This window comes from Monodelphis domestica, chromosome 2 (assembly GCF_027887165.1).
Source record: "Monodelphis domestica isolate mMonDom1 chromosome 2, mMonDom1.pri, whole genome shotgun sequence".
Lineage (NCBI taxonomy): Eukaryota > Metazoa > Chordata > Mammalia > Didelphimorphia > Didelphidae > Monodelphis > Monodelphis domestica.
In genome coordinates this window covers 63,108,909-63,180,997 of record NC_077228.1, presented here as the reverse complement: position 1 = coordinate 63,180,997, position 72,089 = coordinate 63,108,909, and the positions used below count along the sequence as shown (strand labels likewise).

At 37.0% G+C, this 72,089-nt stretch overlaps 1 long non-coding RNA gene across 1 annotated transcript; it reads left to right on the top strand.

Moving 5' to 3' along the window:
* Positions 1–31,506: 31,506 nt before the first annotated feature.
* Positions 31,507–45,341, top strand: LOC103096809 (uncharacterized). The gene is made up of 2 exons (XR_461265.3): positions 31,507–31,800; positions 45,072–45,341. It is a non-coding gene; the product is annotated as an uncharacterized LOC103096809 (long non-coding RNA).
* Positions 45,342–72,089: the final 26,748 nt, after the last annotated feature.

Sequence of the window (72,089 nt, the reverse complement as noted above, 5' to 3'; positions counted from 1 at the left end):
ACAATCAGATTCTCTGATCTGTATAGGTTTGTGGCTTTGTGGAGTGAGGATTCCTAAGGCCCAGGTAGAGTGCTGTAAATACCTGAATCTACTCCTCCTACAGAAAGCAGCAGCAGCTTGCCATGCCCAGAATGGTTGGCATGCTTTCTGAGTGCACATTTGGGATGCTTAAAATACCATTGCAGCCCACATAGCAAGACAGGCTTGTCAGCGAAATCCTGACAGGTTGGAGCAGCTGACATTCTAGAGAAGGGCTTGTCTTTCCTCTATATTTTGCTGCCATGTGGAACTCATGTCTGAGGTTTCTTCGTCCTCTTCACAGGAATTCTTTAGGGAGATAATGGAGTGAGAGACCAAGAATTTCATAGTAAACTTCATGTTTGCCTCTAGAATACATTGAGAAAGGAAGGGGAGGATGTTGTTGCATGGGTAGCATTCTTTGCCTGCAATTCCTGGGGTCAGAGCTTCCAAGTTTCAAGCTAGAGGACAGTATCTGATTTGTTGCTGACTATCAATCTTGTTTGGGTCTCAAGACTGGATTTAGGACTAGGGTTCAAGTTAAGCTATCAACAGATATTTCTTTATTCTGTGTACCCAGAACTATAATAGGGGGATACAAGGGATCTTATTTATCATGATCCCAGCCCATGAAGAATACTCTAGTTGAGAAGAGAAATCCAATACACATGAAGCAATTGGGTTATTTGATACAGTAGAGAGAATACTTTGGAGCTCTGAAATCTGAGGACCTCCATTCACTTCCTGATATTACTATCTGTATAACCTCAGAGAAGTAACTTTATCCCCTTGGACTTCAGTCTCCTTATTAGAAAAAAATGAAAAATTTGGATAAGATACCTTTAAATCTCTTTGTAGCTCCAGATCTATGATTTTATCTATGAGAGTATCTGGTAGCAATAAGAGCATTTGAATGGGAGTCCAGGAGTTTCCAGACTTATCAAGACTTCTGTTTAAGCAAGTCATTTGCCTTTCAGTTTCTTCACCTGTGAAATGGTCAGAGTAGGCAGATGAATCTCCATGAACTCTAAGTCTCTTCCAATCCTAAAATCTCATGCTTCAAAATTCTTAGGTCTAAATTTTGGAGTATTTAGAGTCCAAGAAGAGTTCATGTAATAGTGTGAACCATCCCAAGAATTGGAGGGAAATAGAGATAATATCACACAATCCCTTCATTTTACAGATTAGAAAACTGTGACTTCCCCAATGTTACCAAGGTAATAAATGAAGGGAGTAGGATTTGATTTCAAAGCCAGGAGAGGCACATATGTGGGCAACACATGTCCAAGATAATTTGTACCTCCAGGACTGTAGCCTCCTCTCATTCTTCTATGATGTGTTGTTGATCCTGATCCTCATGGGAATCACACAGAATTGCTATATACTTGGATTTTAGCAAATCATTTGAAAATATTTTCATGTCCACTTCCTACTGAGAAAATTGAAAAAAGATAGCAAAACATGGTTAAAATCAATGCTAGAGGGGAAAAGTAGGTCTACTAATACATTTTTGTTGGAGCTGTGAATTGATTCAACTATTCTGGAAAGCAATTTATTATTTGAAGAAAATTACTAAATGTCCATATATTTTAGCAGGAGATTCTACTATTAGGCATATGCCACATACACACGCTCCACAAACATCTCTTGGATGAAGAAGGAGAGATATTAAATACATCAAAATATTAAAACAGTAAGTCCTTGTAGTAGCAAATAAATACAAACAAAGCAGATATCTACCCCTTAGGGAATGGCTAAATAAATTATGGTACATTTATGAAATATAATATTATTATGGAAACATGAAAAATGATCATGAAGTATAGGAAGACATATATTAACCAATTCAAAGTAAAATAAGCAGAACCAAGAAAGGAATAAAATAAATACAACAGTATAAAAAGAAAAAAAAACAATTAATGGAATGGTATAGAGTTATAATGACCAAGCTTGCCTTTAAAGAAGAGACAATAAACCTCTCTTCCCACTTTGCAGAGATAAGATACTGAGTGAGAAACACTGAATATACAATTAGATTTGTTGGTCAATTTTTCTGGTTTTTTTTCCTTTTCTGTTTTATTCTTTGTAACAAAGGATGGTTTTCTGGATAAGGAGAGGAAATGAATATAAAATGAAAGATCAAGTAAAAAATTTATAAAGAGTTCCTTATTGATAAAATCTATAGATATATATTGAGAAAGATGAAAAGATATATATATATATATATATATATATATATACTGTAACAAATGTTCTCCAAAAAAATGGACTGAAAAAAGGTACTCAGAAATGTATTTTATTAATGAACCTCAAACAGTAAGAAGGATTTTAATGAATGTCTATGGGGTTCCATGCTGGGACTTCTGCTTCATATTTTTTATCAGTAGCTTAGATAAACACAATGACAACAGCATCCTTACTCTACCTGTATATTACACAAAAGTGGGAAGGATAATTGCTAACACATCACGTGGCAGAATTTAGAAGCAAAAAAAATCTCTTATAGGACTAAGTATAAGGTTAAGTTCAAAATATCAAAAGTATAAGGTAAGAGAGATTCCACATGTTAAAAAATTAATTTTAGTAGATTCCAAGTGAAATAGGTGTATAGTGTAACAGAGTTGGAAAAAAATTTAACTAATTGTCAACCATATTAATATAAAAAGACTAATAATGTTTCTGTACTCTGCTCTAATTGGACGATATCTGAAATATTATATTGAATTTTGGGAGCCATGTTTGAGGAATGGTATTGACAAGCTGTTATTGACCATGATTTTTCTCCTAACAAATCAATTTCAATATTACTCCCAGATCAGGTACCAATTTTCTGGCAGATTTTAATCAATTTCATTTTCTATTATTTCATTCAATAGATGCCCTGTCTACAATTTTAAAATACTCTTCTTAAAGAAAGTGAACTTTACATGGCATAGTGGTGTGAGGTCTTGTGTAGTCTATATATCCTTTGCCATTCATTTCTTACTCATGAACATGAATAAGTGGCCTATTTCTCAATATCCTCCCCTATTTATATCTGTACATTGAATTCACTGAGTGTATGTTGATTTAACTCAGATAGTTTTAGTACATTTTTTTCAGAAAACATTCTATCCTTTCATTCTCTCCTGAAGAGGTTTAATTTGGAAGTTTTCTTAGGTTAGTCTTTTTGTAGGTGCTTAGCATGAGCATTTCAAAACAAGACAGTAAGACAATGTTGCCTTTTGGTATCTGATAACCCCAACTCTGTCAACCCTTGATTTGCCTCTACAAAAACCAGGAAGTCCTATTTTCATTCCACCTCAACTTGCTTTTGTCTTCTAGCTACATTGATTCATGTTTAGGAAGAATAAAAAGCTATACAAGATGCAGTCAGTACTCTGATATTGTTGTGCGAGAGCTTTGGGGTGAAACTTCAGGTTCAGGACAGGTTACCCTTTGCCAGAATGCAGGACTCCAAAACTTAGCTTAAAAATAAAGAGAAATTTATTCATTTGGAAGTCATGTTGAGAATCCAGGAGACAGTGTGCAGGTGGAACACCTCTTCCCTGAGGAAATAAGGTATGGGGCTTTTGTACACCTTGACAGTAGGGGTTATAGGATAAAAAAGGGTGTTGGGGTGAACCAGGACTGGGGTGATTTCATTGAGGTTAGGCTATAAGGGATGATCTGTGTGATTCAAAGGATAATGCTAATCAGAGAGCAACCAGGAAGAGCATATCTATTTTAACTGAAGGTCTCTAGGAGTTGCATATCTAAGATAATTGAAGATCATGGGGAAAGTCCAAAGGGGAGACAGGTGGATGCAGTCTAAAAGGGAATTTTTCATGTCCCCTTTGATCTAGAACTCTGCAGTTTGGGGTGTCCAAGGGAATACCCCCATATCAATATTGACACTGGTTGTTGTGTTCCCTAAGAAGAATATAAATTCCTTGAAGACAGGGACTTTTTTTAAAATTTTGTCTGAATCTCCATCACCTAGCACAGTGTCTTGTATGTTGTAGATGCCTTATAAATATTTAATGTATTGCATCAGATTGGACTCATAATTGGGGGTTTAAACAATCAATAATTAACGTTTATAAATGGTCTACAAATGGTGATTCTAAGCACCTTTACCCCTTTCCTTTCCATAATACCCTCCACTATTACAGAGAAATGGATGGAGGGCTCATCCACTGATCACTATTCTGTTTTATTAATGTGTTGCCATAGCAAAGGAATCAATTACCAAATGAACATCCAAATGATGACAAAATTATTTCTAGGCTGGCCTCAAAAATAGACAAAATCTATTGTTCTAACCAGATTTGAAGCCTTTTTAGCATGGTAAAATTTGCCTAAACTTTTGGTCATAGATTTGGAGAAGGGAACAACCATTAAAAAATTCTGTACCATTTCCCTGATATGATGAAAAATTAGAGGTCTTTGTGAAAGAATTTTTAAATGAAAATATATGGCTAGCAATTGAGAAAAAATGACCTAACATTCAAATTGACACAGAAATTAGAAATTTATAAAAACATATCAATAATAGATATTGACACATTATCACTATTTCCTAAGGAAACTTAACTGACTTAAATCACTTGTAAGAATGAGACCTAAAGAGTGTAGAAATTAACTTATTCGAGAAACACTAAATATCCATGAGAAACAGGAGCTGAGGGAAATACTGTTTCAAAATTTTATGGAGGTGCTCAGTGGAATGTTATTTTTATGAACAGTATCATTTCATAAAAATCAGAAGCAAGAGATAGAAAAACAGGATTATAGAAGAAAGCTTACTGAAAGATTCAATCAAACCAGAGCTTTGGAAAAACATCTGATGATGAAACTGGACAGAGGAAAACAAAACAGAAAAAAATAGAAAAGATCTGTCAATGTCTCAAAATCAAACACTTTTCTTGGAGACACCATATTTTGATGCTAGCATCAGAGAACCCAATGCACTACATGAGGAAATGGAAATTACACTAATGAGAAAAATAAGAGATGTGGAAAGAATCTGAACTGGACTAAGTATACAAAGAGGAAGTCTATAAGAAGGCAATACAACCTTAAATTCATTAAGGAACTGATTTTCATAGTATCTGAAAGATAAAAAGATACTAAATGTTTGGATAAATCATTAATTTTATTAGTACAAAAAAGAAATGGACTTCTACAAATAACAATACAAATACCAGTGTATAGACCATTTAAAAATTTATCTAAAATATTTATGAGGATAATTCATATATTTGTCTAAGATTTGATAGAATTGAGAAGGTAATAGGCAAAAATATTTAATAAGTGATATTTTATGGAAGACTACATCATTACAGTAGCATTATTTGCTGGAAGATGCAGATAATATAATATCCAACCATCTTCATTGTTCATTTGATATAAAATTTTTCATTTTATAGAGAGAAATGTCACCTTGAAGTCTTTCTTCCATGCAAATGTTAAAATCTGATTAACTTCCTTGGAAAATATAAAAATAATTTTAAAGATGTTTTGATCATTAATATCAAATGAAATTTAAAACAAGGAGAGGTATGTTCCTGACAGATATTTGTGTTTGTAATATTATCTAACATAAAATGATGGAGTTCCTAAAAAGAAAGTCCTCTGGATTTTCCAGTTTGAAGATTACATTGTGCTTATTGTACTGAAATATGTAAACCTTCAGTCTCTTCTAAGTAAAATGTAGAATCATTAAAAAAATTTCAGCCTAATTATTTATAGTGGATGAATAGCTGATGTCATAACCATAATCATAATATTAATAACAATAGCTAACCATTATATAGCACTTTATATATTTCATTTTATCTTCATAATAACCCTGGGTAATAGCATCCTGTGAAGTATTATTATCCCCATTTGGCAGAGGAGGACTGAGGTAGGCAGAAATAAGGTGACATGCCCAGAGTCATAAGACAGTAAGAGTCTGAGGCTGGATTTGAATGTATATCTTCTTGATGCTAAGCCCAACACCCTTTCCACCATGACATCTAGATAAGGAGAAAATATGGGGTTACCTGTAGGAAATGTTGCAATATTTTATAAAAACCTAAGCCACGCCTAGAAACAAATATTCATTTTTAATATTAGTCTTCTTCTGGTATGCTTGCAATTAGCCCAAGGAAAAATTGAAAGAGTCATGAAAAATAGCATAAAGGATGCCAAAAGAGAATGTTATGACTATAAAAGAAAGTAGATTGGTCATAGGCTGAGTCATATCCAGTAGATAGCCTATTTGTTCCATTAGTATTCACAAATTGTCAAGAGACAGAAAAGAAAGTCTCCAGAATGTTGGATAGACTTTCTGTGGAATATTTATTTATGGGAGAACACACAAAAAATAGTTGTACTAGATGACAAGGCATGGATGAATGGTGATCTGAACCACTGGAAAATGAATCCATATGGATGAGATCATAAAGCAATAAAGCATTAATAAACAGAACATGTCTAAAGGAGGGCAACCTAGAAACTAATTAAATGAAAAGATTACTTGAATAAAAGTGAATATAATAAACCTAAAAATAGAAGATGGGAGCTATGTCAAGCTGTTTTCAATCTTTTTAAAAGATATCAAGTGGAAGAGAGAAGATTCACAAAGGTAGATTTCAGATAAAAATATTTGAAGACAACTATCATGGACTCGTAGATGTCCTCATCTACAGTCTAATCTTTTACAACTTAATTCTTCCAATAATCCTTTATGGTATAGAATCAAGGTTCTTTATTATTTTTGTTTCTCTCCTCTCTCTCAACACTCTCTAGCTTTTTAATACTTTTACTAAAATATGGTACCTAGAATTGTACATAAAACTTGATGTTGGGTATGACCAGAACAGAAAAAAGTGGGGAAAGTGTCACCACCCTTGTCCTGACCATTATTCTTCTCTTACAAGAGTCTAAAGTGATGTTAGCTTCTTTAGATGCCATATGTTGACTCATCTTGAATTTATAATCTATTAAGATTTGCAGATATCTTTCAGAAGATGCTCTTTAGTTAGGTCTTATCCACATTCTATTTGTGAAATCAATTTTTGGCAACAAAATTTCAACTTTGCATCTATCTTTATGAATACCTTATTATGTTTAATATGACTTTCTCTTAATATTTTAAAAATCTTGATGCTCTTATTTGATGGATTCGCCATATTTGCTAGCCATATGTCTGCTCAATTTAATAAGCATGCCATCAATACTGCTATCTAAGTCATTGATAAAACTTTTAAGCATCACAGGGCCAAGCATATATCCTTGGAGCATTGAACTAGAAACCTCCTCTAAAGCTGTCATCAAACCATTAATTGCATTTATCCACTCTTTCCATTTATCCATTGAATGAGCTACAAATTCACAAAGAGTAATCATATAGCTCATACCTTCAAACTTGACCATCTTATTAGTCAACTGACAGAATAAATTGAGAAAGTTTGAAGATAAACGAGAAAATGGGGATAAGAGAGTCTGCAAGAGATGGTCTGGAATGGCATCCCTTGTGCTTATAGAGGGATTGGCAAGAAGAAGGGATCACTACATTATGTGAGCTACGAGGGAAGGAGGAGAGAGTGGTAGAAGGCATCTGGGTGATGTGAGATGAGGGAAGTCTTGGTGAATGGCCTAAATTTACAGTAAAATATAAAGCAGAGTTCTCAGGGAAGCCATAAGAAGTTTGAAACAAGATGAAAAGTTTTATAAAAGGATTGCCTAGCAATTAACTCACTATCCCACTTACCATAATGATCTTCATCACTGGCAATGGTTTTCATTGTGGTAAGTGGGATAGTTAGTTATTTAGGGAGGTGTAAAAAGATTGCCTACCAGCAATAAAAGTCCAGTTGAAGTTATGTAACAAATTTGTAGTGAAACTACTAAGAATGGTTTTCATTATTTTCTCCAACTTTCTTCTGAAGTATCTGAGTAGCAGCAATATAAAATACCTGGAAATCTATTTGTCAAGACAAAACTAAGAATTATATGAGCACAATTATAAAACACTTTTCATACAAATAAAGTCAGATCTAAACAACTGGAAAAGGTATTAATTGCTTACTGGTAGACCAAGCCCATATTCAAAAAATGATGATTCTTCCCAAATTAATCTATTCAGTGTCATAGCAAGCAAACTATCAAAAATTTATTTTATAGAGCTAGAAAAAATAGCAACAAATTCATCTGGAAGAACAAAAGGTCAAGAATATCAAGGGAATTCATTTTTTAAATGTGAAAGAAGGTGGCCCAGCAGTACCAGGTCTCAAACTACACTTTAAAGTAGTAATCAACAAAACAATCTGGTACTGACTAAGAAATGGAGTGGGGAATCAATGAAACAGATTAGATACATAATTAATCATTATTAATTAATTAACATCAATACATAAATAATTAGATGCATAATTGGGTTAAGTGACCTTAGCAAACCAGTGTTTGATAAAACAAAGGTTCAAGCTTTTGGGGTAAGAACTCGCTATCTGACAAAAAAATACTGGGGAAACTGGAAAACAGTATGACAAAAACTTAGGTAGAGTCCAATATCTCACATCATATAATAAGATAAAGTCAAAAAGAGTATATGATTTAGACATAATGGGTAATACCAGAAGCAAATTAAGGGAACATGGAATAGTTTACCTGTCAGATCTAAGGAGAAGGGAAGAATTTATGACCAAACTAGAGACAGAAAATATTAAAATATATAAAATGAATGATTTTTATTATATTAAATTTAAAGGTTTTGTAAAAAAAGTAATCAAAATTAGAAACTAAACAACAAACTTGGGGGGAGGAAATTCAGCAAATCTCTCTAATAAAGTCTTATTTCTCAAATATATTGAGAACTAAGCCAAATTTATAAGAATTATAAGAATTCAAGTCATTCCGCAATTGAAAAATAGTAGAAGGATATGAACATAGTTTTCAGATGAAGAAATCAAAGATATCAAAAATATTCAAAACCATTTCTGATTAAAGAAATTAAAATGAAAACAACTCTGAGGTAATACCTCACACCTATTAGATTGACTAATATTGTAGTAATGGAAAGTGATAAATTTTGGAGGGGAAGATGCAAAATTGGGACACTAATGCATTGTTGGTGGAGTTGTGAACTGATCCAACCCTTCTAGAGGTCAATTTGGAACTATGCCCAAAGGGCTATATAATTCTGTGCACATCCACTGATCCTTTAATAGCACGACTGTACAAAAATGTGCTTTTTGTGGTGGCAAAAAAATTAGAAATTAAAGAGTTGTCCATCAGTTGGGAAATAGTTGAACAAATTGTGGTATATGATGGTGATGGAATACTATTGTGCTATAAGAAATGATGAGCAGGATGATCTTAGAAAAAGCTGGAAAGACCAACATGAACTGATGCAGTGAAATAAGCAGAACTGGGAGAACATTGTACACAGTAATAGAAATACTGTATGACAGTTAACTATAAAACACTTAGCTACTCTAAGCAATACAATGATCTGGGACAATTTGAATTTATGACAAAGAATCCTATCCACATTCGGAGAAAGAACTTTTGGAGTCAGAATGCAGATCAAAGAATACTGTTTGTCACATTTTATTTGTGTTTGTTTCTATTTTAAGATTTTGGTTTTATATGAATATTCTCTTACAATAATGACCAATTTAGGAATATTTTTTGCATGACAATACATTTATAACCCTGATCAAATTACTTACCATCTCTGGGAGGGGGGCAGGGAAGCGAGGAAGAGAGACAATTTGGATCTTATAATTTCAGAAAACATGTTGAAAATTGTTATTACATGTAATTGGGAAAAGAAAATATTTTTTTAAATTTCAAAATCAAATTGTCATTTTTTTCTAATGGCCACAAAATTTAGATTTCAGCAACTACTTCTTCCATGTTGGTTAGGATGAAGCCCAGAATATAATCCCTGCCTTGTGATTTCCTCCACATTTCAAATGATGAAATTAGGATCAATGCAAGAAATCATTAGCCTCTTTCCTTCTGGCAGAGTTTCATCAGATTCTGATATAATTCAAATCCCTGCAGTATTATTGTATAATGCCTTTATATCAGGCTTATGTCCTGTTCACGAATAGTTCATCTCTATATTCCTTCTGCTTAAATGGTCTCTAGTAAATTTCAACAGCAACACCACTTCACTTTCTACCTTTGCTTTATCAAAAAAACTCTTGGCCATGCTTCTTGACTTGTGCTTCTGATTTTCACACACATCTCTCTCTCTTTTTAAACCCTTGCCTTCCATCTTAGAATCAATATTGTGTATTGATTCCAAGGCGGAAGAGTGGTAAGATCTAGGCAATAGAGATTAAGTCATTCACCCATGGTCATGCCTCTAAGAAGTGTCTAAGGTCAGATTGGAACCCAGATTTGAATCCATTCTCTGGATCTGACTCTCAATTCAATGAGCCACTTTTAGCTGCCCATCCCACATATCTTCTTAAGATACATACTTCTCTCTTCCCTCCTCCTTACCACCAATTTACTATTGATTGGTTCTATACCTTTTGAATAAGTATACCTTTCTGAGCTCTATGTCAGTCATGGATCTAGTCATACAAAGTCTCAATTATACCTATGAGTTTCCATTTTCCCCTTTGGATTAGGATTTCAGGTTTACCTCTTTTGATAGCCTTCCTTTCTGCATTTGTGTATAGAAATATGAAGTCATATTTTTATTGCTTAATAGATTTTACCTTCTATGAATCCTTAAGGCACTGGTACTATTATTAATACCTACATAGTAGCTATTTTCTGTGGCATCTAGCCTTTTCTCTCTTTGTTATTATTTACATCTTGTCTCCCTCAAAGAACATAAGTTCCTTCCTTGAGGGTAGGGTCTCTTTTTTTACTTTCTTTATATCTCTTAATTATATATCTGATACATGGTAAGCACTTAATATTTGCTGGCGGACTGAATTGTCCATTTAAATCTCTATTTAAAGACTTTGTAAATATACTCTAAGAGTCCTAATCAACTAGGTGGTATAGTAGATGAAGAATTTTAAATCATGCCTCAGATACCTACTGTGTGACCTTGGACAAGTCATCTAAACTGTCATAAACTCCATTTTCTCATCTGTAAAATGGGGATGATAGCAACCTACTTCACAGGCTTATTGTGAGGTTCCAGTGAAATAAACTATAAAAAGTACTTTGTTGAATAAGAGGGTTTTGAAAGGAAGGTTAACAATAATCATATCAAAAAAGAAAGAAAAGAAAATTCATGGATCTTCTTTTTAAATTTCAAGTACTTTGTAAACCTTTAACCACTATATAAATGCTAACTATTATAAAATCTAAATGGCATAAGAGATGGACTTGGAGTCTAGAAGACTTGAATTAGAATCCTGCTTCAAAAACTTATTAGCTGTGTGACCTTGGGTGAGTCAATTAATGCCCTCAGCCTCAGTGTCCTCCTCTTTAAAATGGGGATTATAATAGAATCTACCTCAAAGAGGTGTTGTGAAGATCAAATGAGATACACAAATAAAATGCCTTGGGAACTTGAAAGTGCTATTATTATTTTAATGATTAGCATTTCACCCTGGCCAAGGAATCCATCTTTCTATACTACCTTCTTAATGAATTGTTCATTCCCTAAATCTATCTATGCTTGCCTATAATCAATAATAGTCATGAGAGCACCACTTGGGCCCCTGAGTTCTACATTTTCTTCATTGTTCAGGATTTCATAACTTTTGCAATGTTTTGGAAGCAGCATTTGTGCCCACCAGAAGTAGGTAGGAGTCAATTTGGTTTGATACAGCTGGGAAAGTTCCCTGTTTTATCCTGGATGCACACTCCAACAAGACAGCAAGCTCTTTATTTCCAGCCCCACCCCTTCCTTCTTCCTTTTCAATTCAAAGCTTTCTTTTTGTCCTTGTTCAGGTACCTGAGAAACAGTCCCCTCATTATCCTTCAGCAGAGAGTCACTGATCACATCCTATTCATCTCTCATTTTCTTTCTCTCTTTCCCACATGCTCACTCTTCTAATGGTACCTATGGAATCATATGATCATCCCTTGGGGGATAAACATATACTATTACTTCAGCCAAGAATCCAGCTGTGCCCTATATAGGAAGAGTCAGGTTGTGAAGTGGTTAGAGTGCCAAGCCTGGAGTTGGAAAGGCTTGAGTTCAAATCCTGCCTTACTAACTGTGAAACCCTGGGCAAGTCACTTAACCCTTATTGCCTCAATTTCTTTGTATTTTAAATGAGCCAGAGAAGGAAATGGCAAACAACTCCAGTATCTTTGCCAAGAAAACATCAAATGATGTCACAGAGATTTAGGCATGACTTAAACGGCCAAATGACAATAACAATCCTTTATATAGGAAGGATCTTACAATTATCACTTAGTTCCAAGTGTTTAGTGGTCATTGCTTGCTCCCTCTTTCTACCTCACATTGTTCCAACTTCTGCCCTCCTGGGACAGGTCAACATGCCCCTCTACCTTTGTTGATCCTCTTGGGAAGGAAGGAAGGAAGGAAGGAAGGAAGGAAGGAAGGAAGGAAGGAAGGAAGGAAGGAAGGAAGGAAGGAAGGAAGGAAGGAAGGAAGGAAGGAAGGAAGGAAGGAAGGAAAGACCTGAAATATTGAGTGGCATTTCTTGAGCCTAATTTACCTTGTCTTCTAGGATGCTGACCAGCCCACTTAAATAGCCTAGATAGCAATTTTGGCCCTGGTAGAATGATAAACATTGAGGCCAGTGCCTGGAACATAGACATTTAATGAATGCTTATTGATTGAATTAGAACTTCATACAAGTCACTAGGAAATTCTCTTTTACATCCATACTTGCTAGAAACAAATTCTTTAATCCTCTTTCTCTTTTATTCTTGGTAAGCATCCTTGAATGGCACTAAGGTACGTGAAGGATAATACTGAAGTCTAGAGGTCATAGGTTTAAATCCCACCTTTGATAATAGCTGTATGACCTTGGATAAGTCATAACCTCTCAAAGCCTCAGTTTTCTCATTTGTAATAATAAAAACTAGACCTGTGATTTCATTGGGATAGAGAAATCCTGGATGAGGAAACTCACTCCCTCTCCCAATGTACCTTCCCTTTAAGTCATAATCTTATTAGAGATGCCCAGAACACTAAAAGTTTAAGTAAGTTGCCCAGGATTTCAAAGCCAGTATGCATCAGAAGTGGGGCTCCAGACCTCCTGGCTTTGGGGTCAGTTCTCTATTCTCTATTCCATCCTGTCTCTTCAGCCATATAGAAAATGAAGGGTGATAATAGTGCCTCCCTTATAGAGATGGGGAAAGGTATGCAAGGTTCAAAGGAGATCATGCATATAGAGTGTTTTGCAAATCATAAAATGCCATTATTGACAAACAGCTTGGTGTAGTAGAAAATGGGATCCTGAGGCTGTGACACTTGATAAATTAGTTAATCGCCCTGGGCTACAATTTCCCTATCTGTAAAATGAAGGCATTTGGGCTCAATGGCTTCTAAAGTCCCTTCTAACATATCTGATTATTTTATAATGATTTTTTTCATTTTTCAATTATTTATTTGGTGGGTTTTTTGTTACATTAAAGTTCCTAGGTAACTTCTTTCCTCTATAGCCTGCCCTAGAGAAGGCATCAGTTGACCATATATATATATATATATATATATATATATATACATATAAATATGTATGTATGATGTATATAAACTGTGTCATTCCTGTTTCTGTTGATTCTTTCTTTCTCTGGAGGTAACCATTTATAGTTATCCTTCAAACAATATTTCTATCTATAATTTTCTCTTGGTTCTGCTCAATTCGTTCTTCATCATTGCATATAAATGTATATATGTATATAATTAAATTAATCTACTCATCATAGCTCTTGTACACTCCTCCAACAAATTCTAATTCATTTTCTCCTGTATTCCTATAGCTCCAATTCTCAGAATCACTCAACAGGCACTTTCCAAGCTTGTAAACTTCTCAAATAGGGGAGCAGGTCTTACAACCTTTGGGTCCTTCATGGTGCCCAACTCAAGTTGGGCACACAGTTGACTGATTTGTTTACTTGACTGGAGGAGGACCAATCCAGGCACCATGGACACTGGCAGTGGGAGATCTGTGCTCTCTACCTGATAGAGATGCCTCTGGGGGCTCAGGGCTTTCCCTTCAGGACTTTCTACAGGGATCTGGTCTCCTCCCTCCAGTTTTTCTCCACCCCAGCCATCTCAGGAACAAACCCGGTCTTGAGAGAGAGAATATATATATATATATATATATATATATATATATATATATATATATATAGAGAGAGAGAGAGAGAGAGAGAGAGAGAGAGAGAGAGAGAGAGAGAGAGAGAGAGAGAGAGAAAATATATAGAGAGTATATATTTATATATATAGAAGTCAGCAGAAATTGCATTGCTTCTCCCTAGCAGTGGGGACAGCATCCCTGCCAGTGAAGTGGAAACTTGTTCCCTGCTATGGTAACAGTGGTCCTGGTTAGAAAACAAGGTTTCAGTTTTTTGTAGCCTGGAGGTGGAATTTGAGCAAGTGACTTCAGAAAGCATAGCTGTAGTCTCTGAATGGGCCAGGACTTACAGGAAACATGGCCTTTCAGGGTTCCATAATGCATTGCAGAATGGAGTGAATTCTCTTCTTCCTCTTGATTCCAGAAGAAAGTTCATTGCCCAGTCCAGAGCTGATGCTCATAGTAGATCGTGCAACAATTATGGTGAAGATGAAGGGTCAAAGGAGATAATAAAAGAAGAGGTAAAGGTCCAAGGGCAACTGAAACCCTCTCAGTCCCTACTATTGCTCCTTCACTCCCTCTCTGTCTCCTAGGTCTACAGGGAATGGCATTCAGCTTCCTGGCTCAGTCCCTGCTGCTTGGAGTCATGCAGCCCGCTGCCTGTCTACATTCCTAGACACCACCAGGATGATGAGAAAACTATTCAGGCTTAGCAGCCCTTTTTCTCAGCACCAAGGCAGCCCCTGGTGGGAAATGCACGAGCCAGTTAGATGGATTTCTATATCAGTCCCTTGGATGGAAAAATGACTAATGGCCTGATGAGTTATGTGCTGAACTCTGACTTTCAAGGCACTAAATATAGAACACACACTCGGAGGGAACTATATTTAGCATGGCTGGGATGAGGAGGGAGGGGATGCTGGGGCTTTTGCAGGAGGGAGGATGGAAACAGTCCTGAGTGATGCTGTAGCAGCAGCTGCTGTTGCCGAAGGCTGATCTATTAGTTTCCATCAGGGAAGGAGCTGAATTGGATATTTCATTCCAGGTTTTTTTGCTTGCCAGGAGGGGAGCACTGGGGGTCATTTTTCCTGTTTAAAAAAAATTCAGATCTCCAAGCGCTCTCTATGACATACTCTGATTGTAATTTTCTTCTTCCTGGGTTTTATAGCATCACTTCTGCATGCTCTGGATGTGACGACCTCCTTCTAATTCCATAGTAGGGTGCCCTAGATTTCACTAGTTGAGATAGATGAGAAGCCTTGAATTATTTAGACTGAAGGTCAGAATCAGAGTGGAGCTCCAGAGCTGGCAAATAGCAATGCCCCTAAGTGCCCTGTGTGGTTGACAATCTTGATAGGCTGGCATAAACTGGAGAAAATCACTTAGCCTGGCATGGTCTGAAGTTTTCCTTCAGTAGAGGAGGCAGGAAGGAGGGTGTCATCTAGTTTGACCTTTCCTTGCCTCCTAGAACTGAAAGAGACAATAAAAAGAAAGTATGTGGAGGGCTTAGCTTCACTTCATAGGAAAGTGTTCAATCAATCAAAATGTCTTCATTATAAGGAATAAATGGAGTTTGCTGGCCATAGCAGTAGCAATAGTCCTTGGCTGCCAGTCCTTTGTGGAAGATCCTGAGCACAGATGTAATGAAGCACCTATTTTGAGGCCCTGAATCTTCAGTCTGCCACAGAAGTCCATTTTGGTCATGGCCCTCATTAGCCATCTGGTGATGCCTATGAATCCTTCCTTAAATGCTTTTTCAATTAAAGATAAATGAAAATTTTTCTCTTCCAAGTTCAAGAACTCCTTAAAATCTCTTGAGGGTTCATATATCCCAGGTAAAGGATACCTGTTCCATTGGGAGACACAGAGAGGGATCACTATCTTTTCCTAAGTCTGCCCTCCCCATTCTTCTAGAATTGAGTACCTTTCCATGGAAAATGAATGGGCTCTCATCCCATCAGGTTCTCTTTCATTGTTCAGAATACTTGTTATATGGTCAAGTCAAGACTGTCCTTATAGGATCATAGATTTAAAGATTGGGGGGAACCTTAAAAAATTCCACCATCCTTCATTTCACAGATGAGAAAACTGAATCTGAAAGAGATAAGTGACTTGCTCAAGGTCATCTAGTTAGAAAGTATGTAAGGCAGGTTTTTTAATTCAGATTTTCCTAACTGACAAGCCTAAAGCTCTACCCATTGTACCACCAGTAAGTTCATGCCTTTATTGTGAGAGGTCATTATGTTCCATGGACCCTGATGATCTGAACAAATGACTTCCTGCTGTGAATGAAAGTGAGTTCAGTGATCTGTACTCCAAAGAGAAATTGAGCATAGGTCAATTATTATTCAGATAACCTTTCTGAGCTAAAATTACCTAGCTAGGCTAATTGTCAGGACCACTGATCCTCCTGGGAATAGTCTTCCCCAAAGATCCAAATGATTAAAAGCATTATCATTCCAATTTTCTACTTTCCCCCTTGAAGGTTTGGTTGCCTGATTAGAACTGTGGATTGTTAAGATGGCTGGCTGCAGGAATCAGGAAATAGTGTATAATTATGATCCTGATACGGAAAGAAATTACATGAAAACAAAATCTGCTATATTTTCTTACACAAGCAAGATGTAAGGACCCATCCCCCCACCCCAAAGCACTGGGATGTTCTGGGGTTCTTCCATCCGTTCTTAATCACTTGGAAAATTGTGGGGAGGGAGTGTCAAGCTCTCAGTTCTGCAGTGCATCTGTACCAAGGAGATATCCCCAGGCTGTTTCTCCAGGATGCTGCAAGGATTCAGGACTTCATGCTGTCAGATGAAGTCTTTGCTTTCAGCTTTCACTTCATTTGCTGCCAGAGTACCTGAAACCCTGCACTAAGACTTGACCGCAGAGAACCCAAGTGCTTTTGACTCAGGTACCCCTCGCTTTTAATGACAGACAGATCTGTGTGAATCAATCAATCTAGCAATTAGGAGTGAAGCACTTAATTTGTGCCAGGAAGCAATAGGGGCTGGGGATACAAGGACCTAAAGGAAATAATCTCTGTTATAAAGACTTGCGATGGTGTAAGGAGAAAATGACATTGGTATATGGGGAGCTGGATGTAACTGAGAAGCAAGGTGGCCTCAGAGTCACTAAGGTTCAAATCCAACCTCTGCCAGAAACTGGCTATGTATGACCCCTGGGTAAATTATTAACCTCCCAATCCCCTAAGCAACTCTCTAAACCTTTAAATTGCAGAGAAGACCCTGATTTGAACTGGAAGAGGGAGTGCCTCAACTGCAAGTACTATTCACTAATAAAATAACAAGTGCAGTTCCTATATCTTATATTTATTTATATGTATCTGAAAGTTAGGTGACACAGTGGATAGAGATCCAGGTCTGGAGTCAGAACTCCTGAGTTCAAATCTAGCTTCAGGCACTTACCTTGGGATCCTGGATAAATCCCTTAACCTTTTTTGCCTCTGTTTTCTCATTTCTAAAATGAGCTGAGAAGAAATGGCAAGCCACTCCAATCTTTCTGCCAAGAAAACTCCAACTGGAGTCATGAAGAGTCTGAAAACATCTAACCAACAGCACCATGAAAGTCAATGTTTCATAGTAGATACAAGGTCTACAGCAGGGCTAGAACTAGCAACAACTAGCATTTATAGAGCATCTTAAGATTTACAGATCTCTTTCACACCTGAGTTCAAATCCTATTTCTAATACTTCCCAACTGTGTAACACTGGGGAAAACCCTTAGCGTCTCAGGTAAGTCCCTTAATTTCTTAAAGGTCCAAGCAACTTTATAAGGTGAAAAGTTGCAAAGAACGTGCCCTTCTCTCTTGGTAGAGGACCCAGCCAAAGTTCCCTAAACCAAGGAAGTCACAAATCCAGATCCTGTCCCTGTCATAGCTATATATCTAAATATATATACATATATATATACTTATTTATTTATGTGTGTGTGTATATATATACATATATATATATAGGTAGGTAGACAGACAAACAGATGATAGATAGATAGATAGATAGATAGATAGATAGATAGATAGATAGATAGATAGATAGATGGATGGATGATAGCAATGGATGATGGATGGATGGATGGATATATAGACAGACAGAGAGATGATAGAGATGGATGATGGATAGATAGATGATATAGGCAGACAGATCAAAACAAATAGACAACAGATATATATATATATATACATATATGCCAACAGATACACATATAATGGATGTATATATAAATGTCATATACAGTCATATGTGTATATATGCACACACATGCTTTCTTCCCCCCAAAAAAAATGTAGGCAGGCTCCTCCATGTTTGCTTTTGTATTCCAGCACCTAGAATAGAGCCTGGAACAAAGAAGGCACTTAATAAATGCTTCTTGATAGACTGACCCTAAAATATTGAGACACAGAAACCCCATCTAGATGAGATTTTCTGGGACCACTATTAGCAGCTAGAATGCTGCACCTTTAGCCTAGCCCTTATTGATCTCATCCTCCCCTCTACCCACTTTGGTTTATATATGAAAAGGAATGTTTTCACCTCAATTCCAATTATTCTGAAAGAGACAATTAGCTCACTTCAGGCAGCCTTAGCTGTATGAATTTAGACCTTACTGGGAGGAGCAGGCCAGGCAAAATCCTGTCCACCAAGTAATATACAGAGTCTACAAGTATAATAAAGGCTCCAGAGTCTCTGGATGGTCTTAGCTGCCTTTGAGTACTTTCCTTTAAGAGAAGAAAGAATATGGAAACCTACTGAAGAAAGGAAAAAATGCTCTCATTGTCAGGTGGAAAGATGAAAGAGAACATATATATGTGGATGAAGAAAAAGGAAAGATAAAACCAAATTAAAAACCCAACCAGAGAAGCTCCTAAAAGATGGGGATTCCTTCCACCAGAATCCTGCAAAACCCATGGCCTCCCCAGTGCTGCTCCTTTAAATCTCCCCCCCCCCCATTGCAGCCTCAGGGTATTGGGCTTGCCTTTTTTTTTCTCCATCCTTCCCTGGCCTCAGTCTCCCTCCCCACCTTCCCTGCCGCCCCCATCCCAAGTCTCTATCCCATAACATTCCGATGCCATGCTGGGCCATTGCTACATGATCCCCCCTGGTTTCCAAGCTTCTCCAAATTCTCCTCCCTCCCTCCTCAGCCCATCCTCCACCCTCCAAAGCTCAGCTCTCAGGCTGGCACCCGCACTGCAGCACTACTGCCGGTGCGCTATTCTGGGCTGGACTTGCCAAGCGCCAATCCGCACTGCAGAGGTACCAAGCTCCCGGCGGCTCTCCCCTCCGCCCCCGCTCCTCCTTGCTCTCTCCTTCGCCTTACATAAGCCACGCATTCTTGCAGTGAATTCCGACACCCCATTTTCCCCTCTCCTGGGGAGAGAGGGAAAACCGAAGCGCTGCTCCCTAGTCCACTCCCCCAGGGTTTCCAAACAGCCCTTGTTCTACCGGCGTCTCCCTGCAGACCCGTTAGAAAGGAAAGAGCCTCAGTTGGCACTACCCAGTTACGCTTCTCCTCTGGAATCTGGAGAATGGAGCTCTCTTTTCAAGTACTTTGCTGTGTGCCTTTTAGCAAATCACTTAACCTTTCTCTTTGTCATAGCTGCCTCGACTAAACTAGGAAAAGGATGAGGCCAACACAAGGAGACTGGGGGAGCCCAGTAAAGCATCACAGCCTGGCTGCCTTGCTGAGATCAATGAAGGAAACAAACAAGTTTGATCAGAATTTCCCAGATTCATTCTCTTCCCATTGGAAGCAGATGATTACTAACTTCACTACTTCCCAAGAAGCTCCTGGGCATTTGGGGAAAGGAGAGAAAAAGTCTACATTTTTTTCTTTGTGAAGCAAGAGAAAACTATTAGTGGCAATTGATCGTAGAACTCAGTCTTTAGGTAGCTCAATGGATTAAGAGCCTGGCCTAGAAATGGGAGGTCCTAGGTTAGAAGGTGATCAATTAATCCCTATTGTCTAACCCTTACCTCCAAAAGCAGTACACAACATTAATTCTGAGATTCTAAGAGGTAAAGGTTTTAAAAAACCTCAATCCTTGCATTGTCTAACTTTACTCTCTAAGCAGGAGCAGAAGGAAGAATTTGTAGATCTAAAATGGTACTATTCACCACTTTTTTTTTTCAACCTATCTGACTCTCCGTGACCACATTTGGGGTTTTCTTGGCAATCTGGAGTGGTTTGCCATTTCCTTTTCCAGTTCATTTTACCGATGAGGGAATAAGACAAACAAGGTTAATTGACTTGTCCAGGATCACATAGCTAGTAAGTATCTGAGGCTGGATTCGCATTCACAAAGAGGAGTCCTCCTGACTCCCTGTCCAGTGTTCTATCCATTGTACCACCTAGTTGACTCCTATTATCAAAGATGGTCTATATACAGGTTTACAAAGTGCTTTGCCTACATTCTAATGTGATTCTCACAGCAATGCCATTTTGTAGCTAAAATGAGTGGTACAGGCTTTAATTTGTGCATGCATAGTAACACAATTAGTAAGTGGCAGAAATGGGACAAATCAAACCCAGATCCTGACTCCAGACCTGGCTCCTAGATTTCAATGCCTTATCTTTACCAAAAAAAAAAAAAAAAAAAAAAGAACCCAAGGCCAGAGAAGGGAATTAATTTGTCCAAAGTCTCACATAGCAAGAAGTAGCATTGACAAGATTTGAATCCAGGTTCTCTGACTCCAAGTTTCGTACTCTTCTATGGCAGGGTCATAGTGCACCCTTGCAAGGTTAAGAAAATAGATCTCCTGAATTTGTCAAGCTTTCACTTATAACACATATGATTTGATTTGTCACAAGATAAATAACTATTGGTCATATAGATCAGAATTGTCTGGTGTTTAAAACTGTGCATTCATAAACAATATTAAAAACTGGAGCAGCTAGATGGCACAATGGATAAAGTGCCAGGTCTAGAGTTAGGCAGACCTGGCTTCCAATATGGGCTCAGTTATTACTTAGCTGTGTGACCCTGGGCAAGTCATTTAACCCCATTTGCCTAGCCCTTGACCTTCTTAGAGCTTTTAGGAGAACAGTTGTCCCATGCCAATACCTATTCTTATGTGATGACACATAAAGCTGCCTATTTTGCCCCCTGTAGTCCTTGCCCCTATTCCTTAATAATGTTTCCCAGGAGTTCACTAACCTGTAGAAATCTGGTCCCCCAAAGTCATTCTCCCACTAACCTAACATCCAAGAACCAGGAATCTCCACCCAATTGCTGAGACTGGTAAAGTTCATTCCACTTTGTTCACCTTGTCACCTATCAAACCATGCTTTGAATATAAATCATTTCTCTCTAAGGACCCTAAAGCTTGACCTCTTTCCCAAGATCAGACCTTTCTGGTCCCCATAAGAAGGGCTCTCTTCAAAACTGCAGAGAATCAGGGAAGAGGGCCAATCTGCTCCATAATCTTTCTTCTCCTTTAAACCATTGCCCAGAGACTCCCATTGGCAATTGTCTTAGTCACCAGCATAACTTCCCATCTTGATCAGATTGATGTCATTTCATTCTGAAAATATTTGTGATGGAAGTGGGGTTGAGGAGATTGAAAAGTACAAATACAGAAGGTGAGGGATTGTTTCTCCAGGTGACTTGAGTCAATTTGCCTTAGGTTTTCTTTTTAACACAGAAATGTCCACAGGATAAGGGTATTTTTCCCTCCATGGGGAATGACAAAGAAAGGAGTATTACTATATGAGTTAGACTCTTGGAATCTGACAAAAATGGGAAATCTAATCAGGGCAGAATTCTTAAGAGAGGGTGTCAAGAAAACTGAAAGTCTGATGCTTAGGAACATTTAATCTTCAGCAATGTCTTCCTCCTGCCAATAGAACTGGCATTGCCCATGGCAAAGGCATTCATACTCAGTGGGGACTCTCCTACTTACCCCATCCTCAAGAGATGCCTCTCTAAACTTAGATTAGGAACAACCTTCCTGTGAGGCATTTCCTGGGGATTAAACATATTTCCTGATGTACCCCTTGGAAACTTCTCAACTTCTTGAATCTTCCCAGCCATGAATTCGTAAAAAGTGCCTTCACAGTTCCTGGGGCCTGGACTATCACCAATTGATTTTCTACCTCATCTTCAAAATCAGTAAATCCATTTTAGTGGGATTTTTATGCCATTTATTCTCTACCTTGAATGGAAGTTCTTGTCGAACTTTGATGGCCCAGCTTAAATCAAATTCCAGTTGAACTTGGCTAAATTGCTCATGCCCTTGAACAATAGCTTGGCCACTTTCCCAGTCCTCAAGTTTGATGTCATTCAGTATGTTAGAAAATAGCTAGGGATAGACCAGCTGTAGTTAGCAATGGAAATTTAGAAGGAGCTCCTTCAACAGCATAGGGAATCATGTTCATTCAGTTTAGCTAATAATAAATGGCTGGAGAATTGAATGACTTGGCCCTGGGAGGAAAGTAAATGTTTTGTGCCCCCCCCCCCCCAAGAGTAAATTCATTTGTACATAATCTTGATTCCAGAGTCTTTGACCAGGATTCTCAAAAGCACCAATCTCAGCAAACAAGATTCTTGGGGAAATAACCTGGGATTGATGTTCGTAATTTGGTCAGTGTCCATTATTACTGCCTTGAACAAATGAAAACCTAATCTTAATTCAACCACTTTAAATACCCCATGGAAGATATGACTTAACCCATAAAAGTACAGTAAGAATTAAGGTTACGCTCAAGAATGCTAGAATTAGCTTCCAAAAGTAAGGTTTGAAAAAATGTCATACAACTTTTATGTGGATCAGATGGAAAAATATCGGGCTAGACTATAGCACAATTGTGTGGCTTTGAAAATTATTGAATCTCCTGATCCAAAGAGTGAACATTGTTAGAAGAAAATTAGGGGATGACAATTTGGAACTATGCCCTTTGATCCAACCATACCACTGCTGGGTTTATACACCAAAGAGATCATAAGGGAAAAGACTTGTAAAAAATATTTATAGCCACACTCTTTGTAGTGGCAAAAAATTGGGAAATGAGGGGATGCCCTTCAACTGGAGAATGGCTGAACAAATTGTGGTATATGTTGGTGATGGAATACTATTGTGCTAAATGGAATAATAAAGTAGAGGAATTCCATGTGAACTGGAAAGACCTCCAAGAATTGATGCAGAGTGAAAGGAACAGAACCAGGACAACATTATACACAGAGACTGATACACTGTGGTACAATTGAATGTAATGTATTTTTCTGCTAGTAGCAATGCACTGATCCAGGACAATTCTGAGGGACTTATAAGAAAGAAAGAAGAAAAAAAACCACTATCCACATCCAAAGAAAGAACTGTGGGAGTAGAAACACCAAAGAAAAATAACTGCCTGATCACATGGGTCAATGGGGATATGATTGGGGACATAGATTCTAAACGATCACCCCAGTGCAATTATCAATAATATGGAAATAGGTCTTGATCAGTGACACATATAAAACCTGTTGGAATTGCACATTGGCTATGGGGATGGGAAGGAGGGAAAAACATGAATCATGTAACCATGGAAAAATATTCTAAATTAATTAAATAACATTTTTCAATTAAAAAAAAAAAGAAAAAATTAGGAAGGAAGTTTCTAGTAATGTGTCCCAGGGATCTGTGCTCACTCTAATGCACTTTAACACTTTTATCAATGATTTAGAAGAAGTCATAGATGACATCTGTCAAATATGCAGATAAAAAAAGGTTGACAGTGATAGCTAATGCATTGGATGACAGAATTAGTATTCAAAAAGACCTCAGCAGGCTAAAATACTGGGCTAGATCTAATGCAGTGAAAAATTAATAGAAATAAAAGCCAAGTTCCATATTGAGATTCAAAAGTGAATTTCACAAGTATAAATGGATTAGAATGTCTAGTGGAAAAAATGTAGATTGAAAACTGAGTGATATGGCTGCCAAAGAACATAATGAAATCCCAAACTATATTAAGAGAGTCCTTATGTCTAAAACAAGAGAAGTGGTAGTACCATTGTAATCTATCCTAGTCAAATCAGTTCTGATGAATTGTTTTTTAATTCAAGGTTCTACATTTGGGGAAAAATATTGATAAGTTGGAGTGTTTCTAGATGAGGATGACTAGGACAATGAAGAGAACTGAGGTCTTATCATAGGAAGATCAGTTGATAGAGCTAGTGCCTGGAGAAGATTTAGGTAGCCAACCGGGGGACCCATGATAGTATATAAAGTATTTAAAGGACTTTCATATGAAAGAGGTTTATACCTATGCTGCTTGGCCTCAGAGGGCAGAAATAATGGGTAGAACTTGCTAAGAGGCAGATTGAGGTACTACATACAGAAAAATACCTAACAATTAGAGCGACCCCAAAATGGGTTGGACTGCCTCCAAAAAAGTCTTAACTTAAAATTCATATGACTATTTGTCAGGGTTATTATAGAGTGGGTTCCTATTTAGGTATGGCTTGGATTTAATAACCTCTTAGGTCTCTTTCAATTCAGATATTCTATGATTCTGAATGCTTTTGTGAATCCTAGCTCTGTTTCCTATCTGCCCACCTTTGGACAGCTCGCCTTACGTCTCTGGGTTTCAGTTTTCTCATTTGTAAAATTAGGCAATTGGATGGAATGTTCAAAGGATCTTAATTTGAAGGTCTCTTTCATCTCTGACATTCTGTCATTCTGTGATTCTCTTATCAAAGTCTATATCCAGAATCAAAGCTTGAGAATCTCATATTTTCCTTTGTTTCTCTTATTGCTATGGTCAGAATTTTGAGCTCCCCAATTCATGAACTTTATAACAATTCCCTCTAAACCTTGAGAAAGAGAAGTCAGTGCAGGAAAGTAAAGGATTTGGACTCTGAAGATTTCTAAATCTCCAGACCTCAAATGTTTCTTCTTTTTCCCTTTCTCTGGAAGGAGTAATAATGCAGAGTATTGTATTTTCCTACCTGGATTTGAAAATCTGATCAAAGTCATACACTCTTGCTTTGAGTATTTATTGGGTACCTTGCACTTAACTATTCAAGAACTCGTGTTTCAAAATGCTTTAAGACTTAGCTTTCATTGTGCAAATATACTCATTTTTCAGCTGAGTAAACTGAGGATCAGAGGCTAAGTGGCTTTTCTTAGGATCATATAGTTATCAAGTATTGGAACCAGGATTTGTGGTTTATATGGCCAGTGCTATTTCCATTACCATAGGGCAGCCAGATGCTACAGTAGTCACAGAACTGGACCTAGAGTTAGGAAGACTCATCCTACTGAGTTCAAATCTGGTCTCAGGCACTTACTGCCTGTGCAACCCTAGGAAAGTCACGTAACACCATTGACCTTAGTTTCCTCATTTATAGAATGTGCTGGAGAAGGAAATGGCAAATGAATTGAGTATCTTTGCCAAGAAAAATTCAAATGGGGGGTCAAAAAAAAAATCAGATACAAGGAAAAATGACTGAACCAAATTTCCATGACCACATGCTATAGCATCAGTTTTGAATAGGTTTTTTTTCTTTTTCTTTTTTTTCCTGAGTGGAACACAATGTGTATGTGTGTGCATATTGCAGTAGGAGCAGCAATAGCAGGAGCAACAGCAGCAGAATATGAAGGTATGATGGCTGGGAAGAGGCATGGGAGGAATGGGACAGAAATGGGAATGAGAGTAGATTTAGAGATTGAGCATAAACTGAAGTGAAGCAAAACCCAGTGGAAGGATACCTTGCCGTGTTTTTTACACATATAAGAAGGCTAATGGGAATTAGGGATCTTGGATTCCAGCCTTTAATCAAGTCAATTAATAATTTTTTGCTTAAGCTCACCCATCCATAAAACTGGTATCAATCACAAGCCATGCTTATCTGGCCAGGAAATTTGTGAGATTTAATTAGCATAATTCTCAGCTTCTGAGGCCATAGAAAACCTTAGATGAGATGTGCCAGACACATTCAATGGCATAATCAACCTGCCTTGTACTCTGGCCTAGGTTCACTGATGTATATCACACCATTAAAAGCTTTCCTGCATCTTACAAATTAATTTATTGTGCTTGGGTGATGGTGATTGCATTTATTTCAAGTTCAAATGCTTATATGAACTCAGTCCCAGCTTGCTATTCCACTCGCCTTCTTTCTTGTGTATTTTCTTATTCTTGATACTAATTGATACCTAATGAGTCTACAACATCTGACCTTCCTTTCCTTTTTGCTAATGGAGCACTAGTGGTCACAGTGACCAGCCTTCCTTTGAGGACCCTCATCCAACCCAATTCGTGCTGTGATGAAAAATCAAAAACATTAAAAAACTATCGTTATAACCTTATAATGTCTTCCATGAGATCCCTCCCTCTTTTCTTGGTCTCCACCAACACATGCATGCACATACACACATATACACATAATGTAAATATTTATAAAGAAAGAGATTTGTGATCATCCCTTTTTAAATTGCTTTAGTTACACATAGAAACCACTTTTGACAATTGTTTTCTGATATTTTAGGATTCAGATTTTCTCTCTTCTTCCCTTCCCTCCCACTTCCCAAGATGATAAATAGCCTAATATGGGGTGTGCCAGTGCTTTTATGCAATACATATTTGTATATTGCTCATGCCATGATAAAAGACATGTATCACATGGACAATTAAAAAAAAACTTATCCTCATGTGCATACCAAGTGAGTTGGATTATATTCATTTATTTTTATTCAATTCAACGTGTTGTTAAGCATCTGCTATGTACAAGTACTATAAAGTCAGTAATGAAATAGCCCCTGCCTTCAAGGAGCTTATATCCTACTAAGGATGGGAAGGGGCTGTGCATATATAAGTAAATCTAATTAGTAAATTAGTACTTTACTAGTAATACTAGTAAAAATGTACTAGTAACTAGTAAAAATTAGTGAAAATTAGTAAAAAGTACATAAAATGTGAGACAGAAAGAGAAGGGAGAGAGAGAGAGAGAGACATATATATATATATATATATATATATATATATATATATATATATATATATATATACACACACACACAAAGAAAGAGATGGAGAAAAGAAGAAAATGAAAGAAGAGAGGAGAGGAGAGGAGAGGAGAGGAGAGGAGAGGAGAGGAGAGGAGAGGAGAGGAGAGGAGAGGAGAGGAGAGGAGAGGAGAGGAGAGGAGAGGAGAGGAGAGGAGAGGAGAGGAAGGAAGGGGAGGGGAGGGGAGGGGAGGGGAGGGGAGGGGAGGGGAGGGGAGGGGAGGGGAGGGGAGGTAGAAGGGGAAAGTTAACAACTGGAGATATTGGGAAAGGCCACATGTGGAAAGTGATCTCACATTAAGGATTCTTCAAAGTTGGATTTGAAGAAGGATTGTACTCCAACCATTACAGCCTGCCTGGGTAAAGATATGAAAGAAGGAGATAGGATATCTTATATAAGGGATTACTTAGCAAGCCAGTTTGACTAAAAAAAAAAAAGAGAAGATGGGATAATCTCCAAGGTCCTTTCCAGATCTAAATCTTTGACTTTCTGAGCCTTTGATCTTGCCATAGATGACATTATAATAAGCTCTTTAGGACACTGTTCATTTGAAGTGCTCCCTCTCTACATGAGGTATTAAAACAGACATCATTCTAAATTCCAAAACTTACTGAAGTTATGTCAATTGACTTATAGAAATGAAAGGGTTTTCCAGAAGGAGCTGACTAGACTCTTCTCCAAAATGGCAGTCAGTTTGCCATCACAAACCAAGAGTCCCACTGTTAAAGGATCTTAAGTTTTCTTATATGGGAAGGGGTTTGGTCAGTGAATAGACTACACAGGAAAAGGGAGGATCTGCTTAAGAGACTATACAAAGAGCTACATCACAAACCTCAAAATCAGACCCAAAGGATTAGGAGAGAGAATTCCTCCTGGGGGGAAGAGAGAAGCCAATGGCTCATACAAGGGAACATCCACAAATTAAAACAACTACCATAGGAAATACTTGGCAACTGAAATATTCATCAAAAATTTGATAGCCATCTTTGTAGGTGTTTCTTCCCATTAGTCTCTGCAACAAGCTAATATGATATTCAATATATATTCAATAAATGTGTTTGCCTTAATATACAGGTTGAGTCTGGGGAGGGAGAAGAGTAAGTGAGGGGGAAAGAAGATACAGACATCTGAATGCAGAGCTGGCATTTAGACCATGGAAGTCTTTCTGAGTGGTCTACTTCCTTTGCTGCAAATTGAAAGGTTTCACTAGTTGGGAGGTGATTTAATATCCCATTTATAAGGGATTTCAAGGGCCTTCTGTGTCTTGTATATGGGGGTGGGGGGAACCTGTCTCCAGAAGGCCCAGTATTCTCTTTACATTTTGTTTAGCTCTTGAATTTCATTTCCTAGCACTGACATTGAGCTCAGCCCAAGAACAGCCCAGGTATTGGTGCTAAGCTGTAAGCAGCTCTTCCTTAGTTTTCTGTCATGATCTGCATAAAGAAATCTAGAAGGAAGACTTGTACAAGAATATTCATAGCAGCGCTCTTTGTGGTGGCCAAAAATTGGAAAATGAGGGGATGCTCTTCAATTGGAGAATGGCTGAACAAATTGTGGTGTATGTTGGTGATGGAATACTATTGTGCTAAAAGGAATAATAAAGTGGAAAAAAAAAAGAAATCTAGAAGGAAGACTGACGGGTTCAATTCCTCTCCTGGTTGATGCAGTGCTCCCCCACTGGAGCTAATGCTCCTTTCCTTAGAGCACTGCCTGTAGAAAATTTTCTATTTTGTTTCTTCCCAGAGTGGTTCAGGTTGTGCCCTCCAGTGATGATCCCCTCTATCCTTTCAGTGACAGAGTATTTCATTGGGACTTAGAAGCTAAATCCATGGCAAACAACTAAAAATATATTCAGTCCAACCATAAGTTTTACCCCTAACAGTATTGAGTGGCTAGTGTCGTGTTTGAACCACTGCCCTAGGTCCTATGACATAAGTAAAACTATGAAATGTACAAAATAAGGCTAGACAGTTAGCTTGGGACTAGACAATGGATTTCTGAAGGCACCTGGGCATATCTGTGAGTACTTTCCTGTGACTCCACTTGGACATGCCTTTTTAAATTTTATTTTGTTTCAATTCAATCTAATTTTATTTTCAGGTTCATATTCTCTCCCTTGAACTTCTCCCTTTCCCCCACTCAATTAAAAAACCAAAGAATTAAATTCATTACAAACATATATAGTTAAATCTCTGTGATGCTCTCAGAGAGGCACAAAAATATATCAAGTTAACAAGTATTTAGTAAATGTTATAGACATTGTTTATAAGTGGCACAGTGGATAAAGTCCTGGGCATGGAATCAGGCAGACCTGAATTCAAATCTAACCTCAGACACTTTCTAGCTATGTGACCCTGGGTGAGTCACTTCAAATTCTGTTTTCCTCATCTGTAAAATGAGCTGGAGAAGGAAATGGCAAATCATTCCTGTATCTTTGTCAAGAAAACCCCAAATGGGGTCACAGAGTCAGAGGACTAAAACAACTGAACAACTATATGCCAAGAACTGTGCTAAGCACTGGGAATAAAAAGAATTAAACATTTAACTTAATTTAATTTAATTTAATTTAAAACCTCTGTCCTCAAGGAGCTCACAGTGTAATAAGGGAGACACTATGTGCAAACAACTACATACAAACAAGGTATATTCAAGAAATAGCAGGATGGGCAGTAGTGCTTGGGCCTGCAAATCAGAAACATCTCTCCTCAGGGAATTTATATGCTTACTCCAACAAAATACTTTAAGACTGTGAGATTCCTCTAAACTCCTGGAGCAAGATGGCGCCTGGCCTTCCTGCCTCAAACCAGAGGGCCTCTGGACACTCTTTTAATGCCAAGTCGAAACCTGTGAAAACTTTTCTCAGACCAATTGAAGCTACCAAATTGGACTGTAAAACTTGCAACAGCAACAATCTCTCTTTGTCAGATTGTTAACTTCCTATTTTCCCCATTTCTGTAAAACCATTGGAAAGATCTTTCTCAGGGCTAGGTGATTTGACAGTTCTGTTCTCAGAGTGAGCAGGAAAATACATGTTAGGGCAGGATAAATTGAAAAGTATCAGAGGGCTGCAAAGGTTACTGAAGCACCTGGAAGGATGAGGGCACCCAGGCCCACAAATAAGATATGGATGTCTCCAGGTGTATAGAAATAGACATATCAATGTTTCCAAGAATGGGTTATTTTGTGATATCGGTGATAACAAAAGACAATATTGATAGAACACCTACTATGTGCCAAACACTGTGCCAAGTGATTCACGAAGTACCTTTATGTCATGGGATCCTCACCACTTTGGGACACAAGTGCTATTATTTACCCCATTTTATATAAGTGGAAACCAAGGCAGACCAAAGTTAAGTGATTTGCCCAGGGACAAATGGTCAGGGTCAGAGGCCACATTAGAACTCAGATCTTTATGACTCCACTGCAAGATCTAACTGCTTTATATCTTAGCAGGAGGTTTTCATAAGTTACTTTAACCAAATAAAATAAATCAGCACCAAGTGACCAAATTAATGATAAGCCTTTACAAACTAAGAAATGATCCAGGAAAGACAACACAGTGGTCCATTATGGAGCTTGTACCCAATGTCTTTCAATCATGGTGGCACCTAGCTATGGTTGAGTTACAGTGACGTAAAGCTCTGAAGAACCCAAGGGTATTCCCTTGCCACAAGGAGGTGTGAACAAGTGGGTATATATATATATATATATATATATATATATATATATATAAAGAGAGAGACAGAGAGACAGAGACAGAGAGAGACAGAGAGAGACAGACAGAGACAGAGACAGAGAGACAGAGAAAGAGACACACAAGGCAGAGAGAGGAACAAGACAGAAACAAACAGAAAGAGAAAGAGACAGAATGAAATAGAGATAAAGACTGAGAAAAAGAGACAAAAGAAAAGAAATAGATTGCGAGAGAACCAAAAAGAGAGTAAGAGCAATGGAGAAAGGAGGAGCAAGAAGGGAAGGAGAAAGAGAGACAAAGAAAGAGAGAGAATTGAAGGGAGAAAAGGAAAGAGGGAGAGAGGGAAAAAGAGAAACAGAGATGGAGGTGGAGAGAGAGATAAATGGAGGGAAGGATAGAGAAAAATAGACACAGTGATGAGGTAGATAGAGAAGGGAGGAGGGAGAGAGGGGGAGAGAGTAGAATAATGACTGGGACATTGAATTGTGAAGTAATTGCCCATGTCAGAACTAGTATGTTAAAAGCAGTACTAGAACCCACTCCATCCTAATCATGGGGCAAAGGAAAGGGTGCTGAACTTAAGAATCATAGCACCCTAATTCACATCCTGGCTCTGTTACTTCTTATCTTTTTAAACTTGGGCAGGTCCCTAAAACTTTCTGAGCCTTAGTTTCCTCAATTATAAAATAAGGGGATTAGACTGAGGGTCAGTACAGTACCTTCTGATTCTGGATCTGTGACCCTGTCTCTCATCCATCCATCCATCCATCCATCCTCCATCCATCCATTCATCCATCCATTCATCCATCCATTCATGAGACTAAAGTCCATCATTAATATAACCTCAGGGAAAAGGTAAGCTGCTTCACTATTTACTTTTGAACCATCCTTCTTGCTAATATTTAATTGGCTGACATTTCCAACTCCTCAGTCTCCCAGTTCTTCTGATTATCATTGCAAAAAGAAGCAATCCCTTCTAGCAGAAAGGAAGAAACTGCCACTTGGAAGAAACAGTTGTAGAACAGACCTGCTGTCAAAAATATATTGAGAAGGTCAGCTTGGGAAAGAGATGAATATTGTCATCGTAAATCCCCTTTTCTCAATTCTCCTAAAATAAGAGATAGGCAACTAGGTTACACATACACATAAATCACTGCTGCAATGTCTCTCTTGGGTGCAGGTGGAATTTCTGTTTAATTCAGAATTATTGACGGACATTTTTGATTTGTCTCTTCCCCACAGATCCCAAGGTCAATATGTATATTGGAAGTACAATTGCCCATGTCCTCAGGTCAAACCTTGGGCATTGGAATGGAAAATAAAAAATGGCAGATAGCTACTTGAGGGCAGGTACCAAATTTTATTTATCCATCTGTTCCCCAGAGTGTGGCATAATGCTCTGTACACTATAAGTCCTTAAATACCCACTTAATTGAATTTAATTACTTTTTCATATAAGCCATAGGCCTAGTCTATGAAAATGGTTGTTTTAAGAATGACCTATTGGTATTTTATAGAAAAAAAAAGAAATCAAAATGTACATTTCCTTATAAATAAATTCATATCATCGAATCTTGTTCATCGTTATATTTTTAGACCATATTATTTAATAAAATGACCTTAGCAAAGTATAAGCAAAGCATATGTATTCCTTACAGCAGCAATGGCTTGTGGAGGGGGGGGTAGAGTTATGGTATATACCTCAGATGTGACAACCCTTCAATACCTTAGTAGACAAGCTAAAAGGAGGGGCCTGTGGCTCTCAGAATTTATGTAGTAGGTTCTTGGTCAAACAGTTAATAAATGTCAGGAGGAAGAAGAGAAGAAAGGAAGGAAGAAAAAAAGAAACAACAAAGAAACAGAGAGATAAATGGAGGGAGGAAGGAAGGAAGGAAGGAAGGAAGGAAGGAAGGAAGGAAGGAAGGAAGGAAGGAAGGAAGGAAGGAAGGAAGGAAGAAGAAAGAAAAGAGGGTCAATGCTTGTTTTTAAAATTCACAAAAGAGAAGAGAAGGAAGGAAGCACAAAAACAAGACAACTTTCAAAGTTCATTGTTGAATGAATTCAATTTTAAAATAAAATGAAGCTATATGTAATGTTCATGGATTTGTGCATAATCTAGAGCCCAGATGACCTGAGTTTAAATCTGGTCACAGACACTTACTAGCTATGCAGTCCTTGACAAGTCACCTAACTTCTTTCTCTTTCATTTTTCTCAACTGTAAAATGGGGATATTAAAAGTACTTTCCTCTCAAGGTTGTTGTGGGGATCAAATGAATTTAATATTTGTAAAGTGCTTAGGAAATGTCTGGCACATAAAAGGCTCTCAGTAAATCCTTGTTCCCTTCCTCATATTCGTAAAAAAACCTAAAGGATTTGTGCATCAGTATAGAATTATTTGATTTGGCAAGTTTCTTATGGTTTGAGGAGTCTAAAGTCATCTCCTTGATGCTCTTGAAAGCCAAATAATTCCTTTCAAAAGAAAATGTTGTTGTCCAGCCAATTTAATTGACTATAACAATAATTACAGTAACTAAGTGACAGAGTGAATAAAGCCCTAGACTCAGAAACAGGAAAACCTGAGTCAAATCTAATGTCTGTCTCAGTTTCCTCATTTGTAAAGTAGGGATAATAAAATCATCTACTTCCCAAAGTTGTTGTGATAATCATATAAAATATTATTTGTGAAATTCTACATAAATTTTTGTAGCTCAGTCATTTTAGTCTTGTCCAACTCTTTATGATCCCATCTGGTTTTGTTTGTTTGTTTTTTGCAAAGATACTAGAGTGATTTGCCATTTCCTTCTCCAGATCATTTTACAGATGAGGAAACTGAAGCAAGCAGGGTTAAGGGATGTCCAGAGTCACACAGCTAGTAAGTGTCTGAAGCCAGATTTGAACTCATAAAGAGGAATCTTCCTGATTCCAAGCCCAATGTTCTAGCCACTATACTACCTAGCTGCCCTCTAATGCTTTGCTAACACAAAAATTGTTGCTATAAATATTTGAGTGCAAAAAGGTTCTTTTCCTTTTTTTCCATATCTTTGGGATACAGAACAAATAATGGTACTTCTCAATCAAGAAATATACAGTTTTAAAGCCCTTTGTGCAGAGTGCCAAATTGTTTTCTAGAATGGTTGGATCAGATCACAAGGCTATGGTCTCTCCATAGCTGATTACTCATGGTGTCTCTTCACACATCCTACTCCAACCAAACTGGTCTACTTACTCTTATTTTCTATACATAACATTCTATCTCTTCTCTCTATGTGTTGGCATAAGCTATCCCTCATTGCCTGTAAGAATATCCCTCCTCATCTCTGACTCTCTCAATGCTCAACTTAAATGATACTTTGTTCAAGAGACCTGCTTGATTTTGTTAGTAAATGATATGATTCCAAAATAACTTTGTAATTATTTTATAGACATCGAATATTTACTTAACTCTTTCTACAATGCCTGACACATGGTAGATTCTTAATAAAAGTTTATTGACTCTCAGTGAATATGTTATAGTTTATAAAATTTTGAAAGCAAGGACTATCTTACATTTGTCTGCATATCCTTGGTACCTCGCACAGTCCTTTTCACTCAGAAGATGACTAATAAATATTTTTTAATCAGTCAATGAACTTCATCCTCATTACTGGAAAAACAGCTTAATGACTTCACTTCTTAGGTGCCATTTACACCCCACCAAATACAAACTGGGCACTGAGGTTTTTGTGTCCAAATGCAGTCGTCCTCATTTGGCAATATTAAAAATAGATCACATTTCCACGATTCAGGTATTTATCCTGAATGCTTGTTTTTCCATACATTATTTTTTCTATTTCATGAGATGATTATGCTTACAATCTTTTTTCATCTTTCATGTATTATATTTTTCAAATTTATATACTACAAAATTCTTGTCTTTGGATGCCAAGTATCTCCATTTGACAAGGAAATCTGAGAGTACTTGGCCTGCTCATCATTGCAACTATTTTATATCAGTTATACTTTTTTTTAAAAATCAGAATCAATATCCTTACCTTTATCCATTTGCCATTTTCATTCAAAAGCTTGTTTTAGTAAGTTAGAATAAAGCTGTTATAATTTTATATGGTGGTCTTCTACTTACATTTTTTTCTAAGTTTATGTTGATTTAGACATTTACTTTAAGTATGAATTCATGTATATCGTTTGAGGAGTAATTTATCAGGAGCCAGCCTTTCCTATTAATAATATTTCCCAGTATTCACCATATCTAGTTTGAACTTCTTTTGAAGAAGATATTTTTCTTGAAGAACTTTTTCTTGAAGAAAATATTCATGATAATCAAACTTTAGAATTCTGAGTAGTTCACTAACTTTTGGCCTCTTTTATTTCTTGATATATTTTCTGGCATATTCTTCAGCTTTTCTATGCTTACATTAGGGTATAGAAAGTCAAAGAGTTTGAAAGAAACTTAGAAGCCATCTAACCCAAACCCTTCATTTTAAGGATGAGGAACCCAAGGGTGTTGTCTAATAATACACAAACAGAAAGCAATAGAGCTGAGTTTATAACTCACTTTCTGTAACTCCACATTAATTCATCAGGGGTAGCAGATCCTGAAAAGTTCTAGTTGACCATAGAATTAGACTTTAAAGGAAGGAAAGTGAGGTCAGGGTAGGGGTGATGATCAGGGAAAATGAGTGGTGAGAGGAGTGGCAATGTTTTGGTAAGTGAAGATAGGAAATAGATTTAGAAAGAGTGAGGCATAAAGAGAGAGTAGAAGGTGATTATGGTCAAATAGGTTTCAGAATTATGTGATTAGAAATGGTATTGTTATGGGAGATATTGTATCTTTCATGAGCGTTGAGATTGGTGAACTGAGAAATTTAGAGGGCAGGCTGTTAGGATATTGCTTTTACCTTTTTTTACCTCTTGCTTTCACCCTAGGACTTTGTCTTGAGCCCTTTTATCATCTTTCTACAACTAGATAGGACAATGAATAGAGGACTGGGTCTGAAGTCAAGAGGATGTGAGCTCAAAAAGAGTGTCATAAATTTATGAAATTTATGAGTTCTGAGCAGGATAATCATTTAAGCTCTGTATGCCTCATTTCCTCATCTATAAAATGAGTATAATAATAGCACCTATGTTCCAGGATTGTTTTAGACTCAAATGAGAAAATATTTGTAGTGTTTCTCACCATGTAATAGGGATTATATAAATGCTAGCTAGCTATTACTGTTATTTCTTTCAGTAATCTTATTAGTTTCCCTTGGGCTCCACCAATATCACTATGCAGATGAAGCCTAAATTTAAAGCACTCATCTCTCTCCTAAATTATAGTTCCAAATCCCTTTTAGCGTGGTAGATATCTCCAGCTGGATAATGTTCCATTGACATCTCAGACTCAATATGAACCAACTAGAACTAATTTTTCCCTTAGATCCTTCTCTCTCCTCAATTTACTTATTAGAAGAGAGGGGAGGGAGAATGAAACTATACAGTTTTCCTAAGAGGAAAGGCTAGGAATAATAACTGCAGGTTTTCTTTTATACTGTAGATCTCCCACATATCCACCCACCATCCTTACTCCAGCCAACTTTCCCATCCTATCCATATATCTGCACTCTGTTCACCTGGTAAGAATTTCAAATAGCCTTTTTTCAGGTGTCTCCTAAGAAACCATTAACAAAGGAGTTTCCATAATGCTCCTTAGGTATGGTCCAACCTCCCTAACCAATTATTGAAGCAGCTGAGACATAGCTTTAGGGAGATTTCAATCAGCCAACCAATAATTATTTTTGAACATCTATTCTTCATTTCCATACTGGGTAACATGCCCAGGAGACTGAGGGTGAAGTTGCAAAAGAAGTAAAGATACGGTCCCTGCTTTCAAGGTACTTATAATGTAGTTGGGTAAATTAGACATGTAGACATGAAATAATTAGAAAACAACTAAAATCTCAGAATACATCTGGTCCATATGGAACCCTAATAAGAATCCCTAAAATATACAATAAGGTGGTCACCCAGCCTTTACTTGAAGAACTCCAGCATAAGAATGACTTCTACCACCTGAGATAAGCCTATTTTTTGGGCTTCACAATTTCTTTCATGTGTGGCCCCTTTAGTTCAACCAAGCAAGACAAATCTCAGCCCCCTTCCTTGTGATAATCCTTTATTTGTTTATACATCTTTCCTTGAAGAACTATAATGTGAGAGAGAGATTAGCATAAATTCTTAATTGTGTACTGGCTCTAAATGAATCATAGTTCAGACAAGGGAAAGCTCAATATGGGCTGGTTCAACTAGAAAGGTGTTCATGGAAAAGGAGGCTGGGTAGGATGAATTGGATTTAAATGAGGAGAGTGAGAGAAGATCTTTCAAGCAGGGATAACAGCAAGAGCAAAGGCCCAGTGGGGAAATCTTGAGTGTAGTATGGGTAAAAGACTCTGAGTAAATCTGCCTGACTTGAGGGGAACCCCTGTGTTGGGGCAAAGCTATAACTATCATGCAGAGAACAGGGTTAAATGATGGACCAGATTTAATCACTGCCAATTAAATAGCGATAAAAGTAATGTTCTACAACTGGGCTGAAAATATCAGCTGCTTCCAATAAAGGAATGCTAGACAACAACTTGTGTGTTTTGTTTTGTTTTTCTTTTGAATATGGTTTTAGTGCCCTGCAGTCTCTAAGAGTCAACAACACTGATAAGGCTACGAGAAAAGTCAACAATCATAAGGCATATTGAGAACCCATACTATCTGGAATGAGAAGATGGTTCCGCTACTGTGGTCTGGAAAGATCATATTGTATATGGCAGACTGTGATCACATCTCAGTACTGAATTTTAGCAAGAACATTAAGAAGTATTGAACAAAAGATGGAATTATACTAATTCTATGTTTATAGGACACCTAAGTGGTGCAGTGGATAGAGCCCTGGGCTTGAAATTAGGCTAGTCAGTAAAAATATTCTGGAGAACAGAAAGTATGAGTCACTAGATTTTGTTCATAGAGTATGTGGAGAAGGGTAAGGAGAGTGAAGACTAGAAAAGTCATAAAGCATAAGGCATCTAGGTGATTCCATAGTACAGAAAGTGCTGGCCTAGATTCAGGAAGATTCAGCTTCTTAAATTGAAATCTAGCCTCAGATACTTACTAGCTGTGTGACCTTGGTCAAGTCACTTAACCCAGTTTGCCTCAGTTTCCTCATTTTTTAAATGAGCTGAAAAGGGAAATTGCAAACCAATCCAGTTTCTTTGCCAAGAAAACTCCAAATGAGGTTACAAAGGGTCAGACAGGACTGAAACAACTCAACAACAAGGTACAACTGTTGTTCATCTCTAAGCAATAATTCTTTGTTATGTTCAGCATCAAATCAGCTTTTACTCTTTAAAAACAAATTGACTGGCTGGGACTAAAGCACAGAAATGAAATAACAACAGTGATTAAATTGTTATTGTAAATTGAGATTTACCTGTTATTTTTATAGACCTCCAGCATCATTGTCACTTGTTAACAAGTCTATATTTGGAGAGATTGCTCCAAATACCTGAAGAGGTACCTACAGTGATACAAGATGTGTAAGACAATCCAGGAAACAGAAAGGGAAATAGAGTGGAAAAGATTTAGGTTCTATGGAGGGGAAAATAGAAGCAATATGTTGGAATATAACAACCTTCTGGAAAAGAAGGGGGAAGTAGATGAGGAGTTTGGAAGGTATCACAAGTCTGAAACAAAGGGATGATATTTTTGTGATGAAAGAGTCTGATTATCTAAACTGTCAATCAATTATTTATAAATTACCTACTATGTGCCAGGTGTTATGCTAAGTGCAGTGATACAAAGAAAAAAAAACAGTGCTTACTCTCAAGAAGACTATATTCTAGGGGGTGGTAGGAGGGTAGGGAAAGAACATGAATCATGTAACCAAGGAAAAATTTTCTTAATCAATAAAATTAAATTTCAAAAGAAATAAAAGAAGGCTATATTCTATCAAGAGACAATATTAAATGAATGAATTTATGAACAATGCAGGAAAAAACACAAGGTCATTTTTAGCAGGAAGGCACTAGCAACTTGGTAGCTCAGGAAAGGCTACATGTAGATGTAGTTCTTCTTGAGTGGAGTTTTGAAGAAAATAATGTATTCTTAGAGGTGGAGGTAAATGAATCCTAAGTAAAAGTAACAGTCATTTCCAAGGAATGGAGATGAGCAATCATATGTAAAGAATAACATGGAGGTCAGTATGGATGGCTGGAGTGCAGAGTGAAGTATGAGGAATAATGAAATATTAAGTTGGAAAGATAGATTTGGACCAGGTTGTGAAGGACTGGTAAATCTCCGTCCCTGTCAAAAACTGAGCAACTAACAAAAAAGTATGAGATCGCCTCAGACACTTCCCAGCTGTGTGACCCTGGGCAAGTCACTTGACCCCCATTGCCTAGCCCATACCACTCACTCTTCTGCCTTGGAGCCAATACAGAGTATTGACTCCAAGATGGAAGGTAAGGGTTTAAAAAAAAAAGTATGAGATTACCTAACAGGGAATTTCATCCTCCAAAAAGTGGATGAAGCCATGAAGGGAACCACTATTATGGATCACTTTCTGACTACTTTGAAGGAACTAGTTGCCAAAGAAGAAATGGTAATAATTTTGTAAGGAAGTGATCCCTCCAACTTAAAAGGATTAATAATAGAGAAAGAGAAGAAAGAAGGACACAATATAATGTATATCTCTGATTTTCAGAGCACATTTCAAAAGATTAAAATAAAAGATAGATAAAATTTCATGTTCTAAAATTTATAAAATAGGGGAAATAAATCCATGAAAAAAAAAACAAAAACAATTCCCATGAAGAGAGGAAAGGGAAGAACTGGCTTATCAATGATTTGGATAAAGAAATTCTTGTTATATTTTACAGATTTCAAATCATACAAAGCTAGATGGCATAGAGAATATCTTAGATAGCAGAATTTGGAAACAGAAAGATCTCAGCAGGCTAGTATGATGGACTGAACTTTGTATAAATGGAGATTTTGAGCCTTTGGACTTCATCCCCCATAACTCCCTTAAAATTCTTAAGACAAAAGATTCCTCTATATGAGAGATTAAAGCAGAAATGCAGGCCAACAGGAAAATTCAATCAAAAATTTCAAATACTTACATGACCTAATGAAAAATACTGATCCCATCCAAAACAAGTCTGAGTTTTGTGAGCCTGCTCCTGAACCACAAATAGAGGACAAACCTTTTTCTCCCAAAATGGAGATGAGACACCCCTCTTGTATACATCAAGTACAGACCCTTCTCTCTAGTACTCTGCAACATCTCTCTCATGCTCTGCAACTCCTGGCTGATCTTGCCTCCCTTGATCCTTCTTCTAACCCCCATCCTCTCCTGCCCTTTCTCTCACCCCATGACCAGCCCCAACTCCAAAGAAATCTCATGTTGTTACCATACCTGTTCTTACCCTATTGCCTCAGCATCCCCACAGTCAATTTCTAAGGAACCACAGACATCAGATTACTACTATGAAGGCCTTCTCCCATTAAGGGAAGTGGCCAAAATAGGACTAAATGGGGATGTGGTGACCCTAAGACACCATATTCCTTTTACTCACCAAGAAATTAGAGAACTGAAAGATAATATACCTTCATTTGAATTCAAACCTTTGGTTGTGACCAAGAAGATGGCTGATATTTTTTATCAATATGACCCATCCTATAAGGATGTTAAGAATTTGCTCAATGCTTTTCTAATGGAACATGAGAAAAATAAAATCATCTCTCATGTTAACAAGATCTGGGAGTATAGTGTATCACACTCAGGATCCTGCATGAGATTATAAAAGTACCGCAGATTGGTTGCAATTACATTGTTGTAGGGATGCCATTATAGCAGCTATGTGAGACTGCTCCAAGGCTACAGAAGCATGGTCAAAATTTGAAAGGCTTAGACAATCAGATAATGAGACACCCTCACAATTCATGGATAAGCTCATTGAGCTTGAGGGGCGATATCTAGACCTTGATATTTCTAAAGACAAAGATTTTAAGCAAATAAGGAGACACTTTGTCAAGAACTCTTGCAGGGTGGTCCAAGATTATTTTAAGATGCATTGCCCACAGTGGCCTCAGATGGACCTTGAAGAGTTGAGAAACACTGCTTCTTGTGTCTTTAAAGACCAAAAGGAAAAACTGGAAGAGGCTAATAATATCATAGAAATCTTGAGAAAACAAATCAACGTTTTGGAGGATAAGATTGATAAACAAAACAAAGGACATGATGATCAACCAATGGCACTAGCCCTTCTCCAATAACCCAACTATCAGTCCCTTACCTGCCAATTCTGTCATAAGAAGGGTCACATAATGATGAACTGTAGGAATTTTTCCCAGGTACTGATGAACTATACCAACCAGAGAAATTCTTACAGGAGCAATTACAGGAATGATAATTATAATGGTGATTTCAGGAATCATAAATTTAGGACTAATAATAATCCTATAATCCTAGGGACATAAATCAGGCACCTGACAACTTGTACCAAATGACCCCACAGCAGTATATTTTGAGTGGAGCTTGCCCCTGAACCATCAGGGAGCTACTGCCCTTCAGGGAGAAGCCCAAAGATTATGAAGGTGTACAGGTGGGGGGGGGGGTGTAAATGGAGCACAGGAATCAGAATATAAAGCCTTTGATTTCTAGACCCTGATGTCTTACTGTCTGTTGTCCCCATCTACTGCCCCCCATACTGAGTAAGACCCATGTAACATTAAAGGTTGGTAACACATATTATGATTGCCTTTTGGACACTGAAACTTCTCAGTCTGTATTGAAGAGTATACCTGATTCGTATTGCAGTTCTGTTGTTTTAGTTAATGTCAGGGGGATATCAGGGACACCCCTAAAGGTTCCCAAGCTTTCCCCTACAATAGTGTCCAAAGGACCCCTTAGTGTGGAACACTCCTTCCTCTTAATGCCTGGCTCCTCTTTAAATTTACTGGGGAGAGACCTTTTGTGCAAGCTTAGGGCCACAATAACTTGCTCTCCAGATGACACTGGAACTGCCTGAGGAATCCTTATCTTTACTCCCTGTATTTCTTTCAGATACTCATGAAATGAAGGAGACTCCTATTTTTGAGATCCCAACTGATATACTTGAGTCTCTCTGGGCCACATCATCTTCTGATGTTGGCCTACTTAAATCAGCTGACCCAGTCCAAATTCAAACAAAATCTCATCCCTTCTCTGTCTTTCATGGTGTGGCAAACTTTCTGTAGTCCTGCCTACTGACTGGGTAAATGCATTATTGCTCAAATCATTTTAATTGGGCCCTGATTCAAAGACCTGTTATAGATTTGTTTTTCCTTTACTTAGACTTTTTTAGATGTAAGATTTTACATTTTGTATTTATCCACAAGTTATTTTGTCTTTTATTTGGATTTTTTCATGTTTTTGATTTTCTTTTGCAAACTGATTCATATACCTCATAACTCAGCCATGCATCCCTGAGTAATCCCTATGTTTGTTATTATTCACCTCAGGGGGGCCAAGTTATTATTGTGAACTTTGATTTAAATTTGAGCAATTTTAGGATAAGAAACTTGCTACCTACCAGAATCCAGAATGAGCCATGAAGATAGATGCCTGCTATAAGATAGATGGATAGATAGATAGATAGATAGATAGATAGATAGATAGATAGATAGATAGATAGATAAGACAGAGACCACATGCTGCATCAGATGATCCAGAGTGAACTTTGTGATGTGACTTGGACTATGGGGGATTGAATTGCCTTTGTTTTGAATGTATACTCTTATGCCAAAGAGGACTGCCCCCAAATTGGCTTTTTGTCAACCTAGTAATCATTGATTTTGTTCTATTTTCATTTTATCTCCAAATTATTGCAATTTTTAAGTTGATTGTGTTTCCATGATCCTTTGGGGGAATCTGCTTTCCCAATAGGATCATAGAGGGGATATGTATAAACTGAGATTTTGAGCCTTTGGACTTCATCCCCCCAGAAGTTTCTTAGAATGTCTCAAAATTCCCTTTTCCTGCATCCCTGCGTTTTGCATGATGCATTTTAAATGGCTGTAACTCCTCCTTCTTCATCTTTTTAGACCTGTGACCAGATGAATTCAGGCAGTTCTTTTGCCCTAGTTATTATTAATAAAACTCTTGGAATATAATATGTAGTTATTGATTATTAATTTTGAAATCCACAACTTGCTGAGCTGCAATTTAATAAAGGCAAATCTGAAGTTCTGCACTAAGATGGAAAAAAAAACAATTTCACAAAAACAAACTAGGAGAATCATGGTAAAGCAGGAAGTCACCTAAAAATGATATGGGACTTTTAGTGGACTACAGGCTCACTATAGGTCAAGAGTGGGACTTTGCAATTGTAGCAACATAAGAAGCCAATGTGATCTTAGACTGACTTGAGATCTATAGTATCCAAAATAGACTAAACAATAGCCTTGTTTACTTTGCTCTGGTTAGCTCATATCTGGAATATAATTAATAACAATAATACTAACATTTCTATAGTTTTTACTATATACCAGGCACTGTGCTGAATGTTTTAAAATTTGTAACTTATTTGATTATCCTCACCACAACTCTGAGAGGTAAGTGCTATTGTGATTCTCATTTTATAATTGAAGAAACTGTATCATTTTCATAAAACCTAAGATTAAAAAAATTTTTGAGAAAACATTTCAAGAAACAAAGCTCAATAACTCCTTGAATCAAGAAAATGAAGTTTTTGGAGAAAGTGCCATGAAGAAACCTCCACTGCATCAAGAAGAGCTAGAATGAACTTTGGGGTATAATTGATTGAATTGAAGGGGGTTGAACACATTTATTCTGAATGTAAACTCTTATGCCAAAGGGGGCTTCCCCCAATTGGCTTTTTCTCAATTCACCTAACAAATATTGGTTTTGCTCTCTCTCTTTCTCTCTCTCTCTCTCTCTCTCTCTCTCTCTCTCTCTCTCTCTCTCTCTCTCTCTCTCTCTCTCTCTCTCTAACTATTATAGTTTCCTCTTGGAAAGTGCAATATTGTATGCCCCTTTAGCTAGAAGACCTTTAGAGGTATAAACTGGTTATGTTAAATGATTCATTGGGGAGACTAGTCTCCCAAAGAATCACAGGGGGATTGTGAAGTGTGAATCAGACTTTACCCCTACTTAGTACCTCACCAGACAATAAGTAAGGGAGTTTGCAAGTTACTTGCTAAAATGAGTGATAAGTCCAGAACTCAACACTGAGTTTTCAAGTCACTTGCTATAATTGGTGATAACTAAATAAGTCAGAAACTTGTGAATCCTTTGATAAGGTTAATACCTTCAGAGGGTGAGAGTGGATCCCACAGACACTGCCCCAGCCCCCCAGCAGTGCTAGGCAATTTGGAAGCTGTGATTGGCCCCTGTGAAGAGGAGAAGGGGGAAGAAGTCACTATAAAAGCCCTGAACTTCTTCAACTGGGGGTAGTCTTCTGGACATAGTCTTTGGGAGATTGTCTTCAGAAGTAGGCTTTGGGGAGTAGTCTTCAAGGGAGCCTCACTGGAGACTCCAGCTTAGATCTTGGGCTTGAAGCTTTGGCTGGTGACCTGCCTTTAGAAGGTGGCTTTGGATTTTGACCTCGACTTTGACTTGGACCTTGGCTCTTGGACTTTTTCTTGAATGGGTGATTAGCTGGTCTTTCCTTTCCTGACTTCCTGGAGAGAGATTAATTCTGGAGAGGCCTTCCCCTCTTGGAGGAGGCTGTGTTAGTGGAACACCTGGTCCTCCAGTTGAGGATTAACAAGCCCTGACACATTGAGCTGAGCACTGGAGTAATATTTAGTGTTATAGGCTAGACATCTTCTCTACCATTTTTTAAAATTTCTCTACTTTTACCGTTTACACCTCTTTGTAAATAAACGCTATTCAAAGTCATGTTGACTTTGAGCTATAATACTTTAAATAATATTAGACATACTGTAAGATAGCCTGAAATGAGAACCTAATTTCTAAGATATCTTCAAAGCCAGGCTGAACAACTTCTGTAAGAGATTAACAGTGAGGTCCCTTTCTTCTAGATTTCAGAATTCCCATGTCTGTTATTAAATAATTTCATTTTGTCCCTTCTAGGTCCTGAAATTGAATGGATTCCCACATATACACATGAGTAGGTGTTATATCATCCTCAGGAAGAAAATTTTGAGATGGAAGGAACATTGGAAATCAACTAGTTCAATTCCCTCAAGAAATTGGGGTCCACAGATGTGAAAAAATCTGCCCAATGTCACATAGATAGCATATAATAAGGAGACCTACTCTTTTGGTGCAGCTCATAAATATTACAATCAATTCTTTCTACCACCTTCCCCAATAAGAAATTAAAAATAACCAGGTGTTCAAGGGAATTGTTGGGGATACTGTTTATCACCATGAGGTGTTTTACTGGTGAATGCCATGCCAAAGTCTCACATTTATTCACCCTAGTATGAAAAAACCCTTTAGAAATACCTCATTAAAGGTCACTCCCTTTGTTAAGGAGCACTGGAATTCCTTTGTCATTGCATAGCCTAATTGGAAAACTATAAGAAAAGTGATTTGCATTTGGCTGAGTTCTTCTTAACTAAGTGGTCTCTTTCCCATTTTCCAGATTCTTACCTCAAGAGGCTGCAGATCATTTATGTCTTCCCTTTTATCTCAGTAGTTTGTACAGATTTTCAGCAGTTCTTAGAGGAATATCTATTATCTAAGCTCTCTCACTCTCTGTCTCTGTCTCTCTCTATGTCTCTCTGTTTCTCTCCATCTCTCTGTTTCTCTCTACCCACTATCTCTCCCCCTCCTTTCTCTCTCTTTCTCTCTGTCCATTGCTTTTGCTTTATTTATCTTCTCTTCCTTACCTCCCACACCCTCGTGACAAATCCACTTGAAAATTACTCTGGTGAATCACCCCCCAGATATTGCATTCCATTTATATGTACCTTTTCCCAAGGTGAATAGAGAGGTTAATAGAAATACAGTCTCTTTCTGGCCTCCATCCTTGGACAACATAGACTGTCATAAGGAGATCAAAGAATTCTTTGGTCTGTGGCTTCAATTACCTGACATGACTCCCCATTAAAAAGAGACCTATTGTCTACTTTATAAATTATCCAGTCTTCTCAGTCCTTCTCATACTGTCCTTTTCCCATTAATGATGATAATAACAATAATAATAACAATAAATAGACACTTATTTATATAGCACTTTAAGATTTTTGAAAGACCTTAAACACATTTCATTTGATCCTCCCAGCATCCCTAAGGTAAGCTTTTTATTATCTCCATTCTACAGATGAAGAAAGAGAGTCCAATAGAAGCTAAGTGACTTGCCCAAAGTCATATAGTCAAGAAGTACTTGAGGCAACATTTGAACTCAGTTTTTTCTGGTTTCACATCCAGTACTCTACACAGTATGCCACCTAGCAATACCCTCAGATGATGGAAAAAGGAAATGAAGATGAAACCTCTATCTTAATCACATGCTTGTTACCCCAATTGTAAAAGATTGGGCAAGAAGACTGAAAACATTTGCTAAACTTCAAGGGTTTGGGTGGTTGTTTCTTGTGGTTCGTTATTGTTGTTCGATTATCTCTGGATTTCAACTAACCATTCTCTGATATTGTTCATTTCCTCTGGATCATCAACCAGAATTATGACTCCCTTAGAGTGAGCTGTTCTCTGAGAGAATGCCAGCTCAGCTGATAAGCAATGAGTGTGACACAGCAGTTTCTCTTAAAGTGATTTTCTCACAGTCTGTCCTCTGCAACCTTCATCCAAGATAACAGACCTTATGGATCTGCAAAATAGCCAAGGGGATTTATTCCATGCTGAGGAAGGGATGGAGAGAAATATGTAACTTGAATCAGATCAAGTATTGGGGATGTATTTTCTGCCTTGGGTATGAAAAGCTAAGTGGCTCAGTGGCTTGAGAGCCAGGAGGTCCTGGGTTCAAATGTGGCCTCAGACACTTCCTAGATATGTGACTCTGGGCAAGTCACTTAACCTCTATTGCTTGACCCTTATTGCTCTTCTGCTTTGGAACTGATACACAGTGTTGCTTCTAAGACAGAAAGTAAGCATTGTTTGGGTTTTTTTTTTAATCCAATAATGAGAAAGGAAAGGAAAGAAACCATAGGAAAACTATATGGTTCACGAGGTCTAAATCTTCCACTAGACTTCAGTCTTGCTTTTTTCCTTTAAAGACTAAGACTAGTGTTCCAGTCACTGCCTAGTCCAGTGCCCTGAGTAGAGACCATGAATGTTTGAGTGTTCTCAGAGTCCCTCAACCTCAGCCATATCCAAATCCAAAGGGCTTATATAACCTCTGTGTTCCAGGCATTTGCTATCCATTGTGTCTCACTCTTCATGACCTCATTTGGGGTTTTCTTGGCAAAGATACTAGAATTTGTATTTGCTTCTTTAACTCATTTCTACAGATGAAGAACAGAGGCAGACAGGATTAAGTTGCTTGCCCAGCATTACACAGATAGTATCTGATGCTGAATTTGAAGATGATTCTTCCTGCCTGCAAGTACAGCATTCTATCCACTGTACCATCTAGCTGTCCCTGTGATCTAGCCATAGGAAGGCACTTTTGTGTCATACTATAATGCAAGTGGAAATTTCATTGTGCCTGAGCTCCTCCCTGAATCAAGAACAACAAAAAAGGATTAGTCACTGGGGAGTTTTGTGCTTCAGAAGATCCTAGATGAGAAAGACATAAAATGAACTTTAAGACTTAGCTTTTGTGCCCATCCTGAAACATTTAAAAACATGAGGGCAAAAACAGCCTACCTTGGCTTTCAGGATTGCACTGAAATACTTCCCAATTTAGCTACCACTCAAAACATATAATAAAAAAGTATTACTTAATTTTGTTCATATTTTTCTTTCATATTTCATTTGTAGTTCCATTTAATTTTATGTATAAGTACATTAAAAACAGAATTGTTATAGTAGGCTATGATTGTTATCATAGACAAATTTTATGGTTAGGAAAGAGTTGTGATCATTCCATTACCCATTCCAATTGAGGCATTCTTTCCCTTCAATGCCAGCCATTTATAAGATTCCAGCTCTGAAGCCCTTTGGAGTCTTACCTTGTTCAAGCCCAAGTAAAATCTAAGAAGCAGTTTGGGTCCACTCAAGTCAAGAATAATTGTTTTTATGTCTTGCTTCTGATACATAGTGACTCTGCTCATCTTGGGCACTTATCACCTTGGTGTGCCCCATTAGCACTCAATCAATCCTCTCCACCCATAAAATGCTAAGCAAATGGTGATCTACTTTGGTAGAATGGGTTTCCTCACTAGTAGTTCCTTATGCCAATGAAATTACAAGTTAATTAACATCATCATCTCCAACATATATACATATACACAGACACATAAAATAATAACTCACATTTGTGTAGTCATTTAAAAATCACTTTTTGCTGAGATACCATTAACCTATTTCAAATAGCCCTTCAAAACAGTAGAAATAGTATGAATCTCATTTTACAAGTCAAAACACAGTACTTCTAGGGGAACATTGCAGTCTGATAGGGGCAGGACCAAGATGGTGGAGTAGAAAAGGCACTCAACTGAGCTTTTCCAACATTGATCCCCAAACAATTTTAAAATAATACCCCAACTCAAGTTCTAGAGGTGCCAGATTTAACAAACAGTCAGAGTGAAACATTCTTCCAGATCAAGACAATGTAAGTGTTTGGGAAAAGAGATCTATGACTTGGGGGAGGATGATGACCCAAAGGCCACATGAATGAAACACTCATGGTAGGACTAGGTTATAGAGATAGAAGCAGCAAAAGCTTTAGGCAATCTCAAACAAGAGATGGTAAGGGAAAGTGCCAAATGGTCAGAAAATATTAAAGGGAGCCCTTGTGCTAGCACTAGACACGGGATTGGATACTATTTGGCAACTCTTTTTCCTCTACAGAGTTCTAGGTCAAAATTCAAAGGTAGAGAGGAAAACTTTTGCACAGGAGGGAGTGGAAGCCCTGAAGGGGAGGGAGTATCACTTTTGCTTACAAGGGATCAGAAACTCTGAGGAACAGTTTTGTAATCAGTCTCAATGGAGCAGGGACCATGAAAATCAGCATTGAATGTAATGCAAAGAAGCAGGGGTCCTTTCTGAGGAAGGATCAAAGTGTAGACCAGGAAAACAGTGATTGTTCCTCTCCCCAGATCATACCATCTCTGAAGCACTGAAAACATTCAAGAGGCCCAGAACTGGCTTAGGAAATATCAGTGTGAAAAAGCCCAAAACTTAATTGAAACAATGGCTGCTCCTGCCCCATACCTGGAACAGAGTCCAACTTTAACCTAACATTCAAAAGCATAAAATAGGATGGAAAATAAACAAACAACAAAAAAGAACCTGACCACAAAAATCTGTAATTATGACAGGAAAGTAAGTTCAAGACAAACTCAGAAGAAGACAATGAAATCAAAACATTTATGAGCAACACCTCAAAGGAAAAAAGTGATTTGAACACAAACCTAACAAGAATTTTTGAAAGAGCTAAAAAGTGATTTTCAAAATCATAGTAGGATAAATTAAATAAAGAAATAAAAATAAAGGAAGAAAATTATGAAAACACAAATAGTAGCTTGGTAAAAGACCCACAAAACAGTATTAAAGAAAATAATACCTTGAAAAATAGAATTGGCCAAAAGGAAAAGTGGGTACAAAAAATCACTGATGAAAATAAGTTCTTTAGAAGCAGAATTGGTCAAATGGAAAAAGAGATATAAAAGCTCACTAAAGAAAATAATTTTTTTAAATTAAAATTGGGCAAGTGGAAGTCAATGACTCCAGGTGGAAACAAGAAAAAATAAAACAAAGTCAAAAGTCTGAAAAAATAGAACATTCAAAATAACTCCAAGGAAAAATAAGTTACCTAGAAAATAGACCAAGAGATAATTTAAGAATTACTGAACTACAAAAACATCATGATCAAAGAAAGAGCCTACAAATCATATTTCAAATATGGTTTTGGTGCATACACCAGAAAGAGCAAAAGCAAAGAAAGAAAACTATAGACCAATTTCATTAATGAATATTGACACAAATTTTTCAAATAAAATACTAATAAGGAACTTGAAGTTATATATCACAATGATCATACAGTATGACCAGATGGCTTATACCAGTAATTCAGGGTTAGTTCAGTATTGGAGAAATTATCAGCATAATTTACCATATCAGTAAGAAAAACACAAAAATCTTTAATTATGTAAATAGATGCAGAAAAAGAAATAAAGGTACTATTATATCAATAGAGGTATAAAACTCAATACCTATTTCTATTAAAAATACTAAGAAGCATAGGAATCAATGGATCTTTTCTTAAGGTGAACAATGTGTATTAGATATCTATTCAAAACCAAGAGCAAACACTATCTGTAATGAAGATAAACTTGAAGCATTCCCTTATAAGATCAGAGGTAAAACAAGGGTGCTCATTATCACCACCATTATTCAATATTGTCCTAGAAATTTTAGCTATACCAATAAGATGAGAAAAAAATGAAGGAATCAAAATAGGTAATAAGGAAACAAAACTCTTAATCTATAGATGATATGATAGTATACTTAGAGAACCATAGGAACTTAACTAAAAAATTAGTTGAAACAATTAGCAATATTGTAAGATATTCCTGTCATAATTCCACATAATTCATCAGCATTTCTTCATACTACCAGCAAAACAACATCAAGAGACAGAAAGAGAAATCCCACTTAAAATAAGTACATATAATGTAAAATACTTGGAAGTCTATGTGCCAAGACAAATTTAGGAATTATTTAAATACATTTAAAGAATTCTTCCTACACAATTAGATCATATCTAAACAATTGGAAAAATATTAATTGCTCATGGATAGGCCAAGCCAAAAAAAGAAAAATGACAATTCTATCTATCAATTTACTTATTAAGTTCCATACCAATGAAACCACCAAAAAATTATTTTATAGAACTAGAAAAAATAAATAACATCCATCTGGAAGAACAAAAGGTCAAGAATGTCAAAGGAATCAATGAAAACAAAATGTGAAGGAAAGTCTAGCAGTTCCAGATTTCAAACTATATCACAAAGTGGCAATCATCAAAGCAATCTAGCACTGGTTATGAAATACAGTGGTAGCATAATAATCTAGTGTTTGATAAATTCAAAGATCCAAAATTTGGGGGCAAAAACTCAACATCTGACAATTACTGGAAAAATCAGAAAGCTATTTGGCAGAAACTAGGCATAGTTCAACATCTCACACTGGACGCCAAGATAAGATCAAAATAGATACATGATTTAAACTTGAGGGTGATATCATCAGTAAATTAGAGAAGCATGGAAAAAATGTATCTGTCAGATAAATGGATAAGGGAATAGTTTATGACCAAACATGAGCTACAGAGGATCGTGGGAAGTAGAACAGATAATTTTGATTATATGAAATTTAAGTTTTGCGGGAAAAAAAGCTAATGTAGCCAAAATTAGAAGGAAAACAGGAAACTCAGAAAAAAATTTATAGTAAGTCTAAAAAAGACTTCATTTCCCAAATATATAGGGAACTAAGCCAAATTGAAAATTGAAAATGAGACATTCTCCAGTTGATAAATGATTAAAGAATATGAACAGGTAGTTTTCTGAGGTAATCAAAGCTATCAATGGTCACATGAAAAATGCTTTTAACTCCTGATTAGAGAAATAGAAATTAAAAACAACTATGAGATGCCACCTCATGCCTGTCAAATTGACTAACATGACAGAAAAATAAAATGACAGATGCTGGAAGGGATGTGGAAAAATTGGGACACTAGTGCATTGTTGGTGTAGTTGTAAATCAATCTAACCATTCTAGAGAGTGATTTAGCACAGTTGTTTTCAATAGTGTCCAAATTTTCATGTCCTCATTTGGGGTTTTCTTTGCAAAGATACTAGAGTGGTTCGTCATTTCTTTACCCAGTTCATTTTACAGATGAGGAAACAGAGGGAAACAAGATTAAGTGATTTACTCAAGGTCACACAGTAAATCTCTAAGGCTGGATTGAATTCAAGAAGATGGCCCATTACACTATCTAGTGTGCTACCATGTTGCCCTAATGGTTAGAAACAATTTGGAACTATGCCAAAAGAACTATAAAACTGCACATACATACTCTTTGACCCAGCAACAACATTGCTATGTCTGTAACCCAAAAAGATCAAAAGAAAGGGAAAAGGACCTAAAAGTACAAAAATATTTATAGCAGCTTTTTATGTGATGGCAAAGAATTGGAAATTAAGGACATGCCCATCCATTGGGGAATGTCTGAACTAGTTATGTTATATGATTGTGATGTAATACCACTCTGCTTCAAGAAATAAGAAACAAGATACTTTCAGAAAATGCTGTGAAAATGTATATGAACTAGTGCAAAGTAAAGTGAGCAGAACCAGGAGAACATTGTATACAGTAACAGCAATTTATAAGGATGATCAACTTAGCTACTCTGCTCAAGACAGTGATAGAAGACAAGTCCAGAGGATTCAGTATGAAAAACACTCTCCACTTTCAGAGAAAGAAGTGGTGAACTCTGAATGGAGAGTGAAGCATACTTCTTCATATTTTCTTCATTTTCTCATTTTATTTGTTGTCTGTTTTCTTTTGCAATATAGATATTATGGAAATATGACTTCACATGTATTATCAACATAGAATTGCTTGCTGTCTCAAGGAGCCCCTACTCCTTCAAGGGAAGAAGAAGATAATCTTGAACTCAACATTTTAAAAAATTATTGTCAAAATTCTTTTTAGCGGTATCTAGGCTGCACAGTGGAGGGGTTCAGGCTTAGAGATGGGAGGTCCTAAATTAAAATTTGACCTCAGAAACTTTCTAGCTATGTGACCCTGAGCAAGTTAATTTATCTAGTTGTGTAGCCCTTGCTGCTCTTCTACCTTAGAGCCACTACTTAGTATTGATTCTAAGACAAAAGGTAAGGGTTTTTTTTTTAATTCATTTTCACATGTAATTGGGAAACTGTTGCTGGAAGAACAAAAAAAGATAATGTTTTGTAAAATATTTTGCAAACTTTAAAGGGCTATTGTTATAATTGTGAAGAATGATGACGATGATAATGATGTTTTAATGGGAAATGTTTCCATTCCTCATGAAGCATTGAATTTGTAGTCATAGGACATGGGCTCAAATCCTGCCAGTTGACAATTTTGGAAGAAAAACAACTTTTTAAAATAAAAACTGTGTTTGACAGAATTTTTATAGTGCTTACAAAGCAACAAATCCTGATTCAATTCCCTCCATCCTGCTTTGGTTGAATATATAAAACTCTGCTATACCATAACTCTACACAATTCCACAAATGTTGCATCCAATATTCAGTAAGAGACTTTCCCAATCAAATTTTCTAAAGGGCAACCTATATCCATCCTAGTGGTCCATTGAAATGTAATAGATTATTCCTGAGAATATGTATATTCTAAGTAGACCTGGAAAAGCTGAATAAGCCAAAGAAGCTGCTACCAGGAAGCAATCTTTATTAACATATTAATAAATTTCTTTTCCTTTCAGTTTGACTATGCATTTTATTTAGCTCGCAATCTTATAAATCTGTTGATAGGTAAGATTCTATTCTGGTTTTCCAGGAACCCAGGCTGAAGAATTCTCCATTATGATCTTGTTGGGAAAGTACCTCATCTTTTTTGAGCCTCAGTTTCTCAAAATTGATTTTATTGGACTGGATGGCCTCAAAGATTCTCTCCAGCTCTAAATCTATGAACCATTAAATCTAATATTTATGATGATGGTTGGGGAAAGGACAAGATGCTATCTTTAGTAGAGCTCTGGATTTTAAATCCCATTCCAGAAACTTAATGGCTGTATAACCCTAGCTAAATCATTTAAACTCTGGACCTTGGTTTCCTCAGCTGTAAAACAAAGGTATAAAGTGGATAGAGCAGTGGACCTGAAATCTGGAAGACCTGAGTTCAAATCTGCCTTCAGATATCTACTGTGTGACCCTAGGTAAGTTATTTAATGTTGTTTGCTTTGGTTTCTTCTTCTGTAAAATGGAGAGGATAATAACATTTACCTCCTAGGATTGCTGTGAGGATCAAATGAGGTAATAATTATGAAGGGCTTAGCACAGCCCCTGGCCCATAGTAAGTGCTACATAAATGTTAGCTATCTTCATCAGGGGTGTCAGATTTAATTAACTGGGGGGTACCCTCACAAATGTATATCTATGGTCCATTGACATTGTCCTTTTTTTTTCATCTTGTAAAACTCTTGTCATAAACCATGATCTGATTTTCTTTTCTACTAGCTGGGAAAATGAGTTTGTTCAAGCTGCAGAAAGTGAGAAGGTACAGGTAAACACTTCAGATTTCACTCAGAAAGAGCTTGCTAATGGACTCTGTTCTGGATCACCAGTTGCCTTATCTAACAAGGATTAGTTAAAATACACTGCCCAAAGCCATGCTCACACTGGAAGGGCTAGGGGTGGGGTGTAGCCCCTTGAGAACCAGTGATTATTTTCCACTGGCTGAGTGAAAGGTCTCCGTTTGTTTTCCCTGGAAGCTACCAAGATTAGGTCAGTCCTCAGGATCTGAAGCCTGCCCCAACTGGATTTGTCCATTCCCCGCCTCCTTAGGCTAGTAAAGCCATTAATGTTAAACATACTGTAATATAATGAGAACATGAGAATTTGTTGTGAGTTAAGTGGCTAAGCACAAATTCAATTTAAAACATTATTTTTCAATGCAAATCATGCCCATATACAAGAAGTTTCCCAAGTTAGTGAAACAAAAAGCTGGGTATAAGAATTTTAGCAATGACATTCACTGTTCCTTGAGCATGTCTCACCTTTCATTTGAGGACTTCATTCTTGCCTTTCTATGTACCTGGAGTTCATTTTCTCTCTCTCCCTTTTTCCCTCTCCATTTAAGGTCCTAATAATTCATTATGACTTAGAGCAGGTGCTACCTTCTCCTTGATTCCTGATTTCCTCTCTCCTACATCCCGAGTTAACCGCAAGAGATTCTTTCCTGCTTAAATGATCATGAGAAGCTATATGGTGTCAATTTTGTTTATGAAATCCCCAAGTTTGCCCCTGTCTCCTGGGAACCTGCCTTAAGGGAAGTATCCATTTAGTTTATGGAATCCCCAAGTTTGCCTCAGTCTCTTGGGAACTTGCCTCAAGAGAAGTGTCAATTTTGTTTATGGAATCTCCAACTTGGGGATTTCATAAACAAAGCTGACAATGGCATACTAAACTCAAAGCCTGAAAAATCTAGGTCCAAGCCCCACCTCTGCTACATGCTGGCTGTGAGACTGAGCAAGTTAACCTTTCCACATTCTAAGAAGTTTTCTAAGACTTTAAATTGTAGGCAAAATACTAATCTTATACATAGAGGAAATTTTCTCCCTTGATAGTTCAAGTTCCCCAAATCAATAAAATAACAACTCTGCTCCCTATCCAGACAATTATATGCCCCTTCCAAAGTTAATTAGCTTTGACTGAGAAGCAAGGGAAAATGTTCTAGTGGGGGCTCATGAACAATAGAACTATGAAACTTTCAGCCCCTCTGAGTTATTCCTAGAACTCTAAAAAGAATAGAATTAGTCACTTCTATCTGGGGACTCAATCAGCCAATTTGAGTTGGAGTTGGAAAAATGCTCTCAAATTGGGTGCTACAAATATATTCTCAAATGGAAAGAGTTTTACTCATTGCTAGGGTGGAAAGAAAAATGAATTTGGAGCCAAAAGATTTTTATTTCAAACCCTGTTTTTGCTACTTATTAGCTCTCATGGCCCTGAGGCAGCCCCAAAATTTGTCTTAGTTTACTCATATGGTGTTTCTGATTACTTTAGTAGTTCTATGTTTTTCCAGGTTGACATTACTTTTCTTTAATCTCTTTGGCATTTTTTGGCACATTTTCTCTTACACCCTCTAAAGAAGGGTTTTGCTAGGGTCTTCCTCTAAGCCTTTAAAAAACAATAACCTTTTGTTGCTATTGTTACTTAGATTGTGCATCTTAATCCCACTTTCCAGTATTATATTTAATACTATCCCTTAACAACAGCTCTTTGTTACAGGTCATCATAATAATAGGCTTCATGCTCTATATCATTTGGGCATCATGATAGCTCTGTTTAGGAGAAAATGTGAGCAAGTCAATTTGGAACTGTGCCCAAAGATCTACAAAACTGTGCATACCCTGTAATCCAGCAGTACCACTATTCGGTCTATATGCCAAAGAGATCAAATTAAAATAATGTCAACCTGGAAAAACACAGAGTTACTAAAGTAGTCAGAAAAAACAAATCTTTAATCAGGAAAGAAATAGGTGCATAATAATCAGCTGCTACATAGAGCCAAGCATCAAATACTACACAGATTCAAAACCCTGGGGCTCTGGGAACAGTATCTCTGGGAGGATCAATGCTAGAAGAGGATCAATGCCAAAGAATAATAGAACTTGGGGATCTTATATAACTTTTGGGGAACTCAAGACATCAAGCATACACTAACAGGTTGTAAGCAGGCTTGGAAAAGAGGCTGTAACCAGGGACTGGGGTATCAGAGAGTCGTCTACTTTGTATAAGTGGAAATCTTGAACCCCCAGATTATGTTCCCCAAAATTCCTTCAGTATTACCCAGCATCCCTTTCCCTTCGTCCTCATGTTTGCCTTGTTACATGTATATAGTTCAGTGACTCCTTCCTTTCCATCTCTTCTCTTGTGACTGTGGTTTGAGTTAGATAGCTCTTTTTTAATTTTTAGTTTTTACTTTACTTATTTTAATAAATCTTATAAATATAATAGAGTTATTGTATATTAATTTTAATTCTCATAACTACAATGGATACTGAAAGGATGGTTCCCACACAGGTATTGGTCTTCTTGGGAATCAGTCTCTAATACCATGGGGGAAACTTCTAAGACTAAAAAGTTACTTAACATTTGATTAGATCAACTAGCCCCACCTAATCTGGGATCATCAAGAACTTTAAGGTCTATTGTTCAGTCTGAAATGAGTGAGTCTGTACCTTCTCGTTGGGGCAAGTTCTTATTGGACAGGGGCAAATTCAGGGCTCCTAAAAATGCAGTTGACAGTATAAAGGAATTATTTGTGCAAAAATATTTATAGCACCTCCTTTTATGGTGACAAAGAATTAGAAATTGAAAGGACATCCATCAACTGGGGAATGACTGAACAAGTTGTAGTCTATGATTGCAATGGAACACTTATCATGCTATGAGAAATGATGAGCAGGATGATGTCATAAAAACCTAGTAAGACTTTTGTGATCTGATGCAAAGTAAAGCAAGCAGAACTAGGTAAGCATTGTATATAGTAACAGCAATATAGTATGATGATCAATTATGAATGAATGATACCTATTCTCAGCCAAAAAAAAAATGTACGACAATTCCAAAGGACTTATGATGAAAATGGCTTTCCACCCATTTCCAGGTAAAGAGCTGATGAAGTCTGAATGTAGATCAAGGCATATTTTTTTAACTTTGCTTTTCTTGAAATTGGTTTGCTTTTTTGATGGGGTTTTTGGTCTATATTTTCTTTTGCAACATGACTTTTGGGGATCTAAATCTTATAATTAGAAAATCACTCTGATCCACCTCTAGAGTAAAGGAAACCAAAGAATGTACTAATAAATGGATAAGGTACCTTTGCCTTAAAGGATAGAACTAAGAGTTACAACTACTTACAAAAGTTAAATTTGGTCAAACAAACCTAACAAGGTCAAGGGTGAAGGAGAAAAAGATTTCACCTCTAAAAGGAGATGGTATGCCCAAAGGGTGATAAAAGACTGTCTGCCCTTTGATCCAGCCATAGCACTGCTGGGTTTGTACCCCAAAGAGATAATAAGGAAAAAGACTTGTACAAGAATATTCATAGCTGCACTCTTTGTGGTGGCCAAAAATTGGAAAATGATTGGAAAATTCCCCCCTTCAATTGGGGAATTGCTGAACAAATTATGGTATATGTTGGTGATGGAATACTATTGTGCTAAAAGGAATAATAAAGTGGAGGAATTCCATGAAGACTAGAACAGCCTCAAGGAAGTGATGCAGAGCGAAAGGAGCAAAACCAGGAGAACATTGTACACAAAATGATACACTGTGGCACAATCGAACGTAATGGACTTCTCCATTAGTGTCAATGCAATGTCCCTGAACAATCTGCAGGGATCTAGGAGAAAAAAACACTACCCACAAGCAGAGTACAAACTGTGGGAGTAAAAACACCGAGGAAAAGCAATTGCTTGATTACAGGGGTTGAGGGGATATGACTGAGGAGAGACTCTAAATGAACACTCTAATGAAAATACCAACAACATGGAAATGGGTTCGAATCAAGGATACATGTGATACCCAGTGGAATCACGCGTCAGCTATGGGAGGGATGGTGGGGGGGAGGGGAAGAAAATGATCTTTGTTTCCAATGAATAATGTTTGAAAATGACCAAATAAAATAATGTTTAAAAGGGGAAAAAATAAATAAAAATAAAAGGACATGGGTTTAGTATGAAAGAAGTTGGTGCACTCAGGGTGTCATCTTGTGTTTCCCCTTCCTGGAACTGACAAATGGCTTTCTCATCACTGCCAAGCCCATGCATTCTGACCACACAAGCACACTACTCTTCTGAAACCATTCTCACCATTCTCTCAAAGTTTACCAATGATCATTTCCCTACATATTTCCCCAGAATTTGTCCAGTGTCACGGGATCATAAATTCATTTCTGAAAAGGACCTTAGAGATAAATGAGCCAACCTGTTCATTTTTACAGATGAGAAAACTGAAGCCTGAAGGTTAAGTGATATTCCCAAGGTTACACAGTGTTAGAGCCAAGATTTTAACAAGGGTGCTCATTTTCCCTGTATTATATGGACTTTCCTCTCTCTGCATTCTCTGTGATTTCATCAGACGCCAATGATTAAATTATCATTTCTACATAGATGATTTCCAAATTCATGGATTTGGCTTTAACTTCTCTATTCAAGTCCTGCCCTGCATCATGAATTGCCCATTGAGATCTACTTTAGGATGTCCTGTTAGCACCTCAAAATCACCACAGCCAAGATAAAATTAATCTTCCCCCAAATTTCTCTATTTCTGCTGAGGGTTTGACCAGCCTCTCAAATTCATACTCTCACAGCCATTAGGACTCTCTCTCCTTCACACCTCTGTTAGCCAAACAGCTTCCGTGTCTTGTATCATTCTACAATACCTCTTCTGCTCACCCCTTCCTCTCTACCTTCAGGAACACCACCCTAGATGCTTATCTCCTCCTTCCTAGGCTAATATAATGGTCTCCTGCAATCTTCCTGCCTTCAGTCTCTTCCCTTCTCCAAGATGGGTACTCTATCCACTGTGCCACTTAGCACCTAAAGAAAAAAAAAAGCATTAACCTTGCATATAGTCATCTTTAAATTTTTTTTTTATTCAATCAAATTGAATCAAGAGACCCAAAAAGGAGTATCTTCCTTTTAGAGGAAAGGGGAAAATTTTAGTAGACTAATAGCCAGTGAGAATAAGGACAAAGTATTTAACTACAAGTCTTTTTCAGACTTTCAGTGTAGGTGAATATTCACTGAGGTAGCAAGAGTAGAGAAAGAAGGAAGGGGTTGTTACAAGCATAGGTCTCCCGTATGTAGATTAAAGGGAGTAAATTGGGTTTTTAGCTACCTAGCAAACTTGCCAAATTAAATCTGTCTCAGCTAGAAACAGAGGGCTGGATCTGACATCCAGACCAGCCAGAATTGGACTGGCTAAATCCAGACAGGATCTAGAGATCTGTCAGCCAAGAGAAGGTTAGCTAAGGTCAAGTTCCTTGTACTCTCTCATAGATGGCAGAGGCTAACTGTACAATTACAAACTTTTCATTTGCTTATTTTAACCCCATGATTAAATTCCCCTATAACACTTAGTAGTAAAATCTTTTTTTAAAATAAAAGCTGAAGCAGGGTTGTGCATTGTTTGGGTGGAACAGGGTAGGAGGAAACTACTAGAGTAGCAAAGGAACCAAGCAGAAGAGGTATGGTACCTATGGGAACCTTGAAGGGGACAACAGGGATCACTGCCGCCAAAAGCAGATATATAGTCTTTCTACAACAAATATTGTCTTGTGCCACCCTTCCTGTGAGGGGAAGTTGGCAAGCCTAACCACTTGACCTCGTTAAAGGGAAAAAGCAATTAAATGTCCTTACAAAAGTAATCAAACATGACCAAGATGCCACAAGTAGTCCCTGTTTAATGGACAAAAAGTCAAATCCATTGACTTTACCCTCACTAATTTGGACTCCAAGGTGACTAATCTGTCTCAGTGCTTGGTTCTCATACCTCTGCCTAAGCTTCATTTGCCACAAACTCAAACCAGGCATACTGAGTCATTTATGTTAATGAATCAAAGGCACAGATTCAGTCTTTGAAAGGGCCAGTTAGCTTCCAGGGAAATAAAATCTCTCCAGATTCCCTGCTGATAAAGGAGTCAAAAAAATCATTTTAAGAGGTCAAGGGCAGTCCATTTTCATGGTGGTGATTTGCATTGCACAATCTAGTTTCTAAGCCTAATAATATCTATCTCAAATGAAGCTAATCATCTACTCGAAGAATTTTAGAGCTAAAAAGAGCCTTGGAGGTCATCTGATTGAATGCATTCATTTTGTGGGCAAGGAAACTGAAATTCTAAGCTTTGGTTTCCTTGGACTTCAGTTTTCTTATCTATAAAAATGGAGGTAAAGCAGAAAACCAGATTTAGGGCTAGTTTTTTCCAGCTCCAACTTGATGGTGCTACATAGCATTGATTAACTTGCCCCAAATCATAAGACTAGTTAGTAGATGAAATTATTGTAGAACCAAATCACCTCATCCTTAGTGTGGTATCCTTTCCCTTCCCCTATTTTTCCCCTTCAATTATACAACCATAGTCACTGGTGGGGATTGGGTAAAACAGCAAAAGGACGAGGGCAATCATAGGTCATATTATATGGCCCTGGGCAACTCATTGGAACTCTTCCATTCTCAGTTTCCTCAACTTTAATGGAGTTAGTATTCTCATTGCTTCCTTCACCTTGGAAGAAAGCTTTTTGTAATCCTTCCATCAGTACAGAAATATGAGTTATTATGTCTGCTACTTATTTATCATACTTGGATATTCATCAGCTATCTCTGATCAATTAAAGCTATTTTTTTTTTACTACCAATGGTTTACTCAGATCTCTGCCTTTACTAAGTGTCCCTCCCACCTTTCCAATCTTTCTATGCCTTATTTCTCCCTCCCACATAGTCTACAGTACAGTGATGTAGACTTTCTTTGCTGTTCCTCAAATCCATCTCCTGGCTTCCCCGACTTTCTTAAAATTCCAGGGAGAAATTTCACTTTCTGTAAGATGTCCTTCTCAATCTCAGTGTCATTTCCCTGAGTCAATCCGTCACTTAGACCATTTCTATAGTAGATTGCATGTTGGCTCCCCAATTAGACTGGAGTTCCTTGAGAACCAGGACTCTTTTTGCTTTTCTTGGTTTCCCCAGTATTTAGCACATAGCAGGTGCTTAATAAAGGCTTATTGCCTGACTTAACTGTAAACCTCTTTTCTTCCTGTAAGAACATTTTCCTGAATTCTTACTAAACAAAAGGATTTCTAACATTAAATATAAAGTGAACATGAACAACCTAAAAATATAAAATTAGAGTGGCTTCTGACTCAAATAGTTCTCCCTGAACTTTGAATATAATATGATCAGTCCCTGTAAATGACGTTATTTTATTTCCTTTGAAAGCCAAAAGAAGAGACAAGATACTAGTAATAATAACTGATATTTACAGTGCACTTTTTGACTTGAGAAGCACAACTTATATTTCCTCTTTTGATAGTTACAACAACCCTATAAAGTAAATGCTATCATTAATATTATTTCTTGACAGATAAGGAAATGAGACAGACAGAAGTTAAGTAATTTAAGGATCACAGAATCTGAGGCAGGTGGTAGCCTGAATAAACAAAACTACCAAAGTAGTAATAATAAAAGGATCTTTAATCAAAGTAAGAAGATTATACTCTGGGGTCCCTCACAGCACAGGAGTCCTAGGGTATCCACCAGGGACAGGGAAGATGGGGTTTAAATACATTTGGAAGGCACAGCCTGGAGAAGGGATTACATCAATTATTTTACCCAACAATCAAAAACATAGTCTGCCAGATGGGGATTGGTATTTGGCAATTCTTGGGCCCTGGGAAAAATAATATAGCTAGCAAGGTTGGCAAATGGTCAACAGCAAGGTTGGTTGATGGTCAGTCGCTACATTCAGTACAGGGTATGAACCCAAATCCAGCACTCTATCCACACCACCAGAATTCTAGGCATATGGTGGCCACCTAAACATGGTCATGGCCTTTTGGAGGATCACTGTGATTTTTTTGACTTGGTCTGGCATGTGTTTTGCTTCATTTTGGTTGCATTGTCCAAAGAACTAATGATTTCTTTTACCCATTTGGCCTTAGAATCAGCACAGAATTGCTTTCCCTTGCAAGTGGTAAGACTGTAAAGAAAAGAGAAGATAGTAAAATGGTTAGTTATCTTATCACTCTATCAGGCAAAGCGCTTTGATCAGAATAGCCACAAAAAGTTTCTTGTAGATTCGTTCTGGGGAAAAACTGGCCAATAGTCATTGTGGGCTAGATACCTGAGGCTCAGAGACCCAGAAGGATTTGCTTACATTGTTGAGTTTAAAGAAATGATACAACTGGATTTTGAACTTAGATCTTCCAAATCCAAGTTAAATGAGTTTTTCACTACCCTATACAGCCTAGTATCACAGGGTCACAGACTTTAAGAATGGACTTTAGAGATCAACTACTCTTAGGTGATTCCACCATCATTTTACAGGTCAGGAAATTGAGCCTCAAAAAGAGGAAGCAAGTCATACAACTGGTAAATTCCAGAGCTCAGCAATTTTTCATCATATTATGTTGGTTACATTATTAGAGCTCTAGTTCACTTTCTTGACTGATTTCATCACAAATGTTAATGCATTCTTTATTAAACAGCTAAATCGTGAAAATCTTTTATTGTTTATACCTTTTCCCAACCCTTGATGGGGGAACATGCTTGACACAAACAGATGAGGATAAATTCTTACTCTTTATCTAGAGAGAGATTGGCATATAGATTGAGGAGTCAAGAAATTCATGAATCCATATGGGGTTCCTTACTGAGGACCCATTTCTCCTGAGGGGGGCAGTATTTCTTCATCTCACCAAAAGCTGGTGCTTGTATTAACTCACATCACTGCTCTGGTCAAACTCCCTTCCATGGTATAGTTCTTGACAAACGAGGTTGGTATGCGCTGACTTCTTAGTTTTGCACAAAAACTCCTCCTCATAACTTCACTTCCCACACCTAGTTGCAAAAAGAAAAGGAAAAGAAACTTCAAATCTCCTATAATTAACTCATTGAAGTAGACAGAATGATTATCTCCTGAATCGATGCCAACAGGGTAGCCAATTCAGGATTGTCTCCTGAGCTGATGCCAATGGAATAGTCAAACAATCAATCCAAAAAACATTAAGTACCTCTTATGTGCCAGGAAATGGGTTGGGAATCAGGGATACAAAAGCAATAATGAAACAAATCTAGCTTTCAAGGAACATGTATTCTATAGAGCAGGAAGATTGATATCAGGGCTAAAACCATGCTCATGATGCTAAGGCATTGTGACCCAGAGCTCAAGTATCCACCTAGGACCTGGCCTCTGATTCTAAATAGAATGCTACCCACCACACCGTACTGCCTGTCTACTAAGTCTTAATCTCCATGAAGGATAGATCTGTGTCTGATTTCTTTTATGTATGTCCCATAACATTGACATAGTGAAGCTCTTAGGCTTGTAAAATTAGAAGTGGATGGGACGTTCTAGTCTATTTTTTTTTCTTTTTTAAGAAAAGATAACTGAGTCTAAAGGGGTTTGGTGAGTTGCCTGAGATCAAACAGGTATTCACAGCACCCCATGCTATCTGACTCCAAATCCAGTACTTTTTTATGTCAGAAGAGAGAAAAGTCACATTTTCAATGATATAATATGAGAGAGCCTAAGCAAAAGAAGTGACTATATATTCTTCCTTGGGAATGAAATGAGAATTATTCCCTGCCTTCTTAGAATCCCATAGGATAATTCAGATCTGGGGACCAATCAGATAGCAATGTACTGCTTCAATTCAGCCCAGAGTAATAACTAATCCAGGAATGGTCCCTGAATATAAGGTATTACCCAGACACCTAACTACATAGTTACTGAGAGTAGAATGCATTTCCATCCTGGAATCAGAGAGCCCAGATGGATACATGCCAACTACTCTGAAGCAGGAGCTCTTGAGGTGCAGGTGCATGTCTATGGGAGCCTTAAACACCTATCTCCATGTGTAATTATGTTATTAGATATGTATGGATTAGCACACAAAGTGGCCAACTTTAGAGAACTCAGCAGAAAGAATTTAAAGAATCCCCAGAGTCTATCCGCTCATGCCATTTCAATACTGTTAGAGCCATATTTCCATCTGAATGAGATCTCCTTTCTGAGAGGTAAATCTAAAGTCCTCTAAGAGATGGACATATAAGATGATGTGACCACAACATTCTTATCACCTAACAGTCAGCTCAGTATAGAGTAGAGTGATGCCATGGAAAGAGCTCAAGACATGGTCTTGAGACACCTAGATTCTTGGAGGATAATGGCCATATCTTCCATCTCTTTGCATCTCTAGAGCCTTGCACATGATAGCCACCTAATCAATACTTATCTAAGTGAATTGAACTCATCCACTTTTGATAGAGATGAGCTATGTGACCACAGGCAAATCACTTAACCTGTCTTGAGTCTCCTAGCTTCATTTCTAAAGATGGACATATCGACGCCTACATATAATACCTTTTCCCAACTTTATTATGAAGATCAAATGAGATAATCTATGCAAAGAACTTTGTAAATCTTAAAGCATCCTATCAATCTTGAAGCATCCTCCCACTATCAGCTTAAATTATTATCAGTGATCCAATTCTACCAGGCAAGTTTTTACATGGCAGACACATAAGACCATACTTACAGCATTACCAGCTCATTAAGATGACCAAAAAAAAAAAGACAACCAAATTTCAATGTCATTGATACAGCTTTCAGATTCAGAGGGCCACCTATATATATGGGGAAGTATCTGTATCAAACCTTACTGGAAGACATACCAGTAATAGTTGTGTTAATAATAAAAAGAAGTAAAGAAATAAAAAGGAGAGTAAGAGGAAAAATAATGTATGCCTTGAAAAATTAATGCTATTTACATATCTTCAGGATGTCCAAAAGAAAAGCTTAATAATAATTCTAATAATAATAGCTAACATTATTGTAGGATGAGAGCTTCTTTCTAATAATACAAAGAACTCCCCAACTTACCTTTCCCAGTATGTGCAGTGAGGCCACAGAAACAAAAAAGAGCCAATAGGAGAAGGTTCATGGCTGCTCTTAGGATGAGAATATTTGGGGGAGAGAATGAAGAGTGAAGACCCCTTTCTGGCAATGGTCAGCGAATGTCACAAAACAAGGCTTTTAAGCTTAAAGCGAAGAGGGTATTGGAAAATCTTAGCAAGAATTACTAATTAATAATTTTTAAGTATCTTTTCAGTTATTCATTTCTCCCTAACCCCATATCCTGTGACGATTATCTATATCATCAGTGGTTTTATTTTTATGTTCTATGAAATAAAAGTATTTAAATATGCCACAAAACCTGTGGAGACTAAAGCTATGGCCACAACCACAGGTTGAACAGAGATGTCAGTGTCATTGATGAGGACAGTGTTGTCTAGCACCAATCTGATAAGGGAGAATGGAACAAAAATGGTAAGTGGAGAGTGAGTAATAGAAACAGAATACATGGTTATTCTGCCTCAGAAGGCAACATTCACTACTGGAACTAGAAATGTGGTACTGATATGATCAAGGCTTTTTGCCAATTTCACAAGGAATCATCAGGTTAAGAAAAATGGGTCCCATACTACCTGCAAAGAAGTTGGCATTGGTGACATACAGACAGACATCCCGGGAAGATAAAAGAAAGTTGCTATGAGAGCTTTTTTGGTTCTATGAAATAAGATCTATGGAGGTTAAGGAACTTGACATAAATATACAACTAGTTAATGTAAAAAGTAAAATTTCATTCTCTTTAATATTAGTCCAGTGACTTATTTAGTGGGAAGAGCACTGGTCTTGAAGCTAGGGAAATAGAATTTGGATCTCATTTCTGGCACTTTCTAGGTAGGAAGTGGCAGGTAAATCATTTAATCTCTCTGAGACTCACTTTCCTTGTTTATAAAAGGGAGATAATAAAAATTCATATTCATATAGAGACTCTCCTAGTATGCATCATGGCATAGTGAATTAGACTAGGAGCCAGAGAAAATTGGATTCAATCTCACCTCTGATATATACCAATCAGTGTTCCAGGTAAATCTCTCAGACTAAGTTTCAAAGAAGAAATATACCTTCTGTGGTAGGAGTTTTCTCTCTTAAGAGTACTCTGTACCATTGAAATCATAGGTCCAGTTGTAGTCCCACCACCATTTGCATAGGTTTCCAGAAGGTGTTCCTCACATTTCCTTCCTAGGTACATAGGGCAGAGATAAACATTCCATTAATATGTCCCCTATCTCATGTATTTCTTATGGGGTAAGTGTTCATAAAAATGAAAGTTTCATGTAAGTGTGAGTTATTTTTATTATAAACATATTGCCAATCCCAAACAATGAGAAAACTAAGATTCAAGATGCCCTTGACTTTGGATCATTGGATTAAGAGTTTCATAGGAACTCAGAAATCATAGCCTGAGCTCACATTTTACAAATAAGGAAAATAATCACAAGAGATTTCTCAAGATCACTTAGTTAATAGGATTCAAACAAGTGCCTTCTCATGCCATAGCTGATGCACTTTAGCCACATTGCCTTTCACTATTTCATAAATGAATAAGATTTTAGATTAAGAGCCTGAGACCTTAAAAGTAATCTAGTTAAAGGATTCCTTTATCAAACAAATGGGTTATCAAGTCAAGGTCTGAAGCCTTCCAAAGAGAGAGAGAGAACTCACTACCTCTAAGCTAGTCCATTTGACTTCTGTATAGCTACAATTGCTAGTTAACTGTTGTTATTACTGTTTCTCTCAACATCAGAACTACTTTTTTTTCTCTTTGTAACTTCAACTCATTTTTACTAATTTGATCACCTGTGGCTAAACAGAACTGGTCAAATTCTTATGCTGACACAGTAACCCTTCACATCCCCCAGTTGAAGCAGTCTCTACCTTGTTAGAATCAGCATTGAGTTCTTTAGTTAGTGATTATGTAGTTGTAGGCTCCAGGTCCTTCACCATCTTGGGTGCTCTCTTCCTGAGATGCTTTCCAGTGTATCAATGTTTTTTTTCTTTTATTATAATATTCAGAAGTGAATGTAATATTCTAGTTGTGTTCTGACCAGAATAGACCATAGTAGAAGTGTTACCAAATCTTTTTTTGAGAATATCTGTCTGGCCACCATCTCAGGTGAGTTGCCAACCCCTCATGCATCATGCCCATGTGAAATCTATCCAGTCCTCTACATTTATCTCTAAGTGCTTTAGATATTTCCTCTGCCCTCAGTCCATTCTCTTATCTGAAGGATAATCTACATTCAGATAAATTTATATATATATATATACATATGTATTCAATTCATTAAATACTTAAGTGTTTACTATGTGCCAGTCACTGTATTAAGTACTAGAGATACAAAAAGAAGCAAAATGGAGTCCTTGCCCTAAAAGAACTTACAATTAAATAGGAGAGACAACATGCAAACAAATAAATACAAAGCTATACAGGATAAATAAGACATAATTAACAATGAAAGAACTGGAACTAAAAAGGGGTTGAGGAAATCTTTTTATAGGACAGTGATGGTGAACCTTTTAGAAACCAAGTGCCAAAATTGCAACCCTCATGCCACATGAAGTCCCCCACCACCTTACTCCAGACAGAAGGAGGAAGTACTCCCATTTGAGCTGCTGAACAGAGGGGCTGGTGAAGTAAGAAATGTCCTCAGGTGTGGTGGATGGAGGGCGGGGGGAATGGAGCAGCCCCTTCCAGCACATGTGCCATAGGTTCATGAACACAGATATGAGATGGGATTTTAATTGAGACTTAAAAGAAATCAGAGCTATCAGTAATTGAAATGGAGAAAGGAGATCACTCTAGGCATGGGGGACAGCTAGAGTGAATGAAACATTTTGTTCATGAAATAGCCAGGAGGCCAGTGTCACTGGTTTGAAGAGTATATGTTGGGGAATAAGGCATTACAAGACTGGAAAGGTAGGAAGAGATAGGACATGAAGGGTTTGATTGCCAATCAGAACATTTTGTATTTGCTTCTGGAGGTAATAAGGAGCCCCTGGAGTTTATTGATTGGGGGGAGTGGCATAATCAAACTTCTGTTTTAGGAAAACCAATATAGCAGATGAATGGAGAATGAATTGAATTGGGGAGAGACTTAGGTGGGTAAACACGTAAGTTATTATTATATTACTACAGGCTATTATAGTAATTGAGGCTTTAAATAATGTGGACCTGCCCTAGAGTGGTGCCAGCATCAAAGGAGAGAAGGGGCATGTTGCAAAGGTGGTTGAATGGATAGATAGATAGATAGATAGATAGATAGATAGATAGATAGATAGATAGATAGATAGATAGATAGATAGATAGATATGCATATGTACATATGTATTCACACATTTTATATATTAAGTATTATATTAACCCCCATCCTTTTAAATTATAATCTACTAGAGAGTAGGAATGATGCCTGCTTTTCTCTTTGTATCCTCAGTAAAGATCATGTTGTAGTATAGTAGCTAACATGATAAATTGTGTTCAAGAAGATTTTGATTCAAAGCACACCTCTAACACTTCTTAGCTATGTGATCTTGGTCAAGTCATTTAACCTTCTAAAGCTTATGTCCCTTGTTTGAAAATGACAGTAATTAACTCTCTACTAGAGTTCTTAAATTTTTTTTTCTGTGTCCTGGTCCCATTTGGTAATCTGGAAAAGCCTATGGAGCCCTCAGAACATATACATATATATGTGTATATATATATATATAAACAAATGTATATTGTTTGTATGTGTATTTGTTTGTATATGTATATATTTGTTTGTATTTATATATGTTTGTTTAATTAATTGAAGGGAATGTTCAATTTCAGTTAACGATAAATGAAAAGTAAAATGTCTTTTTTTCCATCCAAGTTGAAATCTATTCACTACCTCATGAGGATATTTGGAGCCTAGAATTATTGTAAAACTCAAATGAGGTAATTAACATTAAAGTGTTATCTAAAGTAGGTTATCATCAAATAAAAGACAATTAATAAACATATATTACACTGAATCTAGTCCCTCATGTCCAATTACTTTGAATATCTTCCTGATATGTCAAGAGCGCCTCCTGAGAATAACAAAATAAACATGTGACTTCAAAAATATCTTTGCATGGGTATATTTACTAATCAGTTCATCCTGATGGCCATTGCCCAAATGATCAACAATGGGACACATTATATATTTGTGCACACATATCTACAAACACACATATATATGCATGTGCCCATTGCACTTGATCTTGTTTGAAAGTGAACACTGTTCATGTTGACTTATTCACAGAATAATAAACTAGAATCTGAGGAGAACAGAGAAGTAAGAAGGCTAGAAAACAAAGGGAAAGTGACACATTTTCCCCATTTCTTATTACAGACAGCTACAAGCATTGTGGTTCACTTGAAAATTATTCCATTACTCCCTCTCTAACATATCACCAGTGCCACATCCCTGAGTCTTTTTTTATTTGTATTTTTTGCCTAAGCAGTTATTAAAGTGATGCTACTAATACATGAGAGGCAGTGGAGTAGTGAATAGACGGAAAACACTGAATTTAAGAAATCAAGGATTCAAGTCCCACCTATCACAATGGTTAGTAGTTTACATTCTATTTTAATGAGGTTATCATTGTCCTAAATGAGCTTCATTTCAGGTCCTTCCCAAATATTAAACCCATAATCATAAATTAAGGAATTAACAAGAACAAAATATATTCCCTCCAACCTCAAGAATACTTATTCTCATCTAATATCTCAAATTTTAAAAAAGGGAAATGAAAGGGTGACGTCTGAGAACTATAGCCCAGCTTTTAGACCACAGAAACCAAGTGAAGAAATCCTCCTTCTTTGATTGCTGACATTTTTTCAGTTTCCAGCTCAACAGAAGAGTACCTATTCCTCAGAACAAGCTTGACATCAGTTAACTGAAAACTAGAAACAAAATGAATGCCCATTGATAGAGAAATGGTTGATTGGGAGAATAGCTGTGAGTTATAGAGATGCTAGTAAATTATGGTTCCATGAGAAATGAATAAGAAGACTTGATAAACATAGGAAGACTTTTATAAACTGATACAGAATGAAGTAAGCAAAACCAGAGAAGCAATAAACACAACCATTGCACTAACAATAACCAACCTTGATCACCAAAGAATAGAAGATGAAGTACCTTCCCTCCTTTTGGTATAGAAGGAAAGAACTATGGAGGAAGAACAGAATTATATATACATATAGTTCATACACATATATATGTTGCATACAGTACTCTAACAGTTGTTTTTTTGCCTTTATATTTATCACAAGGAAAGCCTCATAGGATGGACATTGGCCATTGGAGTAGGAGTGAGGTATGTCTGGTTAAAAATGGAGGTTGAAAAAATTATCTCAATAAAACCTAATTCTATTGATTTATTAATAATTTGTCATTAATTATTAATAATTACATACTTGAATTTGTGTATTGTTCATTTAATTATTTTAATAATATTGATATTATACTTATTATTGATAATTTATTAATTTAACTAAAAATAACCCTATATGTATCAATACTAAAAAAACATCAAGTTGCTCTATTTATGTTAAAATAATGACATGCTTTTTTACTACAAACTCTTTATAAAAAACTTGTTCAGGCTTAATGTTATAATCAAGTGATTCTATTGTTTTGTTATTCATATCATCTATAATGCTCATAGTTTTTTTATTTTCTACCTGGTCACAGGGAATAATTTTAATGATGTGTTGCTGTAGACTCTTTTCTAATACCATATTTTAAAATGTGTGTATCTAAAGTCATTAGAGACATTGAACTATAGTGTTCTTTCTCTGATATGCCTCTCCTTGGTTTGGGATCTCAAAAACATATTTAAAAAGATAAAAAGATTTTGTAAGAATATCTCCTTTATTCTGTTTTTATAAAAAGCTTATATAATAATAATATAATATAATATAATAATTATATATGATTGGGATGAATAAGTTTTGAATTATAAAATTCACTTGTAAATCCTGTCAGGTACCCTGATGATAAATCAGACCATTTTTAATGGGCCATGGGCAACCTATTTTAGTAATAGTTAACTGCATTGCATAAACTGGCTTCTTATCCTAAAAAAAAATAAATAAATTCTATTCTGAATCTACTCATAGATTCACAGAACTGTAGGACTCGAGGGGACCTTGAAGATAATCTGATTTAACCCTTTTATTATATGGTTGGGGAAAATTGAAATCCACATTTTCTCAAATGAGAAATTGATGACTTTAATGCTCTTTCCAGATATAAGTCTATGATCCTGTGGGGTATTTACTTGTTCAAAGCAGTATACCTAGAGAATGATTGACTGTGTGTTCTTCTTCCCCTTCCCAGAGGAAGCATCGATTCTATCCATAGGAAGCTGTGATCTCATAGATGAGGTTTAACTTGCCCCAACCCAGGCATCCAGGTCTCTTCCAGGCTACCTCTACAAAATGAAACATCTTATGGTCACCCCCTTCTCTAGCTCTCTTTTGTGTTATTTTCTCCCATCAGAGAATTAAGTATCTCAATTACAAGTTCTAATGTTCATCAATGTGTTCTCAAGGGTTTAATAAATTCACCATCTACCTTGAACTAGAAGCAGCTC